A 64876-nucleotide genomic window follows, 5' to 3' on the forward strand; every position below is an offset into this window, starting at 1 on the left:
TTAAAAGAGACTTCTCTCCAAGAGGTTTTTCCAAAAGAGATAGTGGTATCTTCACAAACTGCTACACAAAAATCTTCACAATATTTTCCAAACAAATATTTTGAAAAATTTCTTGTTATGGAGGAAGAATTTTTAGAAAAACCTCCACATATACTGGCAAAAGAACTTTTCAATGGATGGCATTTCAAACCATTGGATTCTCAAAAACCCCAACAGTATTATGAAAATATACTTGTCCAAACTGGATCTGTTTTGTTCAAACATTACACAGATCGAAAAGATCCAAATTTTATTACCCATTCAACAGCCCAAATATTAAAAATTCTCCGACCAAGAGATTGGAGTGAAAACCCAAATGCTTCAAAGAAATTCCCAGCCAAATTTACCACCAAAATAACCATTACCCATATTTTACATATTGGGATTACCAAATGGCATGGTACAATGCCTTTTTAATGAACAACCAACACATGAGACATTCGTGGCTCATATATTTCAAATATGGCACCCAATTCAAATTCCCAAACTGGTTCCAAGAGTGGTGGAATTGGTATGGACCATCATCCTTTGAGATAAAATTCAAAACTTATGGCCCAAATTCTTTGACAAATTTCATCCTGAACCAGATCAAAAACACATTTACAGGACAATCCATTTTTTCTCAAAACTATGCATTTCCTGGATTGTCTCATGGAATTATTCTTATGAGCAAGACCAACACACTGGAATTCCATTATTAGTTCGCAATTACAGGACTAAATGGTGGGACAAATTTAATGATGAGAAATATGATTCAAAATATTTGGATAATTTTTTCAACAAGAATCCAAGATTATGTAAGTCTGCAGCCCCGGATCAAACCACAGCAAAATTTCTTCAAGCAAAGTCAACAGCCAGTGCAATGTTAGCTCAAGCCAAGACCAAAAAAGAATACAAAAAACTCATGGCTCAAATGCTCAGCTCATTGGACTCCGAATCTGAAGATGAATCTCCGGCATCCTCAATCAAAACGGTGGATCTTGCAGATGATACCACTTTGGTAACCATCACCAGGTCCAAAAGAAATAATACATGAACAGGAGAGATTCCCTGCAAGAAATGATGTGAACAGGAGAGATTCCATGCAACAAAATAATCCGTGAACAGGAGAGATTCCCTGCAAGAAATGATGTGAACAGGAAAGATTCCCTACAACAAAATAATGTGTGAACAGGAGAATTCCCTGCAACAAAATAATGCGTGAACAGGAGAGATTCCCTGCAAGAAATGATGAGAACAGGAAAGATTCCCTGCAACAGAATAATGCGTGAACAGGAAATATTCCCTGCAAGAAAAGACAAGTGAATAGTTATGTAATTTGTATTTTGTAACCAGAGAATATATTCTCTGAAAATTTATTTTCAAAAGTTTCAAATGTAATGATTAAACGATTTAGATGATGTAAGGAGGGAATAGCCCTCTATAAAAGGCTATCAGTTTGTGAATGCAAGGCAGAACTCGATTTTACCCATTTGAGTTGTTTCTCCCAAAAGTTTCTCAAAGTTTTTCAAAACTTTCGCATTAACAAAGTTTCATTTTAAGTTTCCAAAATTTCAAATTAAATAATATTTTCTTAAATAATACAAACCCAATATTCAATAAATACATTACACCAATCCTCCCAATCTGACTCGGATCAGTCAGATGAACAACAAATTAACAAGATGGCTTGGAAAGAACCAAAAAGATTATATTATCCAAAAATCACTGCACCTGATCTTAACATAGAAGAAAAACCTGTTTTCCAAAATAAATACAATGCTAATACAATCTATGAATGGAATATAGATGGAATGTCCGAATATAATATTCTTAGTTTATTACAACAAATGACAATGGTTTCAAATGTTTATAAAACCCAAAATCAAAATGGATTAATCAATGACCATGCTATAGCTAATCTTTTAGTTGCTGGATTTACTGGTCAATTAAAATGATGGTGGGATCATGCACTGACTAAAACCCAACAGGAAGAAATTTTAAAAGCAATAAAAAAAGATGACCAAGATAGAATTATTTTAGACGAACAAGGAAGAGAAATCCAAGATGCAGTAGCAACTTTAATTTTCTCAATCTCTAAACACTTCATTGGAGATCCTTCTCATCTTAAAGATAGAAATTCAGAATTATTCTCAAATTTAAAATGTAAAAAATTAACCGATTTTAAATGGTATAAAGATGTCTTTATGACTAGAGTCATGCAAAGATCTGATAACCAGCAACCATTTTGGAAAGAAAAATTTCTAGCAGGACTTCCCACATTATTAGGAGAAAAAGTTAGGAATCAAATAAGAGAAAATTACAAAGGTATTATTCCATATGAAAAGCTTACATATGGTGAACTAATTAGTTTCACCCAAAAGAAGGATTAAAAATTTGCCAAGATTTAAAATTACAAAAACAACTTAAGAAAGAAAGATATCAATGTAGAAAGGAATTAGGATCATTCTGCCACCAATTTGACATAGGAATGAGCCTTCTTCTTCAAAAACATGTTGCCCTAAAAAGCCAAAAAATAGGAAAAAGAATATTTCAGAATATTATAAAAAACCTAAATATAAAAAATACAGAAAAGGGAAGAAACAACAAAAAACAGAAAACAAAATTGACAAAACAATAAAATGTTATAGATGTGGAAAACCAGGACATATCTCAAAATATTGTAAAATCAAAAGAAAAATCAATAACTTAAATTTAGAAGAAGAGATAGAACAAAAATTAAATGAAATCCTATTAGAAACAACTTCTTCTGAAAATGCTACATCTACTGAAACAGATGAATTACAAATAGACGAATTACATACAACATCCCAGTCTTCTGGAGATGAGAATGAACCTTCAATTAATATGCTAACTAAAGATCAAGAATTTATGATAAAAGTTATTGATAAAATTCAAGACCTAGAGCTTAAAAGAGAATACCTTTTGAAATTAAAATCCTCATTAAAAGATAAACCAGAAAAAGAAAAAGAAATCATTTCTAGTCAATCACAAATGTATAATATACAAGATATAATATTTAATAAATATGAAACAATAAAACCAAGACAAATTACAAACTCTGAATTACAGTTGGAAATAAAACAGATTAAATCAGAACTTTCTCAGCTTAAAATAGAACAACAAGAAATGAAGGAACAAATTAGATCCTTAAAAGACGAAACCTCAGAAAAAAGTTCATCAAAAACTGAACCTGAACCTGAAGAAAATACACAAGAATATATGATGGTTCTAACTGAAGTATCTATTCAAAGATATTTAATAAAAATAAATATTGTCATAAATAATGAATTTCAATTAGAAACAATAGCCCTTTTTGATACAGGAGCAGACCAAAACTGCATTAGAGAAGGAATAATTCCAACAAAATATTATAATAAAACATCAGAATCTCTTAAGGCTGCAAATCGTAAAAAATTAAAAATTACTTACAAAATTCCCAATGCAGAAATATCCAACAAAGGTATAAAATATCAAACATGTTTTTTAATGGTAAAAGATATTACCCAAGATGTCATATTAGGAACCCCATTCATATCCTTACTCAAACCTTATAAAGTAACAAATAATTCTATCTCCACTAAAGTTTTAAACACTAAGGTAGAATTTCCTTTTGTAGAAAAACCAAAATAAGAAACCTCAACCTATTAAAATCTTTATCCATTCATAATGGACAAATTAATAATTTAATTAATTACAAACAGAAGCAAATCTCTTTGCTAAAAGAAGAAATATGTTTTAAAAAATTAAATGAACAATTAAGAAAAAGAGAAATACAAAAAAGAATAGATCAAATCAAAAAGGAAATAGAATCAACAATTTGCTCTGACATTCCTAATGCCTTTTGGAATAGAAAGAAACATGAAGTAACATTGTCATACGAAAACGATTTTGATGAAAGACAAATACCCACAAAAGCAAGACCAATACAAATGAACAAAGAAATGGAAGAATTTTGTAGAAAAGAAAAACAAGACCTTCTTAATAAAAAATTAATTAGAAAGAGCAGTTCCCCTTGGAGTTGTTCAGCATTTTATGTAATAAAAAATGCAGAACTTGAAAGAGGAACGCCAAGATTAGTAATTAATTACAAACCTCTCAATCAAGCCTTAAAATGGATTAGATACCCAATACCAAATAAGAAAGATTTGCTACAAAAACTTTGTAATGCAAATATTTTCTCAAAATTTGATATGAAATCTGGATTTTGGCAAATCCAAATAAAAGAAGAAGAAAGATATAAAACAGCATTTACTGTACCATTTGGACAATATGAATGGAATGTAATGCCTTTTGGGTTAAAAAAAGCTCCATCTGAGTTCCAAAGAATAATGAATGATATTTTTTACCAATATTCTCAATTCACAATAGTATACATTGATGATGTATTAGTATTTTCAGAAAATTTAGAAAAACACTTTAAACATATATCAATCTTTATAAAAGTCATAAGAAATAATGGTTTAGTAGTTTCTAAATCCAAAATAAGTTTATTCCAAACCAAAGTAAGGTTTTTAGGTCATTAAATTACCCAAGGAACCATTACCCCAATAGAACGATCTATAGAATTTGCTAGCAAATTTCCAGACCAAATTCTTGATAAAGTCCAATTACAAAGGTTCTTAGGAAGCCTCAATTATGTTATAGACTTTTATCCAGGTCTTAGCAAACTATGTAAACCATTATATGATAGACTCAAAAAGAATCCACAACCTTGGACAAAAAACTATACCAATATTATCACCCAAATCAAAAAACAAATCACTAAGCTTCCTTGTTTATATTTAGCTGATCCAAATGCCCCCAAGATAGTTGAAACAGATGCTTCTGAAATAGGGTATGGTGGGATCCTAAAACAAGTTAAAGGAGGAAAAGAGCAAGTAGTCCAGTTTACTTCCAGACACGGGAATCCTACTCAGCAAAATTATAGTACTATTAAAAAAGAAATTTTATCAATTGTTTTATGCATTACAAAATTCCAAAGTGATTTATTAAATCAAAAATTCCTTTTACAAATCGATTGCAAATCAGCAAAAGAAGTTTTACAAAAAGATGTTCAAAACATTGCCTCAAAACAGATTTTTGCAAGATGGCAGGCAATTTTGAGCATATTTGATTTTGATATTGAATACATCAAAGGAGAAACTAATTCTTTGCCTGATTTTCTCACCAGAGAGTTTCTTCAAAAATGCCCCCCAAACTCCGAGACAAAGGAAAAAGGAAAATAGAAGAATCATCCAAAACCCAAATCACATCAAAACCAATTAAAACATGGTATGAAATTTGCCAAGAAGAAGATGAGAAATCATCATCATCGTCAAAATCCTCCAAAAATACAATAATTCAAGATGTACAAGATCCAAATGAGATTGGTTCTCAAATCAAAAAATGGATTGAGTCCCTATCTCAATCTCCAAAAGTGGCATTGGCCTTTTCGCAAATGAAAGAGGAAACTCCTCTCAAACAAATTGCTGCTGAAGCAGCAAAGGTTTCAAAAAATAAAGAGATTGTTTTACACAAACCAAAATCTCTTAAAAATGTTTTAAAAGAGACTTCTCTCCAAGAGGTTTTTCCAAAAGAGATAGCGGTATCTTCACAAACTGCTACACAAAAATCTTCACAATATTTTCCAAACAAATATTTTGAAAAAATTCTTGTTATGGAGGAACAATTTTCAGAAAAACCTCCACATATACTGGCAAAAGAACTTTTCAATGGATGGCATTTCAAACCATTGGATTCTCAAAAACCCCAACAGTATTATGAAAATATACTGGTCCAAACTGGATCTGTTTTGTTCAAACATTACACAGATCCAAAAGATCCAAATTTTATTACCCATTCAACAGCCCAAATATTAAAAATTCTCCGACCAAGAGATTGGAGTGAAAACCCAAATGCTTCAAAGAAATTCCCAGCCAAATTTACTACCAAAATAGACCATTACCCATATTTTACATATTGGGATTACCAAATGGCATGGTACAATGCCTTTTTAATGAACAACCAACACATGAGACATTCGTGGCTCATATATTTCAAATATGGCACCCAATTCAAATTCCCAAACTGGTTCCAAGAGTGGTGGAATTGGTATGGACCATCATCCTTTGAGATACTACCAGAAAAAATTCAAAACTTATGGCCCAAATTCTTTGACAAATTTCATCCTGAACCAGATCAAAAACACATTTACAGGACAATCCATTTTTTCTCAAAACTATGCATTTCCTGGATTGTCTCATGGAATTATTCTTATGAGCAAGACCAACACACTGGAATTCCATTATTAGTTCGCAATTACAGGACTAAATGGTGGGACAAATTTAATGATGAGAAATATGATTCAAAATATTTGGATAATTTTTTCAACAAGAATCCAAGATTATGTAAGTCTGCAGCCCCGGATCAAACCACAGCAAAATTTCTTCAAGCAAAGTCAACAGCCAGTGCAATGTTAGCTCAAGCCAAGACCAAAAAAGAATACAAAAAACTCATGGCTCAAATGCTCAGCTCATTGGACTCCGAATCTGAAGATGAATCTCCGGCATCCTCAATCAAAACGGTGGATCTTGCAGATGATACCACTTTGGTAACCATCACCAGGTCCAAAAGAAATAATACATGAACAGGAGAGATTCCCTACAAGAAATGATGTGAACAGGAGAAATTCCCTGCAACAAAATAATCCGTGAACAGGAGAGATTCCCTGCAAGAAATGATGTGAACAGGAAAGATTCCCTGCAACAAAATAATGTGTGAACAGGAGAATTCCCTGCAACAAAATAATGCGTGAACAGGAGAGATTCCCTGCAAGAAATGATGTGAACAGGAAAGATTCCCTGCAACAGAATAATGCGTGAACAGGAAATATTCCCTGCAAGAAAAGACAAGTGAATAGTTATGTAATTTGTATTTTGTAACCAGAGAATATATTCTCTGAAAATTTATTTTCAAAAGTTTCAAATGTAATGATTAAACGATTTAGATGATGTAAGGAGAGAATAGCCCTCTATAAAAGGCTATCAATTTGTGAATGGAAGGCAGAACTCGATTTTACCCATTTGAGTTGTTTCTCCCAAAAGTTTCTTAAAGTTTTTCAAAACTTTCGCATTAACAAAGTTTCATTTTAAGTTTCCAAAATTTCAAATTAAATAATATTTTCTCAAATTGCATTTACAAAATTAAGTTTTCAAACTTAAACTATTTTCTTAAAAATATATCATTACCAATCCGGTCCTCTGATCCTCGGGACTTCCTGTTAGAAAAAACAATATTTGCATCGTATCCGATAGATTGAAGGGATTAATTGTCGCAATTAAAAGTTTTCGTATTCCGTGGAGATCCGTTTACTACATTTGCCACATCACTACCAACTTCCACCGAAACTACAAGAATACAGACTGACGCAAAAAAGTAGTGAAAATGGGTAAATTTTGATTTCAACATATTTTTAAATATTCTTAATATTTCCACAAATTAAATTGAAAATGTAACGTGTTTTTTCAAAATACATAAGCAACGTACGAGCTAGAACAACATCATTTTAGGCTAAGGCTGACTAGGCTTGAGGCTTACATGCATGGTGAAATGAATACTTTTTTCTAAGAGTGGTTGGGTACCATGAAGCCGTGGTAATGGACTTAAAGTTTCGATGACACATCTCAATATGGTCAAATGACGACCAACCTAGTAGAGGTTGTTAACTCCATCTTGAAGTGAACAGGACATCTTCTAATTTCATTTGTTTTCTCAACTACGTTCGACAGGATAGCAACCTTGATGCCAATAATAGGGCTGAAACAAGTAAACTAGATGGAGGCAGGACACGTATTTGTCGAGGAGGTCAGGAATGCAATGGATGCGAATACCCAGAGAGCGAGGTCGATACATGTAGAATTATATTCTCTACAGCTAGAAACTTTTCAAGTTACAGAGTCCATCGACCGTTGTAACGCTGGGGTTTGTGCAACTGTACACAGTCGTTATCAAGTAATAAGTAAGTATCGAGTTATCGTCTCCACAAGGATTGTATTTGTGCTAAGTCACTTAATTTGTAAAATTATATTAACAATTTGGTAAATAAAAACACAATATAGTTGAGAAGTGGTGATTAAAACTAAATGTAATGACCCCTAATACAAATTATCCTAAGTATGCAAACTATATGAATGAAATAGATTTTAGTAAAATTAAACACAATTTGCAACAATTATAACATAAATAAACTAGGACAATTACTTTAATTAAACTCAATTTATTATCAACATGTTTAATAACACTCGGAAAAACATTCCATGGCAACTCAATCTTTCATGAGTTTGGAAACCATATTAGGTCCTTTCGGAATCCTTTACTTAGTAAATACACATTTTACTGATCCTTATTTACTAAGGGTTTCTTAGCATTCGTGTGAGGTAACAGGGACGCTTAGGTTTGAAACAATTTAATCACACAAATCTAAAAACTATGCAGATAACAGAGATTGGTTAGAGTTGTTATGGAACCTATAATTCAATCGAGTTAGGATCTAAATTGAGCATGCACATTTCAATTATGCGTCCATTAGCCGTCGTCTGGTTAGGTTGCTCAACTAATTTAGGTGCATTTTAATCACGTATGAACGAAATATAGACTTTGATTTTAATTGAACACATGATCGATTGATGCACAAACATTATAAACATGAATCAAATAAATATTATTTAATCAAAATAATCATCCTAACTTAAATAAAATTAAGCTATCATTTTTGTAAACAAGAACAAAGAACACATATCAAACATATTTATATTAAATTAAAGAAAAGAAATATTAAACCCAATTCAAAGTGGCTGTCACCCAAGACTCTGACTGACGAGGCTCATTCGCTTCTTTGCATTGCTCCTTTGTTGATGGCTCTCCAAGGTGGCCGACCAAGGGTTCTTTAAGATGCTTAATTGCTAAAATCCTTATGCAAGGATGATGAAGGGGAAAAGATAGCTAAAAGAGTTGAGAGAATGCACATTTCAATTATGCGTCCATTAGCCGTCGTCTGGTTAGGATTGCTCAACTAATTTAGGTGCATTTTAATCACGTATGAACGAAATATAGACTTTGATTTTAATTGAACACATGATCGATTGATGCACAAACATTATAAACATGAATCAAATAAATATCATTTAATCAAAATAATCATCCTAGCTTAAATAAAATTAAGCTATCATTTTTGTAAACAAGAACAAAGAACACATAGCAAACATATTTATATTAAATTAAAGAAAAGAAATATTAAACCCAATTCAAAGTGGCTGTCACCCAAGACTCTGACTGACGAGACTCCTTCGCTTCTTTGCGTTGCTCCTTTGTTGATGGCTCTCCAAGGTGGCCGACCAAGGGTTCTTTAAGATGCTTAATTGCTAAAATCCTTATGCAAGGATGATGAAGGGGAAAAGATAGCTAAAAGAGTTGAGAGAATGCACATTTTAATTATGCGTCCATTAGCCGTTGTCTGGTTAGGATTGCTCAACTAATTTAGGTGCATTTTAATCACGTATGAACGAAATATAGACTTTGATTTTAATTGAACACATGATCGATTGATGCACAAACATTATAAACATGAATCAAATAAATATTATTTAATCAAAATAATCATCCTAGCTTAAATAAAATTAAGCTATCATTTTTGTAAACAAGAACAAAGAACACATAGCAAACATATTTATATTAAATTAAAGAAAAGAAATATTAAACCCAATTCAAAGTGGTTGTCACCCAAGACTCTGACTGACGAGGCTCCTTCGCTCCTTTGCGTTGCTTCTTTGTTGATGGCTCTTCAAGGTGGCCGACCAAGGGTTCTTTAAGATGCTTAATTGCTAAAATCCTTATGCAAGGATGATGAAGGGGAAAAGATAGCTAAAAGAGTTGAGAGAATGATGAATGATTGAGAAATGATGGGATGAGGGATGATTGAAAAAGTGATAAATGAGCTCTTATTTATAGGTGAGGCAAGGGAGCTAGTTTACTAAAAATAGGAGTGTCCATCCTTTGAAACTTCCTCCAAGTGTGGCTGGCCATGAATTGAGGAAATGTGTCTAATTTTTCCTTGATTTTTGGTCAATTTGAATGCCACAACAACTCAGGACTAAGACTCGGTCTCAGGAAATCTTTGGGAAAACCTTTGATTTCTTTAACTCTTCAAGAACTTCGTATAATTAAACCAAAAAATGGTTTATGACATCCATGTGCAGCCAAAAATTGGGTTGACTTGGTTGTCAATTTGGACGGTTTTGCAATTAGAAGAAAACTCTCAGACTTGTCCAAAAATGGTAGATAGTTTAGATGACCAAATAATATAATTTAACCACTTTAATTAATCAATTTACTTAATTAATTAAAACCCAATTTATTAATTAAATATTAAAAAAGAATTATTAAATATAATTTTATATTTTATTGTTTAATTTAATCATGCATGACCGACTTTATAGCTTAAAAATATAATATGCTCAAATTAATATAAAATAAGCCGTTTTACGCATGAAAACTATATAATAAAGTATAAAATCACATTTTAATAATTTTATGTCCTAATTTCATATTTTCACATATTTCATTAATTTATTAAACAATTACTTGGTTTTAACAACAAATTTAAATAAAAAGGTGATGAATTATATAAGAAAAATCCTATATATTTTTCAGTTTACAATCGTCAACCCAGTATCCCACTTAGGTCTTACGGAGTTGATCTCCGAAATAGGTGGTGTGACTGCGGGAAGTTCTAGACACTTCGATACCCTTGTACTCACATCGTTGCAACTTGTGCTCACATCTTGATCAGTGTTGAACAATATATCGATGATGTGTACACTCTGGAATGCAAATTGTTTTTTTGGGGAAACGAGTTCCCCATATTGCTTGATGTATCAACATGGGAAATGTCTCTGCCAACTTTTGAGTTGGTCCTAAACATTGGGTTACGTAGGAAGCCGAAAGGTCATCGGCACGTTACTAGAATTCATGGTGAAATGGACTTGAGGGAGAAAACTAACCTAAAACGTTGCGTTTTGTGCTGAATTGTTGGTTATAATAGGGGGAAATGCCTGCATCGAACCTACCATCCTGGACAATTGTCTCGATCAAATGGAATATGAATTTATTTACTCCATGTTCAAATGTATGTGAAATGTTGTTACCAATTGAAGTAATATTTCATTTTACGTAGAATTAAAGTGTACTTTTAGTTTTATTAAATTTTTTTATTATGATGGAAATTTGATATTGCTTAAACAAGTTTAAGTATAAAATATTCAGTGAATATTATATTAAAATACTGAGAACATGTCTAAACTATACATTATAGAAACTTTAAATTTTGAATTATACTTATAAAATACTGCAATAAAGATAATGTTACACGTACTAAAAATGATGGTTTGATGGAGTTGTCTGTAGGGTAAAATGTTATGGTGCCTGACTTTGGCGTTGGGGGTGTTCGTAATGATCATTGTTCTCCTCACCCGAACCTTCATTCACAGCATCCAACAGCGAACTTTGGGTGTGCTAAAAAACTTAAAAAATTGTATGTCTCAAAGGTTTGCCCAGGAAGGGTGGAGTATTGGGGTGGTAATGGGCTAAAAATATCAAACATCATTGATAATCTCGGTTGCTGATGATCATAACTGGAATTGAGAATCTCTAAGTGATATGTGTAGCCTGACGACTCTATAAGATAATTATGTACCCCCAAATCCAAATGATAAGAACTACCGGAGATCGTGTATTAGATTGTTTGAGTTCAGGCTGATGTGCAGGAGACGAATGACCTCGTCGACGTTGTTGGTGCCTTTGTTGGCGCATGTGTGGCGAGACTACCATCAATTGGCTACCAAATAAATATGGTTTCCCATTCTCGATGTACCAAAGTTGGTACTCGATCGAGGGCTGCAAATCAAAATCAAAATCCATCTGAGGTCTCCACTCCATTTAGGTGTCCCACAATGCAAGATATTGTTGATGCTCTTATACCCAATTCTTTGATTTTTTCCCCTTTTGTTAATTTCGTGGACATTGTCAAAATTTTGTAGAACATTTGAAATATCTTGTTTGCACTCAAATTTTCGCATAACTTGATCCCTTTTGTACCACTCAACTGTTGAGAAATTCAACATGGGTGTGTTATTGCACCACACGTGTGAGTGGATGTGAGCAAATAGGTTAATTACTGCAGCAATGTCTTGGGCAGAATATGGCATCCACATAAATTGCACAATTAATAATATGATTATAGTAACATGAGTCAAATAACATAAATAAAGTAATTACATGACATGATTATTAGGAAAAATTACCCTCTCCTTGACGTGTGCCTCAATAATTTTTCGATAAATCATAAGGGTATAGGACCTCCTGATGCCCAGACAAGTATATCATCTATAAAAAAAAAATCTTGTTAGAACACATTTTCATAAAAAGCAAAATTCTTGATGTAATGCTTAAATTTTATTACTTATTTACAAGTGGGAAGACATGTGTTTGGTGACTACTTGATGTAAAAAATGGCATCATGTACAATGTCTAAGACTGTAGTAATATTAGACACTCGCCTATGTCTTGTGTTTCATGCTTTTGCGCTGACAAAGCTCGTGATTTAGCATTGCTAATACCGTTAAGCCCAAACTATACAAACAGACAACTTCCAAATCAGACAATAGGGGCAAGTACATCAAGTGGACCTTATTAATATTAGCGTTCGGCATAAGTACTCCCTATTAGATGCAGTATATATGCTTGAGCAGTGCACATCTTCTCTCATTCAATGGCACTACTCAGTAAATGTTCAAAATTTCCCTTCAACAAGGAAAATTTCAAACTCATAAATCTATCTTTACCATCATCAGGTGAGCATCCAACTAAGCAATAGCATAACGTCGCCGGTTCAGAACTTGTACCTGTGATCGCACTATCGTCGATTGGGAGCCCAAGTTGTAGTGCAACATCTTTTAGGGTGATGGTGCACTTCCTACATGACAAATGAAATGTGTAGGTCTCTAAGCGTCGCCGCTCAATCAAAGCGGATATCAAGTTGGCCCTCAAATTGAACATGCAGATCAATGCCGCCGAATCCGACTGCCTCCAAGTATGGCATAATTCGTTCATCTGACCGATAACTCGAGCCATTGACACAGGCCATCAATACGCGATACTTACCCTGATCATATTAAATTACCACATTAGTTAAAATCTCTCAATTAAAATAAAAAATGACATGCGACTTTATAATAGGACCCATGAATAACAAATAACAATTATTTTACCGGGACATTAATCATATTATTGTGTGATCATTTGCTCTAACCAAAGAACTCATTTGGATATCTACAATTTCAAAAAAAAAAATTAATCACTGACTAAACAAATAAACAATATACAAATAATGAAAATACATTTTGTGCCATTTGTTATTTTTTGAAAACATTAATAATATTTTTTAACCATATAAATATATCAATAACAATGGAATTTTGGAAACACTAATTCTAATGTAGGTTGATTATTTATTTTTTAGAAACCATCTAATATTTACGTTTAATGCAAGTAATTTTATACCATTGGTTACCTTGACTCTTCAAATTAAAAAAAAAAACGTTTTAGAAAACATATATAGTTAGTAAAAATTTATAAAGCCAATTGGGTTCAATTAATTAGTATCCAATCAATTTAATGTAACCTGTATAAATTCATTCTATATAGATAGTGAATCTTAATCAAGTGCACATAAAAAAAATTAAAAGTATTATGATAATTTCTCTACTTGAAGACAAGAAAAGAACATATTTTTTCTTATAAAAAACACACCAATCATTTAATTTTCTTACAAAAGAATATTAAAAGTATTCTGATAATTCCTCTACTTGAAGACAATTCATTTAGTGTATATTTGCGGCATATGTGGGTCACACATGACTTTTTCCCTTCTAATGCATTCAAATAAATAAATAATAATTACAAAAAATTTAATGTGGAAGAAATATAAAATATTGAACTATGGTAGTCATCCGGTGTCAATTATACATGATTTCTTTAACGGAAATACTAATGTCATTTTGCCTTCAGCCACAAAATTTGAACAAACCGGCTAGATTGTAAGACCAATACAAGTGAGAAATAAAAAAAATAAACGAGGAAATAAAATATATTTTTTAAGTGCACTCACGAAAAATATTAAATCATAAGCACAAAAAAAATACCAATTCTATAATATATAAATTAAATGTACAAGAATAAACCATGCATTCTAAAATCTAACCTCAACTCAACAGTTCTGTCCAACTAATAAATAACACAACACCACGAAATAAGACAAAATTACAAAACAGACAAACAAATAATAATTACAAACAAAAAATTAAAAATGTACCTTTAAACTTTATTCATATTACAAAACCACAAAATATGACAAATAATCATATTACAAAATAAACAAATAAATAATAATTACAAAAAAATGTATCTTAAACCCTAATATAATACTGCCTCCTCTCCTTCCAACACCACAAAACCTGTTCTCTTCTCTTCTCCTTAAACTCATTCATTTTATTTTTACACAACACTAGTGCCGTGGTTGAGGGAACCAACATGGTTTTTATAAGGGGTAAAAAATGGGTATAAATTTACCCGTGAACGCATGAAAATTTGGCTTGAGAAAGGAGAAATCAACAAAAAGGTGTAGGCAAGTGTAGGCCGTAAAAAAAATACCCTATGGCTGTTTGGTCACGTTAGCTGTAGTGGTGCCGCCTGGCAGCTTTCCTCCATTCGGTGCCGCCTGACACCTCTCCTCCAACCTAGTGGTGCCTCTTGATATCTCTCCTCCAGCCATTAAACTTTTTTTTTCTTCAAAACTCGTATGTTACTTGTATTTTACTCGGTATAAGTGTGATACTGGTGTCGTCGTGTAGGGTGGCGTGACAATAAAGTATTAATTTTTTTCATCCCTATTATGGCTTAATGATAGCTTGATGATGGTGGGCAAAAAAGAGTGGTGTCGCCACCTTGTCAAGCACCACCCCTAATTACCGTTCAAAACGTCCCATTTTAGTAAATAAGGTTATGGCCATACCATTTAAGTTATTAATTTAATTTTTTGGATTATTGGAGTAAAAAATCCCATATTCAAAGAATAAAAGAACTAGAGAATGATTGAAAATTATTTTTAAATTTTTTTGGAAGTTATTTATGTTTTCTGCAACGGTCACTCTTAGAGTTGTTTTTTTTCTAGACATCCATTATTTCGAAGTAAAAAGTTTAACAATTACATTTTAATCAATATTATTGAATGTGTTTATTATTTAAGTGTCAGCATGTTTTATATATATCATGAACCATTATTATAATTGTTGCATAATATTTTACTTAATTCCCAACTTTGTATATTGTTTAAAAACTAAAAGAAAGTATGATTGTCAAAGATAGAAAACATGATTTAAAACATGTTTTACTAAGATTAGGAGTGTGGTTGTTAAGTTTTATTTCAGCTTTTGTTCCCTTAATATAAGTGTATAGACAGAACAACAAAGTTAATTTGAAGTGTGTTTGTAAGAGGAAAGTAAATGATTTGGAATCATCTTCATTTAGATTTATAAAATAAAGTAATAAAACTTAAAAATTTGAAGCGAGCAGTTGACGGGGGTCCTGATCATCACAACCAATCACCCACCCACCCACCCACCCCATTCTCTCCTTCGTACTCTACCCTATTCTCTCTTATTAAAATTACATTAAATCGGTACTCATTTTCCTAAACTAATTCTTGTTTCAGCAAATTTAGGAAAAGAAATTTATTTCTTCCCAAATTAAAACCCTCCATTTGATTTCCTTTTTACGAAATGTGTCTAAATTCCCCTAAACCACGCGCTTATGTCCCAAACAAAAAGAATTAGAAGATGGGCATGCCACAAACCCAAGAGCAGCAATCTGACAGTAACCCTGAATCAATTCAACCGTAATTCCAAAGTAATCGATTTCCTAAGCCCCCACCCAATCGACCTACCCAAATATTTGAAAACATAATCATAATTCCTGTTATATTTCCATTGTTTTCTTCTTCCTCCTCTTCTCTCTGTTGCAGGAGCTTCGGAGACGACAGATTTCGAAGAGGATGAAGCTTTCTGCGTTGCACCAGAGCTACATCAGCCGTCGAACCAACAGCTTCAGATCATCTGGGCCATTGGATTCGTCTTCCGACAGTGCCATTAAATCCCCTGCCGCCATTTTCTGGCTTGTCTTCCATGGTCTTTGTTGTTTAATCAGCTTGCTCCTCGGCTACCGCTTTTCTCGCTTGGTCTTCTTCTTTTTGTTCTCCACTTCTTCTACTAACTTCTATACGTCGCCGTTCCGATCCACTGCCGAGCTCGTCAAAACCCTCGATGTCCACTCCGTTCTCTCCAACAACCCCGTCGCCAACCTTGACTTGCCTTTGCTTAACAAGACGGTCACCAATTCGAGGGTCGTCGTGGGGCGCCACGGGATCCGGATCAGGCCGTGGCCGCATCCGGACCCGGTTGAGGTCATGAAGGCGCACCGGATCATAGAAATAGTTCAAAAGGAGCAGAGGTCACAATTCGGCGTCAAGAATCCCAGGACGGTTATCGTGGTCACTCCGACGTATGTACGCACTTTCCAAGCGCTGCATTTGACCGGTGTGATGCACTCGCTAATGCTGGTTCCCTACGATCTGGTTTGGATCGTGGTGGAAGCTGGTGGCGTCAGCAACGAAACGGCGTCGCTTATTGCGAAATCGGGTTTGAAAACTATCCACGTCGGATTCAATCAACGGATGCCGAATTCCTGGGAAGAACGACATAAATTAGAGTCCAAGATGCGTCTTCGTGCTCTAAGGTAGTTGTTTATTTAATTTTAAATCTAATTCAATTGTGAAAATCATTAAAATCCATACGTTTTGGGATTAGGTTGTTAGAACTATAGATTTGATTAAGTTTTCGTGATGCTTTGGGACAGAATTATTAGAGAGAAGAAATTGGATGGAATTGTTATGTTTGCCGATGATAGCAATATGCATAGTATGGAACTTTTTGATGAGATCCAAAATGTGAAATGGTTCGGGGCTGTTTCAGTTGGAATACTTACTCATTCGGTTAAGACTGATGAGATGGCGGATCGGAAAAAGGATGAAGAGGAGAATCCTAGAATGCCTGTTCAAGGCCCTGCTTGTAACGCCTCCGATATGTTGGCAGGATGGCATACTTTTAATACATTGCCATTTGCTGGGAAAAGTGCGGTTTATATCGATGATCGGGCAATTGTGCTGCCCAGGAAGTTGGAGTGGTCAGGGTTTGTTTTGAATACTAGGTTGCTTTGGAAAGATAGCAGTGATAAGCCGAAATGGATTAAGGATATTGATATGTTGAATGGTGATATTGAGAGTCCCCTGGGTTTGGTTAATGACCCTTCGGTGGTGGAGCCACTTGGAAACTGCGGTCGTCAGGTTTTGCTCTGGTGGCTTCGAGTTGAAGCTCGTGCTGATAGCGAATTTCCTCCCAGGTAAATCTCGTATCCTACTCTCGTTACATTTTAGTGTTCTGCTGCCTAATGGTTTCAATGGGTAGTCAATGATGATAACAATACATTCAGAATGATTAATATTAGTAAGGGCTAGCTTATAACCGTGCCATATTTGTGTTGTTCTTGTCAAATGATTTGAAAATATTGTACAGGAAAAGGTTGGATAAATATAATCAAACACCCTTTCTTATATACAGAATGGCATTGGCAAGTGCTAAATTAAACGCCCTTTCTTTCAAATCTTGTGCTGAAATTTTCTTCATTACAAAAATATGCCTTTTCATGGACCTTTAAGGTGTGATGATTGTGATTTTTTGTTTTACCATATGGGTTAATAGCTTTTGTAAATAATTATGGAGTTACTGTGGTTTTTCCTCTTATGGATTCATAGATGAAATATCTTATGATTTCTCTCAAACTTAGGCATCTTCAACTGGTGGTTAGTTTTTGCTGGAATTTTTAAATGCCTTGTATCATATTGTTAACCACTTATACATTTGCTGCATTTGTTATACTTGCTTACCAAGGGATGATTATTCCTTGGTTTTTCTTGAAAATATGCACAATGTACTCCCGCTGATTTAGTTGTTAGTTTGAGACTTTTTGAGTTAAGATGCATCGAAGTGTGAATATTAGCTACTCCAATTTTTTATTTTTCATTTCTGATGTCCTGAAATTGTTTCCTCTCCATTTTGGGTTCTCTAAACTCTTTATGTTACTGCATTCTTAATTGGTTTTTGCCTTTTTTAAAAACCCGTGTTGTTTGACGATGGAAATCAATCTCTGGCTTGGTCTCCTCAAATGCCATTGCCCATCTGGTCATTACTTTGTACATCATGCAGATGGATAATTGACCCACCTCTGGAGATCACGGTCCCATCAAAACGCACTCCATGGCCAGATGCTCCCCGGAACTCCCTGCTAATGAAAAACCAGCAATGGGCATTCAAGATCCAATAGTGAAGCATAGCACAAAGAGGACATCCAGATCAAAACATCGAAGTAAAAGAAAGCATGAACCAAAAACTGACACACAGGTTTCGACAAGGCATTCTGAACAAAACTAAAATCTTTACCCCACCACCTATGGAACTGCTGCACCATGAGATTGGACCAAATAGGGGGCAAATGTAGATGGTGTTACCAGTAAATATGGAGAAGCACCTCTCACAACAATCCAGTTTTTACGTGCAATTCAGTTCGAGTTTGTCCAGGGTTTCAAACATTTTTTAAAATTTCTTTCTATTCTTTTTACTTTTATGGTTTTTTGGGTCTTTAGTTTGTTGGGGGTGATCAATATTGTGCTTCATTGAGGAGGAATGTCAGCTAAGCCTTTCTCTCTGCCCTTGCGAGATGCTTGTATACTGAAATGCTTTTGGGTTACAAATTTATACATAAAATCTTTTAGTAGGAATTATAGACCTGTCTTACGTCAAAAACAATAAAAATTTCCATTTCATTTCTATAACTCTGGTAAACCAGGGAATAACAAAAGAAAAGTACATTTTCTAAATTACGATTCAGTCTTTAAGCGTTCAAGTTCAGTCGATAATTTTTTAACATGTGTCTGTTTCTGGAAGGACTGAATAGATTGGAAATGCAGCAAAAAGGGGTAAAAACTGGGAGCGGGTGAGGCAGTGTTTTCAAGCTGATGCTTCGGTAGTTGGCGGTTGCTACGTAAAGACAAAAGAGATGTGGTGAAGAAAGTTAGCGGGAAGGTTCAGTTTTTGTTCGTTGTTAATTCTACCTAAGAGGGTAGGCGGAGTGAGGTTCGTTGGCTGTTTTTTTGGTATGGTATTGGCCGTTAGTTTTGCTCTGAACCTACCAGAGTTTTGTCGATTCCCGTATTAAATGCGCAGCTTGAAAGCCCATAACTCGATAACCTAAAATATCTCTTAAATGTACCTTCACCAAATATGCCAATGCCAATTAGAGTGAAATCCCATGAGTCGAAATTTCCCGTCCCTTTAGGAAATGAATGTATGAGACAAGATAGATTGCGGCTTGGAAAGGTAATTTGTAGATTATATCCTGAAACCAAAAGAAAAGAAATTTCACAGTGAGTAAATGATTCTCTCGGGATGCTCACATGGAGTGAGTGGCGATATCTATATTCAGATAATTTATATACAAAAAAGAGCAAGTTGGGATATTTCAAAGGGGTTGCACTGAATTTCATAAGCTGAGAAAAAGGAACAATAAAGCATGTTACCCAAGTGCAGCCTTATGATCAACCGCTACCAAACTACTATAATGGAGCATATCCTGTATTTTGCAACTTGCAATACTCTCTTCCTAACATGCAATCAGAAAAACACAATTAACACTCTCCAGAAATTTTTTATATAAAAGAAATGGAATTTTGTGGATTCCATATTTTTTTAGCATTGAAAAAGATCTATGATGAATTTAAAAAATAAAATAATTAAAAGAAATGGCATGACGAAATTTGATTTTGAGTAGATTTCGTTTAAAATTAATCCATAATAATAAAATCTACTAATTTAAATTTAGAGACAAAGGTAATTTAAGATTTAACAGCTTAGCTATAGGGGCGATAATTTACCTTTGGTGCCGCCCTGCTTCATCCAAGTTCCAATAGACTCGGCTGGCCTTTTGATCTTTCTATTACTTTAGTGATATTAAATCTTAGGTTCAATTCTGCCTTCAGTCCCTCTACTCTATGAATGCTAAATAATTCCAAGATTTCGATTTAATACTTATTCTATTTAAAATTGAATGGACTTTAGGTAAAATTTCAAAGGTCTAATTCCAAATGCGGATTGAAGGTTTAAGCATGGATCTGCATTAGTTGTCATATAGGTCATGAAGTCAGCAACAAAATTGAAGTATAATTGGACCTAAAATCGTATTAGTGTAATTTATAATGCAGAGAGATAGATGTAGTGAGTGGCAATTGCATCAGCATGTCAGAAGTGTCTTCACCCTTCTACTCCCATATCTAAGCATGAGTTCGGTTCGGCCCCCCAATTAGACCCCCAAACATTTATTTAATTATTGCACCGTCATGCTTTTAACATTTACCATTTCCATTTGTCTATATAAACCCTGTACCTCTCTCCTTTCTCTTCACCAAACCACTCCCTCCAATAACCATACCAACCCTTGTCATTTCTCCCATGACAACCACAGTAACACCCATTTCCACCCTCTTTTTCCTCTTCTTCACCTTATCATCGGCAACCAGCTTCAGCCAAAATCACTGGAGGAGCGATGATGAAGTGATGAGCTTGTACCAAGCTTGGCTCGTTAAACACGGCAAACAATACAACGGTATAGGGGAGGAAGAGAACCGGTTCGATAACTTTAAGGATAACTTGAAATTCATCGACCAACATAACTCCAAAAACACCACATACAAACTTGGGTTGAACAAGTTCGCTGATTTAACTAACCAGGAGTACCGTTCCATGTTTTTGGGTACCAAGAGTGACCCTAAACGTCGAGTAACGAAGTCCAAAAACCCCAGCCAACGCTATGCTTCCCGCGCCGGCGACAGTTTTCCCGAATCTGTTGACTGGAGAGATCATGGAGCCGTTACTCCAGTGAAGGATCAAGGGCGTTGCGGTAAGCTGTTTTCTTTTTTCATTTCAACTTCAAATTAATTTCTTTTTAAATATCAAGCTTACCCGCTCTGTATCCTTCACTTGACCAGGAAGTTGCTGGGCATTTTCAACGATTGCAGCTGTTGAAGGCATAAATAAAATCGCCACCGGCGAACTAATCTCTTTGTCAGAGCAAGAGCTAGTAGATTGTGACCGATCCTACGACGCTGGTTGCGATGGAGGCCTAATGGACTATGCCTTCCAATTCATTATTGACAACGGTGGCATTGACTCTGAACAAGACTATCCTTACCTTGGTGCTGATAATAACCAATGCGATCCAACGAGGGTCAGTTTCGAAAGCTTAATTCTAAGACACTATATCTTGTAGTTTATTTGTTTTCGGCGGTTGGAGATTGACGCTCTGTTTTTTCTCTTTGGGATTTGTAACAGAAGAATGCTAAGGTTGTCAGCATTGATGGGTACGAGGATGTTGTTCAATATGATGAGAAGGCATTGAAGAAGGCTGTATCACATCAACCTGTGAGTGTCGCCATTGAAGCTAGTGGCAGAGCTTTCCAACTCTACGAATCGGTAAGCTTGACCTGATCTGCTTCTCCTTCAAGTCATCCCATAATTTGATTCGAATTTAAATCCTGTTTATAACTCAGTTGTCAAATGTTTAGGGAGTTTTCAGCGGTGAATGCGGGTCAGCATTAGACCACGGCGTGATTGTCATCGGATATGGCACGGATGAGAACGGTCATGAATATTGGACAGTGAGGAACTCATGGGGCAGCGGTTGGGGTGAAGATGGATACATAAGGATGGAGCGTAACGTTGATGACTGTGCTGGCAAGTGTGGCATTGCGATGGAGGCTTCCTATCCTGTTAAGAATGGGGCAAACACCATCAAACCTTACTGGACTAATGAAGACACTGAGAAAATTAGCAGTGCCTGAGAGTTAAAGATGTGTGCCAGCTGCTGTTTTGGGCCATGGGAGAAGAGGTGTGCCATGAGTTAAAAATGAAGACACTCTCTATTTCCTTGTTTGTTTGAAGTTAATTTATGATTGTTTGTACATATATTTTCATTAGTCAAAACAGCAGACTGGAAAGCTGGTATTGTTGTGATGAATTCAAAGTTTAATCTAGATTTGGCATGAATTTGGGCCTCAAATCCCCAAGTTGCCATCCTGGACTTGGACTACCAACTCTGTCTTTGACTCATTATGTTATAGTTATGGCAGTTGCACCATTCAAGTTCTTAGAAACCTCTGCTAATTCACATGTTTTTTCGTGTTAATAATTCAATATTAAAACTTGTCATTCAACCTAAAAGATTGATTTTTTTGATAAATTTGTTACTCAACTTTAATAATATACACATTTCAGGAATTGCACACGAAAGTTGTACCAAAAAATTATTTTAATAAATTAACTTCACTTTTTTATTTAATGAATAAAGACTTGAAAATTAAATTATATTTAAAAGAAAAATAAGTTTATCTCTTTATAAAATAACATTTTTTTATTAATTTTAATACTATATCAATTAACTTATTATTGCTAATAACTATTAAAATAAAATATAAAAAATTTAATAGATTTTTCCCTAAATTATTTTAATTAAATTAAAATTGCATAATAAAATTCAATTAAATAATAAGATAATGGAACTCAATATAGACAGAAAAGGTATTTAAACTATACTTTATTATTAAAAATTGTCTCGACTATTAAAAAATGCCAATCATTTTATGACACTTCACTATTTTTAGCTAAAAAAGTATTATTTTCTTTAAAAAATATAAACAAATTCAATTCTTTTTATTCTTCACAAAAAAACCTCTAATGATGAAAAATTCAAAAACTTATCCAAACCTAATTTTCGAAGATAAACCCAAATTCTAACCATTTGTTTTTTCTTTTTAGTTACTTTGTTAAGTGTTGTCTTCTTTTATAGATAAATTTTTTTAAGTGACTGAATTAATAGTTAAATTTGTTATGAGCAGTTGGAGAATCTGTATCTAAAATTAGTTAAGAAAGGCAAGGTTTATATAAAAGCTTGAAGTTGCTCATGTCCCACCTTCTAGTATGAATGGAGTCATTACATGAGTTGAACCGATACCAACCACACTCATTTCATCCATGTGCTTACGCAACACTGTCATTACCCTTTTCTATTACTAATTTCGTTTAGGAATATCATAAACTGGCAGGCAGGTTACCCGCTGCTGCACGCTTTCCAAGTCAGTGGCTGACCAAAAAAAAAACTTATAAACTTTGTATATTCAATTTAACCAACAAAATGCCTGTTGAATATTTTAGGACAAGAAATGAAGGTTATAAAAGTTGAGCCTAAAAAACCCATCAGGAAACTATTATTTTAATCCAAGGGCCACGGGGGTTCTTGTGAGACTGGGTTACCCCATATTGGTTCACATCACCTCAAAGCATTAAATAAACATTTATACGTCAACTGCTGTGTGTATTTTATGAGTCAAATTTATTTTCTTCTGTGAATTACAACTCTCAAATCATTTCCAGATTTGCTTTGTTTACCAATTAACACGGTAGCTGTCTTCAACAAAGAGCTCCTGAGTTGGTACCTAATCACACTCAAACTCAGGGAAACTGTGGAATCTGGACTCCCTAGATTATCTACAGGCACCAACAAATCCCTTGACTTGGCTCAAGTCCATAAACATCATTTGCAGAAACAACAACAGCATCAACCATCTGATTGCTTGCAGGTCCCAATCAATGCAGGTGATGAGAATTGCCAAGAGGCCGACACTCCGCCCGAGTCTGAGTGGATCATATCAATCAAAGAAAAGTTGGAGCAGGCTCGCCAAGATGACGCAGCTGGTTCATGGGAAAGGCTGAGCATCTATAGAGTTCCCCACTATCTAAGAGAAGGTGATATCAAATCTTATGTCCCTCAATTTGTTTCCTTAGGACCTTACCATCATGGCAAGAAACGCCTACGCCAAATGGATCAGCACAAGTGGCGCTCCCTTCACCGTGTCTTGAAGCGTACAAATCAGGAAATACAAGTTTTCCTTGATTCCATGAAGGAACTTGAAGAAAGGGCTCGAGCCTGTTATGAAGGAACCATCACTCTTAGCAGCAATGAGTTCGTCGAAATGTTGGTTCTCGATGGCTGCTTCGTGCTCGAGCTTTTTCAAGGCGCTGCCGTAGGATTCCAACGTCTTGGATATGCCAGAAATGATCCTGTTTTTGCAATGCGTGGCTCGATGCATGCTATTCATAGAGATATGATAATGTTGGAGAACCAGCTTCCACTCTTCGTGCTTGATAGGCTACTGGGGATTCAACTTGGTGAGCCTGACCAAAAGGGAAAGGTTGCGAAATTGGCGATCAGATTCTTTGACCCTTTAATGCCAACGGATGAGCCATTAACAAAGAGTGACATGAACAGATTGGGATCCTCTATGAGGCATACAGACACTTTCGACCCTTTTTCCGATCTTGGTGGCCTTCATTGCCTTGATGTTTTCAGAAGAAGTCTCTTAAGCTCTGGCCCCAAACCCGTACCTCGAAACTGGCTTAAGAAAAGATCGAATGCCATCCGCGTTGCCGATAAGCGAAGACAACAGCTAATCCATTGTGTGTCAGAGCTCAGAGAGGCTGGTATTAAATTCAGAAAGAGGAAGACCGATCGCTTCTGGGACATTAAGTTCAAGAACGGGATTCTTCGCATTCCTCGTCTCTTGATTCATGATGGAACCAAATCCCTCTTCCTCAATCTGATAGCATTTGAGCAATGCCGTATTGATTGCAGCAATGATATTACTTCCTATGTGATATTCATGGACAACTTGATCAACTCACATGAAGATGTGGCATACCTCCATTACTTTGGCATTATCGAGCATTGGCTCGGCAGTGATGCAGAAGTCGCCGACCTTTTCAACCGTCTCTGTCAAGAGGTTGTTTTCGATATCAATGACAGTTATCTTTCCCAATTGTCTGAAGATGTGAACAGATACTACAACCATAAGTGGAATGCTTGGCGTGCAGCCTTGAAACACAGATACTTCAACAATCCTTGGGCCATCGTCTCATTCTTTGCCGCTTGTATATTGCTGGTGCTTACTTTTGCTCAGACCTTTTATGGCGTTTATGGATATTACAGGCCAAGTTCTTGAATACAGTAAGGTCCTCTTATAATCCCTCTACTATTTTGAAGAGATTGCAATACATCAAAGATTTCTATTCATTTCTTCAATCATTAGGCGAAGCAACCTTATTCTTTAGGCAAAATATGATGGTTCACAGTATGTCTTTGTATTAGCAAATACTCAATACAAAAGGATGCAGCGACAATACCATTGTTGGTTTGATTGTCTAGTATCAGCCATTGAAGTTTATCCATCTTCAATAATTTGCATCTTTTTCTTTTTTTTTTTGAGATGGAATTTTGATATCAGAATCGGCAAATATGCCTTAGGTGATGCACCTGAAACCCCAAATAGCTGATTATGTTGTTCTTTCTAACCAGATAAATAGGGTTTGTGTCATTAGAAGTGCCTGTTTGACAAAAGATGTTATAAGATTCATCATGCCCTGCATGACAAATTTGCAGATGTTCGGATTATAGCACTAGTGTTTGATGTTATTTTTAAATAATGATTACATGAAATAAACTGAGATAAATCTAAGTTTCGAAGGCAGTTCTGAGGCTTAGGATCAGACACAGCCGAAGCTATCCATTTCCTGAAGCATCAATCTCAATCTCAGGAACCCAATTTTTTGTAAAGCATTAGTTTTGATTAATAACAAGGCAAAAGGGGATGCCTTTAAGCAGAAGAATAATAGAATATCCATAATGAAATAATTTGAAGGAGCTTGATTGAGGTAAAAACTAAACAGCATTGATCCCCAGGAACAAAAGGGTATTTCAACTTCAAAAGTATAATTTAAAAGCAAATTTGATATAATCCAACTACACTGCTTGATTGGTTTCATCTTCTGTAAAATGCATGTCATTGGATGAAGGGTACAGGCGACAACAAATGTTGCATGTCTCTTCCATAATAACTTTGGTTTCTCTAAGCTAAACTTCTCCAATACATCTGAAAGCTAACCCAGTCAAAATCTGGAGAAAATTAACAAATATGTAATGTGGATTGATGATCCTTTTGGACAACTTGTACTACCAGCAAATCCTGTGGGAATTCAGCTGTCAAAATAAAAATGAATTTAGGGGAAAGCGAGGAAGAAAAATTACACAACCAGCATATATATACAACTGTAGCATGCAATATATACCTGACGAATTTAATTTTAATCCCTAGGAAGAAGGTTCACACTTTCTGTTGAAGGCGCCTTCTTGCCATCATATCGCTAACAAATAACAAAGGACAACATTTATTTACCATGGTCAAGCACAAAGTTTATACTAACTGGAAGAAAAATGGAGATAGGATAATGAGTGAGGAAAGGGAGGAAAGTTAGTTTTCTTTCATTATGTTTGGTATGAATATAGAAAATAGTGAAAGCAAGATGTTAAGGGTAAAGTTAAATAAAATTGTCAACTTCAGTTGAAAGAGTTGTTTCCTCCCACATTTAGAAGGAGTGGATTTGGAGGAAAGGGAAAGGGAAAGGTGCAAATCCTCTTGTTTTCCTTTCCTCCTACAAAACAACGGAAAGGATTAAAAGAAAGTAGCTTTCCATTCCATTCCATTTCCTTCCTATCAACCACAGCATAAGAAAAAATATGATAAAGAATATCGTGTTTGCCTTTCACAAAGGAAATACGGATCTAGATATACCTGTTTACCAAAAGAGAAAGGAACATATTTGTATTTGATCATGTGCAATATCTGTCTCTTCATGGTTAGAATGAATAACATTAGCCAGTAGAAAAGGAGTATAGGCCAAAAGACAGGCACATCAAACACACTGAAGAACGTCATCACAAAAGCAATGCAGAAGGCCTTTGTAATAGAGTACCTTCACACACAAAAGAGCATGTAAGAGACGAGAACCATAGCATGGAAGACAACAACATCATAGACAAAGAATGAGGAAGCAGGGAATAATGTGGAAGATAAAGGACAAACTTCTCTGTTTCAGCTCAAATAAAAAATATTTATATAGTGCATATGTAGTATTAGGAGACCTCAACGTCAATGAATTAAAATAGAAAACTGAATTACAGCATTAGTTTTATAGTATGGTATAGATTTTCCCTAAAAGTGAACACTTTATGGTAAAAGTTTCTATGCAATCAACCCATCCAAAAGACAATGGAGAATGTGTGATCAAGCCTCAAGCCTATATCGGCATAAGAGGCTCCAGTTGTCATGTACCCATTAACATGATGGAAGGAAAGGAATAGACCCTGAAATGTGCCGCTGGCGAATCTCATACCCTTCCCCAGGGGAAGCAACTGAATTGTATTTTTGTTCTCATTTCATCTATTCCAGATTCCTCTTTTTCCTTTGAAAATGTAAACGACAGTAGAAATTTCTAATCATTTGTGTTTACCAGCCTTGTTCAATATACTTCAATATTAAATTCTTCCCCCACAACGCTCAGGCATAATGAATTTCATGCAAGAAAAGCTTACTTTATCAAATTCCCCTAACAAATTAACCATGCCGGGTTCGAGTCAATACTGAATAAACTATGCTAAATTTTGGAACAGTACAAGGAAAAGGAAAAAAAAGAAGAAGCAAAAACAGACCTTCGATCTAGCAAGTTTCTTAATCGCAGAATAAGTTAATCTGTTTCTCATGATAGAAAATTCAAGAGAATGAAACTAAATTTGAATTATTTGTAAACTTAATCATCGATCAAATCATAACCGACAATAATGAAGAGTGAGATGGCGAACCAGAATTTGAACTCGGGGAGTCGGCGAACGAAAGGGCGAAACTCATCGGATCCGCGGGTGGGGAGCGAGGGGCCATCCTGCATCTCGGGGTCCACTTGAGGAGAAAGGAACCCCATCAGGAGATTCAGCAAGTAGATGCCGAGGCCGTAGGTGATGATGTAGAAACCCTGCACAAAGTAGACGCGTACGGCGTAGATCAGCACCAGCACCAGACATGCTATCCAACGGTACAGAATGTGCGGGACAGTCTTGTCCAGAACGTGCTGGTACCGCCGCGACACCTCGAAGCTCCACCGCGATATAGCGGTCGCAGGATACGATTGGGATAGATCGTCACCACCTAGGCCACCGCCGGTTGGTCCGGTCTCCATCGGGGGGCCTAACTAACAATAAAGAAATAAATACAAAGCCTCTTCGTTTTCCTTTTCGCCGAAACAAGTTTGTTCCTTTCAGTTTTTTTCCCCTGAAACAAGAGTGTCCTCTAACAAACTACAAATCTTTTAGGAGCCATAGCTTAACCTCTGAATTACGGCTCGTGCTGAAGCACGTGGCTTGAGTCGAGTAAAATAAAATTGGCATAATTACAATGTTAGCCCTCAACTATACTATACTTTCTACTTAAGTACTTATTTTTTCAAAAGTGTCAAAAGTTTTGTGCCACTAATCACATTTAGAATAAAGTGAGACTAAAATATCACTAGAAGAACTAAAGGTTAAAGAAGAATTTTGTATTTAAGCTTAATAATTAATCTTCAAATGACGATGCAGGCTTTTTGTTTAGGGCCGAAATTAGAGATAAAGATCACTTTGCTAAAAGTTCTGGATTGAGTGTTGCTCCTAAATTTTTATTTTTTAAATATCTATATTTGCAAATAAAATTATATCATTAAAATAGTATTTTTTTAATATATTATTAATTACTGTATGATAATAATAAAGTAATAGGATAAACTACAAAAATAGTTATTTTTGTTTGTCTTAAATTACATTTTAGTCACTTATATTATCGTTTTGTTACAAAGTGGCCACTTTACCGTTAAACTCCATTACCTCCCTAACGACAGTCCTACATGGCAATCCAAATGGGTTTTAAGTGCCAACTTGGATGTTCAGTTGCTAAGGTAAAAATAGATTTTTAATTAAATAAATTTAATTTGGACTGCTACGTAAGACATCCAAGTTAACTTTTAAAACCCATTTGGACTACCACGTAGGACCGCCATTAGGAAGATAACAGAGCTTAACAGTAGAGTGACCACTTCGTAACAAAACTATAATGTAAGTGACTAAAATGTAATATGAGACAAACAAAAGTGACTATTTTTATAGTTTACCCTAAAGTAATATTAATTAACCATTATTTCATTGAATATTATTAGGTAACTTAAAAATAATAAAAAAATTCATTATTATTATGAATATTTTATTATTAAATTAATGTCTATAACTATAAACTTTGAAAAAGAATTTTTAAACATTCCAACAAAATACTTTCTCTTTTGATGTCCTATCTTTGGTTTTTTACTCTCTTTTTATTCTTTAATTTATTTTTATTTTTATTCTCTCTCTCCTTCTATTTCATAACATGTTATTAACACAATATTCTTTTTTCATGATTCCTTTCTAAGAATTTTCTGCTTTCTTATGAAAAAAAACTCTCCCCTAAATCCGCACAAGCCTCCCTATTTTTGAAAAACAAAAAGCAAAAGTTTTGAAGAAACAAATCTCTTAAAACCAACTTGTGGTTTTAACCCGTGCCTAGAGGTGCTCATGAGTTGAATCGAGCCCATGCAAGGTATCTAGATAAAATTTTCAAATCCGGGCTTGTCCCAGATTGGCTCAAAAAATGGATTTACTTTTTTGTCTAATCCCAACCCAATTTAAGAAAGCTAAATCCAGGCTTGACTCGGTCCACTCATATTTGATTTTTTGATTAGTTTTTTTTAAATATTTTTTTTCAAAAAATATAATACACTAAATGCACTAAAAACACTAAAATAAATGTTTTCTAACACATTAAAAAGCATTTATATTAAAAAGCACTACCATAAATATAATGAGTATTTTATTATATTAAAAACACAAATAAATATAATAAATATTTTATTGTGTTAAATGTAAATTTTAAAAATTTATATTTTAAGTTGAGTTTTTTAGTTGAGTAAGTTTTTTTTTAGGTTTTGGGTAATAGATTTAATCGTTTTTGGGTTAATGATTTAATATAAATATAAATGTATATAACTATTATTTAACATATATAATTAATATAATTATTTTTTATAATAAATATATTCGGGCCGAGCCAGGCCAAGCTCGAGTCACAAAATATTATCTAAGGCTAATCCATATAGAAAAACGAGCTTTAAATTTTGCCCAAGTCTATTTTTGGGTATTCTATTTTTGTCCAAATCCTCTCATTTTCGAGTAAACGAGTGACTTGGCCCATGAACAGGCCTACTTGTACCCCTTGAAAGCTAAGCCAAGCCACAAGCCACTCTCGAAAACAAAACTGTAAAATAAAATTGATCAACGCCAGAAAAGTAAAGAAGGGTCAAAACTACGTTAAAAGGATTTGAACTTGTGGCCTTCTACAACTCTCCTTGCCTTTAACCACTCAACTATTATAAGTTTTAAAATTATACTTCACAAGAACCTTTTATACAAGTATATCTTGCTTAGAAGTGTCTCTTTGAATCAATGATCAAATTTATCCCTAGTTTTTCATCCAAGAGTTTAGACATCAAGATACAAAGTTTACAAGAAATTCATTTTAACTAATGTTTTATATATGATATTTTTTATCAATTTTAATTCATAATTAATTATGATAGATTTGATTAATTTGTTTTATTTCTATTTTTTCAAGGATGATGAAAATTTGATCTCAACATTGATTTTGGTCCTCAATCTTAGATTTATGGAGCAAAATTAGATTGGTAAAAAGTTTCAAAGTTTATTTTTTGAGGTATGATTATTATTTGTTTTAAATCTAATCGACTTATTAAGTAATATTATTAAATATTGATGGGTTCATAAGGTATTAATTAACCTTTGTAGTATATTATTTTCAAATGATTTTCTAATGTCTTATAACATTTAAAAAAATGCTTATAGTAATATTCTTTGAATATTTTAAAAGCTTGAGTTTTGGTAGAAATATATTAACACCATGTTACTTTATATTTGAGTACATATTCTTTTTCTTATCAAATGTTCTTTGTTTAAACATATATATTGATTGTTGACTCAAATATAAGTTTTTATAATATTTATTTTTTTAAATAAAGAATCTATTCACTACACCAAAACAGGCTTTTAGTGGCGCTATTTGCGGTGCTTTCAGTAGGGCCGCAAAAAACGCCGCTATTGACACCGCCGCTAACTTTTGCGGCGTTTTTAGAAATAAACGCCGCTATAGAACAAGACCTTTAGCGGCACTTTTCACACAAATGCCGCTATAGAACAAGATCTTTAGCGGCGCTTTTCACACAAACGCCGCTATAGGTCATGACTTTTAGCGGCGCTTTTCCCACAAACGCCGCTATAGATCATCACTTTTAGCGACGCTTTTCCCACAAATGCCGCTATTGAACAGACCTTTAGCGGCTCTTTTCCCATAAACGCCGCTAAAGATCTGACCTTTAGCGGAGCTTTTCACACAAAAGCCGCTAAAAATATATCTTTAAAAAAATATTTTTTTAAATAATATTTATTTCTATGATAAATATTATGTTATGTTTTAAGGATAAATAAAAAATATTATTTAAATTAAATTTTCTACGAAAATTTTAACTTTAAAACTAAATTTAAAAATTAATGAATTTAAATTTAGAATTTAAAATAATAAATTAATAACACAATTAAAATTCAAAAGTTAGAACTCTTAAGTAAAAATAAAAATTTAGAATCAAAACTAAAATAAATAATACATATGCAAGGTAATAAAACATACAATGCATTTTCTTAATCAAGTAAATCTTGGTAATAAAAGATATAATACATTTACTTAATCAAGGAAATCTTGTACATCATTGAAGTCACACCATCAAATTTGTACCCATCAAACTTATTCTCCTCCAGCCACCATCTTGCATTTGAACAAGTATTTGTACACCATAAGCGACTACTACCCAACTCATGAGCCTTATCTATATTAGTGACTTGAGGTCATCAGGGGTTCCAAAGCGGCTACTAGGTGCAAAGAAGTTTGTCACATGGTACCTGCAAAATATTAAATGCAACTTGTTATAAGTAGAAAAGTGTGTCTACTTATATCTGCCACATAGCAGTTAGTACAAGTTTACAAACTTACAAACATACACAGAAACAAATAGATTTGAGCTAATATTACGATGGAGGTAATACCCGAAGCTAGCATAATATGAGTGCTCTTGAATAGCCATGATCTGAACAGCATTGTACCCAAGTCTTTTAATACGGGGAAGAACATCATCTCTAAAGTTGGCGTATGTGTTAATCATTGGCTCCTACATCAGAGAGTTGATAATACTAAGAGAATTGTAACAAAGAAAATAACAGCTACATATATGGTTCCTTTAAATTTTGACATGGTTCAAATTCTTAAAGAAAGATAACAAATTTCAATTTTGCTATATCCTTGCAGACTAGGAACCTAATGATTTTCAGGCAAGCCTTCACACCCACCGTCAAATTTCAAACGGAACTCTACATCAAAATATGGACTCACACAGAAAAGTCATCTATTTATATATATTTTTTTATAAAATCCCGTTTACCTTATTCAGGGAAGCAATTAATTAACTCTTATCAGCCATCACTCTGGTCTATACCAGTTAAGATAGCAAACTAATCGAACACTGATATCATCATATTTAACTAAACGACGTCATTAGTACCTCGAATTCTAGTTGCCAACAAGTAAATTGACACAAGGTTAAATTAGATTTAGTTTTATTATATTGCGATATCAACCACACAGAAAATCCAGAAGATAAAGTAAATATTTTAACAAAGAAATACAACATTTGTCTTCATCAATTGCTATAGGAAACTTCCAGCATTTCCTCCTCACAAGTAAACTCCCATTCTCAGCAGAAAAGATAAATTTGAAAAAAAAAACACTTCATCTATTTGTTATTAGAGATGAAACTAGATTCAGAGACAACATAGACCAGACCATTCATTTAGAGCAAAAAATACGCGAAGGAAAGACAAAACCGAAACACATGAAACCTAGGTTAACTGGTGTCAGATATGAGTATCTGTTAAACAGTAAATCTTGGCTAAATCTCTAATTAGTATAAACGATGGAAATGATAGATCATTTAAGCTATGATATGCTTGTTTTCAAGTAAAAACAACAACATCACTTAAAAATAACAGATATATTGGACTCTGTCTTCCATATAATAGATGTAATTAAATAACAGTATGCCAAGAGAAAAGGGGTAGGACAAAGAAACTTACAAATTTTAGAAGCCTAACAAAAAAAAATAGAACTTAGAATGCTTTCTGAGAGGTTTTCTTCCCAAATATTGCTTCTCAAACCAAAGGTGAAAAAGTACCGAAGATTCAAAGAGGCTGTGAAATTCACGACTTTCATTAAAATTTCATACTAATTTCTATTGTAGAGATGTTCAGAATACTACCTTGTGGTTTAGGCTGTGAAACTGGTTGCGAAATAGGACGCTTCTGAGCTGCCTGAATATTTGCCAAGGCTAGAGCTTGATCAGAAGCTTTGCCTTTAAGAGTTAAGGAACTCATGGCCCATCTGCAAGGTTAGAATTTTAGCAGTCAAAAACCAAAATTACATCTTGGGAAAAGAGAACTGACATTATCCATCAAGTGGCTATAAAAAAATTCTGGACATGCCTTTATAAATCATTTAACTATTTAAGCTAGCTACTTAAAAATTAATGCACCTTACAAGAAAACAAATTGTAACATACAAGTTTTCAAGGTCATTGATTCCATGTGAACCATCTTAATAATGTTTGATATGCCTTCACTATTGGCTGAATCAAAACAAATATTCAAGAAGGATTAGCTAAGAATCAACTAACCCCTTCATTTGGGTAGCCTGCAATGTTTCCCAATAATATGGTGGTATTTATTCTAATTACAGGTTCTTCATCAACCTGCACAACATTGCCAAAATGTACATAAGAACATGACTTTAAAACAGAAAAAATCATCAAACAAATTAAAAGAGAAAATTACCATTCTCATAATAGTAATCTATTGGTGATTTTCATATGGGAAATTAGACACAACTCCAACACTAATATTTTAAGCTGAACCCAGTTAACCTTTTTATCCAGTTAGATAATATACTTCACTGTCAATTAAGACAATAAAATCAGTATGGGCAAAATTTAACTAAATCAATTGCACAGAAAGAATCACATAAAAAATTTCGAAAACACATACATAATAAAATCAGACAAATCAAATAATAAGGAAAAAAATTAACGAAGAGCAAAACGAAGTTAAGAAAAAATAGTAAAAGGATGGATTAGGGATTACATCTAGGAAAGGGATGAGCTCAGCGACTGACAACAGGGGTTTGACGAGCCTGTTTCCAGCCTCTATTTTCTCAGCAACCAAGCAGATAATCATTCAAAAACAGAAAATAAAAGAAAGAAAGCGAGACAAGTAACAGTAACGATATATGAATCAGCATAGAACAAATTAAATTACAAAAAGAGAAGATGAAATTACCAAAGAGCGAACGAAAAAGAGACGGAAAGAATCAAAGATCTTTGCTGAGAGGAAGAAAGAAGATCCAAGAAAAATAAAAATGAGGCGAAAGAAATGAGTTTGGAAAGGGGAAGAGGCGAAAGAAAGAATTAGGGGTTTAGCCATGAGCATTAGCGGCACTTTTCTAAAAACGCCGCTAAAGACACGAGCATTAGCGGTGTTTTTTTAAAAATGCCGCTAAAACCCTGAGCATTAGCGGCGCTTTTTAAAAAACGCCGCTAAAACCCTGAGCATTAGCGGCGCCTTTTCAAAAACGCCGCTAAAGACCCGAGCATTAGCGGCACTTTTAAAAAACACCACTAAAGCCCCGATAACTCAGAAGTTGAGCTTAGGTTTTTTGCGACGCTTATTGGAAAATGCCGCTAATGCTCATTTTTAGTGGCGTTTTTTGGAAAGCGCCGCTAACACTCGATCTTTAGTGGCGTTTTTTTAAAAGCGCCACTAATGATTGATTTTTAGCGGCGTTTTTTTATCCAAACGCCACTAAAAACGTCACTAAAAGTCTATTTTGATGTAGTGATTGGGATGTTTAGAAGTCTACTTATAGATCTATTTTAAAGGATACAATTATAGACGTGATAAGTGGTATAATACTAATCACTAGAAGTGGAAACAATAATAAATAAAATAACAATGAGGGTTCTTAAGATAATGCTTCAAAAGGTAGAGATAACCTAAGTTATCAATGTTATGAAATATCATTGACCACGTACGTACCGTACGTCTAAATATTTATTACTATATTAATATTCTTTAAAAATATATATGTCTTGTTGACAATGTAGCAATGAACGTTATCCTTATAGACAGAAAGTACTATCTTATATGGTATTGAAACAAACAAATATTAATGTAATATTTGATAGTACAAAACTAGTTAAAAGCTCCAGAAGAGCTAATATATCAATATCTGGAGAGCTAATATATCAATATTTGGAAGAACAAAATTTGTGATGGTTAATGCATTAGTTTCAAAAGATATTCTCAATAAAGGATCTCATATTGAGATTGTGAATGGGGAAAAATTATATTCAGTATGAATCACTCTTGTTATAAATATCTACATCTTTTGATAGAGAAATATTCAGTTATTGAATTATATTATGTATGATACTTGGATATCTATCTTTATTTTGAAAAGGATAGAGAAAGATTGAGTTTTGATTGTGAAAAATCCACTTAAATTGTGGATTAATTTAAGAGAAAGATATGACCATTGGAACATGATAAATTTATCTAAAGCTCATTACAATTGGTTGCGCCTGAAGTTGCAATATTTTAAAGATATGACCATCAGCCCATGATAAATTTATCTAAAACTCGTTACGATTGGATATACCTAAAGTTGCAATATCTCAATTATGTGGGAATAATATTACTAATGGGAACTTACTAGAGAAAACTTTTCTTTTCATGATTCAAATGTGCTTCTACAGTAGCAATACCATGAAAAGGTTTTGAGATATATTATGAAGTAATGTCATGTTTACTTATGGCTGAATTAAATAACGAGCTATTAAATAAAAAACCATAAAGCTTGTTGTAATAGATATATTCCATTCCCTAAAGTGAATATAGTAATATATAAAGGCATAATCTTTGACGTGAACGTAGTAAGTGACTTTATAGTAATTGTAAAAGGGATGATCATAATAATTCTTCTTACCACCAGAAGTAAAAAATGAAGATAATGTAAAGATTGATGATAAGATTGATGTTGAGTGCATTTATGGTATGATCATGCACTTTGCTTAATTTTTCACATATATCTATGCAAAAATGATATTTGTTTGTTCACATTTTGAAATTTGATAAATTCTATTTACAATAACTGCATGTGGCTTTGGCTTTTATTCTATTGTATCGAGGCTAATGTTCTATGTTTGGACGCTTCAAAGAGGACATTTATACCTCCAAATTTATTAATTTGGTGTTTTCTTATATACAATGCTAGTATATTTGCTTGTACAATTAAATCATATGAGATGGTAAACTAAAAGTTTACATTAGAATCATTGAATCATGTGCATAGTAAAGTAGAAGTTTACTAGTCCAAATATACTAATTGGTTGACATGATCGGTTAAACCCTCTTGATCAATAATGATGCGGCAAGATACGAATTTATATTGATATTTATTAAAGAACCTAAAAATTCTTCATTTATCAAATGTTCTTTTCAAAGAAGATTTATTAGAACCTCATTAATAAAAATAGAGATTGAATCTTTTGCATTTTTGAAAGAAATATGGGCTCATTTATCCAATAAATGAATGTTTTAATATAATTTTTGTAGATGCATCTATAAGATAATCACATGTGAGTTACCAGCACACAACCTATAGTTTGTGAGGTTACTTGTTTAATGATTAGTGTAAGAACAAAACTTTCAAATTATGCAATCGTGACAATTCTTGCTAATGTTGGAGAGTTTATTACTTAGGTTTTCAATAATTACTATATGCTAGATGTAAAGCCCAAAATCTGCCCGGGCCCAACAGTCCAATTACAAAAAAAAATATAAACCCAATTTAAACCCAAATAAATCAAAACCCTAGGGCCTAAATGGCCCAAAAAAAACTAAAGCAATTTTTCAGCTAAATTTTAGCAGCAAAAAAACCCTAGCCGTATGACCTGCTACTGCCATCGCTTCGCCTCCTCGCGCGCCTGCGCCACTTGCCGCCACCACTCGCCTATCACTGGCCTTCCACGCCACTGACACCTGCAGAGAAAAATAAATGCAAGGCAACAGAAGAATCCGACAAAATAAAGAGCAAAAAGACAAAGAATAGAAATCAATAGTTGTAATACGGCTATAAAAGCCAAAATGTTCTCGTTGTATTTTTTTTATGTGCATTAGCAATCAGAAAATAGATCAGAAAGTTTTAAAAGGTTGATTTTATCTATTTTACTATCTCCTTTTTTATTTTTTTCGATATTTATTTTTATCTTTTATCCTTTTTAAAAGTCCTTTTTTTTAAAACAAAAACATAAATAAGAAGAAAAGGAAGGAAAACTTACCTGAAACACCATCGGCCGCATCATCGGAGATCTCTCTGTCGTCAGGATTGGCCTTGAAAGGTGGATTTGGGGGTCCTTTTCTGTTGGTTTTCGAGCCAAGGGAGTTTGGCCTTCGAGGGTGCTTCGAAACGAGGCTAAAGTTCCTCTTTTACGCTCCTCCGGCCACCGTCCACGGTGGAGACGCGGTGGACTGACAGCAGGCTTCAAAGGCTGGGTTAGAAACCCTAGCAGAGAAAAGAAAAAAACTTTAAAAATTTTTTTGGAGTGAGGGGCGGCAGAAATGAATTTTCTAAAAAAAACTTGGCTTAAATAGAGTCATTAAACGGCACCGTTTCGCCATAACCCGAAATCGACCAGGCCCAGTGGCCAAGACCCGCGTGTTTCGGCTTGGAGGGGCTATTTTCCCATTTAGTCCCTTCGTCTTTCGGTGTTACGCAATCGGGTTCCGTTTATTTCTTTAATTTTGGCCCGCGAATTTGCCACATGCTTCAATATAGTCCGCGTATGAATGCTGCGCTTCAGGACTTGGGCATATCGCCTGATCAGTCCTTCGCACTTTGCGCGTGCTTCATTTCAGTCCTTGAACCTTTTATTTGCGAATTTGGTCCCAAATCATTGGCTTGATTCCAATTCGATCCTCGGCCTTTTTAAACTTTTTTATTTTTATTTTATATATATAAATATGCATATTTAAAAACCAGTTTTATTTAATATTTTATTTAATGTTATTTACTTTTATATGTATATATATTAAAAAAATTCAGATTTTGTCATATACATGTACAGGCATGTTTTCTTAATACGTACATATTTTTACAATCAATATATACATACTTATATTTTCTATGCTATAATCTATATGCTTTTTTTTTCTTTCTCATATATACATGTATATACACACTTTTTATAATACACATACGCACATATTTTATGTTATATATTTATACGTACACATGTGTTTTATGTTTTTAAATTCCTACATATGTATATACATACATTCCTCTTTTGTGAATACTTTATAATCTTAAAAAATAAGTATACCTATATACCTTTTATAATGTACATATGAATATACTTACATTTTTAGTTTATAATACTTACAGATTTTTTTATTTAATATATATATTTATACACATTTTTATACTCTATAATTATGTGCATTTCTTATTTCCATAACTTAAAATTTTTACATGCATACATATCTTTTACATAATTATCTTTGTTTCATTTATTATCATTGTTATTTGGTGTTTGTTTATTTATTCATGTACACTTTTACTTTTCTAAATTGTTAGTTCTGTTTATTTATTCGTTTGCTTTGTTTATGTAATCGCCTCGTCATTTCATTTTGCCTATTATATTGTTGTTGCTCACATTACTATGCTTACCTTGTTGTATTCGTTATTGTCTTGTCATGTATATTAACACCAAACATCAAAAGGAAGATTTTTCTAAATAAGGCAATATTTCGCATTTGGAAAATCGAGGAAACGTGCCCTAACGTGCTGGGTTTCGATTTCTCGTTCGACCAAATAGCCAAGTATCCTTTTAAGATTTTCTAAATAAGGCAATATTTCGCGTTTGGAAAGTCGAGAAAACGTGCCCTAACGTGCTGGGTTTCGATTTCTCGTTCGACTAAATAGCCAAATATCCTCTTAAAACTTCAAAGTATGATTTCATTAAACTATAAGGTGATTTTGGTTTCGATGGTTTAGAGTATTGTGTCCTAACGTGCTGGATGTGATATTCCTTCGGAACAAGAGAATCTTATATATCAATTCACGTTATCAGAGTTTCTTTTAAGGATCGTATTTTTAAAACTCTTCAAAATTTTCAATTTTCAACACTAAGACACTAATTAATCAACTAGGTACCAATTTTGGGCGCATCGAGGGTGCTAATCCTTCCTCGTCCGTAACCGACTCCCGAACCTATTTTTTGAATTTCGTAGACCAAAATCGTTGTTTTAATAAAAATTAAATTGTTTATTAAAAATAACCACATTTCGAGGTGACCCGATCACACCTCATCAAAAAAAGATTGGTGGCGACTCCCATTTTCGTTTTCATTTTTCAAATCCAAGTCGACCCCGTTTTAACAAAAAAAAGGTGTCAACACTAGATACTCGGTGCAAGTAAGTATTGCAACGCTTAATGTTTATGCGTATAAAATGGTTTAGCAAAATTTATGAGGTAAATGCCTTCAATTAGTAGCTAAATCATATTTTTTGAGAACAAATATTTTTGTATATATGTATAAGGATATGACATTTTACATGAATTGAGACTTGCATGCATTATTAAGTGGGAGTGTTATGCATTATTTAGTGAAAAATAATTTTTTTAATTAAAATAAATCCTATAAAATAATACTAAAAGATAATTTTTTAATAATTCTCTAAATGTTAATTAAATAAAAATGTTTTGCTAATGAATATGTTTATAGTACTATATCTTAGTTACTAATTAAGTGATCATCTATATAAAACATTAAGTATAGTTTAATATGACTCTAAAGTTTAATTAAGTGATAATGATTGCAATAATAATAGTGAAAAACTAATAATAATAAAATAATTTTTTGGTAAACACTATTAATAAAATAATTATAATTATTATTTTTGTATATTAATAATATTTTATCATATTTGTTTGAAAAGAAACTTGAAAGTAAAAATCAAATTATTTTTGTTATCATTACCTAATAATTGCTATGAAATACAAGAATAGAAAGAGTAAAAATAAGAATAAAATAAAGAATAAAAAGAAAGTAAAGACAAAAGAATGTATCTTATTCGTCAATAGAGACGTATACAATGCTTCTCCAAAATCTATATTTATAGACATAATAAATATAAAGGAAATAAAACTCTACTTCTAATGAACATTAGAGTCCTAATGTATATCAAACTTATCTTGATCTTAATGGACATACACTTAATAATAAAATATTCATAATACTCCCCATTTGATGTGACTGACTGGATATTTAACAAACATTTATAGGTAAATGCCTTCTATAATTATTTTATATTTAATAACACTTTTATTATTTGATATTAACATTATTTTATCTTGTAAAGTTGAATGAAAAAATGAGAGTCGAAATGCAATTACTTTGTAACAAAATAGTCCATCTTCAGTGATAAAAGTGGTCTTCTCTTGGTCTTTTCCGACTAAGAAGATCTTATTGTACTCGAAGAAAGCATCTATGAAGCTTATGTATTTATGTCCCATAAAGGCATCTATCAACCTATCAATGAAAGGGAGGGAGAAGCTATCTTTCGAGCATTCCTTATTGAGATTGGTGAAGTCAACGCATATTCTCCACTTTGTTGGAAAAATCAATTTAAAAAATAGTGTTTTTAGGCATGACGAAAGTTAAATTTTTTTTAAAGTGAGCATTGTGATATTTATAACAATAAACCTTTAATTGAAATTTTACATGTGCTTTTTACGAGGTAGTCTAAGTCATTTTTCAGCTTTCTACTGAACGACCTTCTCCACTATCCTCAAACCCCAAATTGCTTTGAGTGTGGGCTCAAACAAAACAAACCAAGCGCAAAAAATAAAAAATTTCTTAAATTTTAGTGAGAAAGTTAATTCTCTCTATAGACTAAAAACTACAAGCTTTCACAGAAAATAAAAATTTCAAAAATAAATTACCATTATTTTCTGACAGAATAGTGGCCCTCAATGATTTCTATAAGTAGGTAAACCCATAATTCCTATTTATAAAGAAATAATACAAGAGTTTTGCTTGAATAATTTGTAATTAAATAATAATATTTTAATAGAAAATACGAAGTTGAACACAAAGAGACCGACGACATCCCTAAGGAAACTAGGGTTTGTCGCCCCTCACATTAAAACTGGGTCTTTTGGATCTTTCATGTATTGAGTACAACTATATGTGTTATCCAGACTTTTATGAACCCGATAACTATTTTCTATTTCGAAAAAAAATATTGAATTGATTTATTAATTCCGTTAATCAAAATAAATAATTTAATATTCTCAATTAAATTATTTTTTCAACTCAATTCTAATTTCGTTAAAATCATGACAGATTTATTGTATTAGAATTTATGAAGAATATATTTAATTGCCTCATTCATGAAATTAGGTGACTAATTAATTTAATTCTCACTTCAAATGACTAATTAATTTAATTCTCACTTTGAACTTCCATTATTGAGCTATGAATTCCACAAATGCAAGTGAAGTTATGCCATACAAAAGTCATATACTCGACGTATTAGTTTTCGGCTCTATTATTAATTGAGCATAGGCTATCAATATATCAAAGTATATGAGTCACACACAAATAGTTAGCCACTTACTCAAGATTGAGATAAGTTACACTATGAACATCATAAATGAATAAATCCATAAAAAAATTTAGGATCTATTCTACTCGGGTCCAATCCTATATATTGTTAGTCCAGTCAGTCACATCTATGTATCTATCTTCTAGGAGTCATCTGCTTTGATACCCAAGACAATGTATCTCCCCATTTGGATTGGATAGACAACATATTAGTCTTTTAATCGAGTTGCTCGATTCCGAATAGACTAAGGACATCTTTAGATTATCTACTAATATAAGTTGTCTTTCTCGCATTATGATCCGGCCACATAATTCCACTTAATATTAGTTAAATATTTAGATAATCAGTGAGTCAATATTTCTTTCATTTTACTTTACGTTAAAAAAATGTTGAAGATAATATACAAGAGATATTAATGATAATGATGGAGTTTTATTAAACCAACTTGTTAAAAAAATTATAAATATATAGATGTAACACTACAATAAGGGTACTAAATCCTAACACACTATTAGTTTTGGGCACTATCACCACATTTGAAATCCACTCGAAGTAAGTGATTTCCCTAATGAATCCTGCTACTGACAACTTATTGACCTCTTGCCTGGAAACATCAACCATGGCCTCTGAGAATTTTCTTTTCTTTTGGTTTATTGGTCTAGGCTTAGGATCTACTCCCAAAGAATGTTGAATCATGAATAGGTGAATTTTAGGCATGTTTGCCACCGACCAAGAAAAAATATCCTGACATTCTCTCAACAAAGAACTCAACCATTCTTTCTCGAACGGTGAGAAGGTGGAAGTAGTTTGTGTGACTCTTTTCGAGTCCTCATCACACAAGCGGAGTGTTTTCGTCTACTCTGCCCCATTAGCCTTTCGAAGTTTGGCCTCTGATCTTGCATCCAAACTTTCCAAATTCAACATAGCCTTTCCAATGATGTTAATTCCCCCAAGAGTCCTAGATTGAAAATCATTGTAACCTACTGAGGGGGAAGGAGTTCATGATTTTCCTTTGTTAATTGTAGCAAAGCAATAATGGCACTGCTTAACCATTCACTGGTTAGACTTCATATATCCTTCGTTGGAGGACGTGGGAAACTGAACCATTATGTAGAACGTGGAGACAACCATTTTGGCCATTCTCATAATAGGCCTCCAAAAAATGACATTATAAGCAACTGAATCATCCAAGACAAGGAATTTGACCATATCCATAACATGCTCACCATCACCCAAGGTTACAAGAGGGTGATTGGGCCTTTAACTGTGATCAGTTGGTTAGCAAAGCTATAAACATGAATGGCTTTCTTTAAAGATGATTATTTGATGCCTATTTGATGGAAGGCCTTAGCTGTAAGCATGTATATCGATGTTCCTGTGTCAATATGAATTCTCTTTACTTGGAATGAGACGATGGTGGTAGAGACTACAAGAGGGTCATCACCTTTAACATCTCATACTTCTTTTTCATCAACCTTCGAGAATTTCATTTGCTAAGAAGAAGATGCTTTGGGCTTCTTTAGTGGAGCAAAAACAAATATGGTGCTCCATTGGTGCCCCTTTTGATTGGAGTGCAAGGTTGTCCATTCAATGTTACTGCCAAGTAATACATCAGTCACCCCCACACTAACTACTTTCCCCTTAATCTATAATTGTCTTGAGCCTGAAACGATACGATTGTGGGAAAAATCTAGTTCGAAAATGGTTTTTCTATGCAACGAAAAATAAAAATTTTGAGAATTGACTAAATTTTTTATATTTATAGCAATAAACCCTAGACCGAATTCGCACTTGTGTTTTTGGATAGACGGATCCTTGCCGTTCCCAGCTTTCAACCAAATGATCTTATCCACTATTCTCGTACCACAAAATGCTTTGAGTATAGGCTCGCGCTAATCGGATCAAACACGAAACCAAAAATAGTTTTTTTTTCTTTAGTGTGAAAATGAAAATCTCTTCTCAAATAAAAATTGGCAGAATCCTTATTCCGGAATATATATTTAATTATTATAGAATAAAAGTCTCTTTAGTTTCAGGCTGAATAATAATATCTTAAAGTTGTGTAAATAGCCCTACCGATGCTATCTATTTATAGGGAGAGAATGTAGAATCCTTGTAGAATTATAGAAGTTTATTTCAACTAAAAAAAATAAACACCTAGTCTAACTAGAAGTCTATGTAGTGGCAACCCTAGCTATTTTTACTAGGGTTTGTCTTCCACCTTTTTTTTGCATAAGGGGCTTTTATGATTCTTCCATATTGGGTCCAATTATGAGTACTTCCTAGGCTTTTAACTTAATACTTTATAATTTGATTCAACCTAATATTTATTTTTCTATTCCCAAAAATAAGCTTCAATATATTTCCAATTAAATAATCTTCTCAACTCAATTCTAATTCCGTTAAAATTAGGGGTGAGCGTTCGATCAAATCGAGTTAAATCGAGTGAAAGGAATTCGAGTTAATCGAGTTGACGAGTCTTATTTTATCATTCTAACTCGACTTGAATTTTTTTCAAATCGAGTCGAGTGAAATAAAATTCGAGTCGAGTTGAATCGAGTAAAATTGTTCAAGTTATATTAAAAAATTAACATGTCAAATTAAAATCTTGTTACAGTATAACTAATTTCATGTTAAAGCACATAAATTTGAAACTATATATATTTGAAAACTTTTTCAAAGAAAATATTTTTTAGTTAAATAAACTTGAATCATTAACTAACTTATTTAGGTCCACAAAATTATTATTCTAGAAAATTTTTAATATTTGAACTTTATATATTTTTTAATTTTTTTTGAAAATGTTATAATTTTTTTAAAAATATAAATTTTAGAATTTTTATAAATATTTTGAATTTTAAAAATTATTTTTATTTTTTTTTAATTTTTGTTGAGAGAGAGACCAATTTGATCATTTTCAAACTTGATAAAGACTAAAAGGGTATTTACACTAATTTGTTATTCGAATTATTCGAAATGTAAAATCCAACTTGAAACTCAAATTACTTATTCAAGTTGACTCGAATAATTCGAATAACTCGATTCGATTAACTAGAAATTTGAATTTTTTTCGATTTTTTCGAATCGAATCGAGTTTTGCTCATCCCTACTTAAATCATGATGACTTTACCATAAAAGAATTTATGAGAAAATATATTTAATATTTCCACATTCAACAGTTTATTATGACCAAATGATTTTGTTTTCCATTTTTGAACTTCATTTAATTCGAAAAACATAAATTTATTTCCAAGTCATTTTTCATTTTCATTTTGGAGAAAACCAAAATCATTTCCAAATAATTCCATTTCTCCATTTTTGTTTTGGAGAAAACCATAATCATTTCCAAATGTTTCTCGTTTCTCCATTTGTGTTCATTTGATTCAACATGCAATTCATTTCTAGTTTCACCGAGTTAGTGGAGGGACTGATTGAACATATGCGATTAAGGCTCAAATGATTTATAATTAAGTTATAACTTTTTTCCTATTAATTATATACTCATTTAGTCACGAAGTCATTCCACTATAGTATCGAGATTGAGCTTTTCCTAACAACATATCATTACGAAAGCAACTCGAACAGTGCCCGTCCAATGACATTGCCATAAGTATGTTACCCTCATAGGATATCTTTAATCTCTTTGGGATAATATCCATTCTCCTAATATGATCCTATTTTATCTCATGGTAACCATTACATCGTCCTTCATGAAAAATTAATTACCATCAAATAGTAATCAAGTCATCCATCACAAAAATGAACGACCAGTGGCCACGTTTACTTTTCATATTCCATGTAATGCCAATGAGAGGATATCATTTACCCATGTCTCGAGCTATGAATTCCACTATTGCGAATGATGCTATATACTCCAGAAGTCGTATACCCTACGCACCAACTTTCAGTTTCTTATCTATTTGAACTTAGACTTTTAATTACATCAAAGTACGAGTCACGCATACATAGTCTATCATCCACTCAAGATTTAGGTATGCCACACTATGAACGTCACAAGTGAATAAGTCCATAAATAGATTTAGGATTTATTCTTCTTGGGTCCAGTACGATGCACTATCAGTCCAGTCAATCACATCTATGTTGTAATACCCCCTACCCGTATTCGTCGCTGGAATAGGGTACGAGGCATTACCAAATTTTACCAAATAATTTTTTTGTTATTACGAGTTAAATACTATTCATTTATTGAAACATGTCATGACGTCCCTTGGATGGGCCTTCGAAGCCCAAAACATACATCGGGACCAAACCGGGATTAAATCGAAACCATAAGAAATTTTTCACAAAATCCCAAAGTTTTTTTTTTGAACTCAATATAATCCCTTTATAAATATCTAATCTTCCCTAGAATTTTAAACCGAGACCAATCCAACACAGCCAATCCATTTCAACATATTTTCAAGATAGATTTAACATATTCATAAGATAACCTCATCACATACCAAAACCATAATTTGTTAGCCATACGAATGGCTAACCTTACATTCATTTCACATTAACATTTACTTTATTAGCTTATACATGCCATTGATTTCCAAAATAAAGTATCTTTATATACTGAAATATTGAGGTTGATAGTGTGATACATCTCTGACCAAATTCGACCTCTGAGCTTTTAACCCTACAAAACAGGGGAAAAAGAAACAGGGTAAGCACTTTGTGCTTAGTAAGTTCATGTAACAAGAATTATACTTACCTAATATTTTCAATACAATGCAATAAACATTTGTACACCCATTCAATACATTATTCCCTTAACATGCGCAAACTCAACATTCAAATTAGTCCAATAATTTCCTTGTATCAATAATATATACCATGATTGATGAGCTCATCAATTCCATGATTTCCATTCCCTTGTTATTTTTCCATATTTATCTCGTTGAATTTCTCAAAATTTTGATGGATTTTCAGGGGTACACTTTAGTGTACAAATCCGGGTCCGTCAATTCATATTCATGTGCGCACATTTCCATTTCAGAGAGTACACTCCCGCGAACCTCATCCTTACAGCGGGATTACCAGTCCAAGCTAAATCCCCTATAATATAAACTCATAGAGTATTGTCGAGATTACTAGTCCAGGCTAAATCCTCTGCAATGACAATTACACTAATGAGCTTGGATCTGAATTACTAGTCCAGGCTAAATTCAGACCCTAATTTGGATTACCCGTCCAAGCTAAATCCATTTTCCACATATTCTTCGGGAGGGCTATATCAGAATAGGATCACCCGTTAATTCCTTTTCAGAGATCCATCGAATTTTCCTTCCATTCAACTGGGATTTCTTCCCCTTTTTATCAAATATATCAATGTTTCATCAATTTTCATAAAATGAACATTCAAATCATGTTCACATCAATAACAAACATTTTAAACATTTAAGAATATAATTCAAGTTACACGAACTTACCTCGATACTTGTTCGTAAACAAAAATCTACTAATCCCGAACTTTTTCTTTTTCTCGATCTAGCTTTGTACTTGAATTTTCTGGATCTAAATAAATAAATTTAATTATTAATCTAATACATTTCATGTTCATATGTAACATTCTCTATAATTCCATTATTATTTATAGTGCATTCAAAGCTATCTCATTGAGTCATAGTCACTAAATTATTTATATCTTGAGCTACAGAACTCCAAATTAAGATATGCTAATTTTCCCCAAAACTAGACTCACATATATTCTTACCATAAAATTTTCAGAATTTTTTGTTTAGCCAATAAGTGCAATTTATTCTTTAAAGTTTCCCCTATTTCACTGTTCAATAGTTCCGACTCCTCTTCACTAAAAATTAATTATATCATTGTACAGAATTTGGATGATGTTCTCGTTTATTTCTTTTGAAAATATACTCATTAAGGATTTTAAACATATAAATTTAAGCCCCTAATTATTTTTATCCAATTTTTTATAATTTTCCAAAGTCAAAACAGGGGAACCCAAATTCATTCTGACCTTGTCTAAAAAAATCTATTATATCTCATGATTTACAATTCCATTACTTACACTGTTTCTTTTATAAGAAATTAGACTCAATAATATTTAATTTCATATTTTATTCATCCTCTAATTCGATCTCTACAATGTTTTGTGATTTTTCAAAGTTAGACTACTGCTGCTGTCCAAGACTGGTTTAGTGCATGATGTTAATTACCATTTTCCCCTAAGCTTTGAATAAATGATAATTTCATCCCTACTCAATTAACCTCTCAATTGAGCTAATTTTTCTCAATTAACACTTTATTCTATCACTTTAAACGGCTTTATAACATTTGGAAATCAGAATTTTAGCACTATACTTTAATTCCAAACTTTTTCACAATTAGGTCCTACAAATCAATTTCTATCGAAATTGCCTAATAAAATCATCTCATAAACAAATTAAAGCTTAAATTTCATGATATTTCATCATAAACTTATAACACTCAACCATAGTGACTTTAAATTTCATCCATGAAATCAAAAACTAATGAATTTAGTAATAGAACCTAGTTGTAAAAGTCTTAGAAACACAAAAATTACAAGAAAAAGGAAATGATTAACTCACTTGGTGAAACAATTATGAAGTACCACCTTGAATAAACCCCTAGGACGTTTTTGGCTGATGATAATGAAGAAAACATGAAGAGAATTCTAGATATTCCAATTTGGTCTCATTTTTATGTTAGTAAAATTTGTTATTTTCCCATTTTACCTTTATTTCACTAATTCTCCTAATTTTTCTCAGCTTATGCCGCCCAAAATGTCTCCTTTTGGTTTATTTACAATTTATGTCCCTCCTCATTTAACAATTGAGCTATTTAATCCTTCTAGTAACTTTTACACCTTTTTCAATTTTGTCCTTTTTACTTAATTGACTACCCAAACATTAAAATTTTCTAACGAAATTTTAATACCATATTACTAACATTTCATAAATATTTATAAAAATATTTTTGACTCGGTTTTATGAGATCGAGGTCTCGATACCTTATTTTTACCCAATTTCTTCAATAATTTCTTTTTCTAACTAACTACTAAATCGGTAAAATTCTTCGATCTATATTTTCATACGATTTTCATATCATATCAATATTCATGGAAAAATATTAAAATATATTTATCTTTAAATCGGATTTGTGGCTACGAAACTACTGTTTTGATAACCTTGAATTTAGGCCATTATATATGTATCTATCTTCTGGGATTCATCTCCTCCGATGTCCACGATAAAACATCTTCCTCAATTTGACTTAATAGATGACATATTAGTATTTCAATCTGTTTTCTCATTTCCGATTAGACTAAAGATATATTTAGGTTTATCTACTAATAGAAGCTGTCTTTTCGTATTACGATCCAACCATGTAATACCACTATATTATTAGTTTAAACATTAGACAAATTAGTGAGTGACATTTGCTTCCATTTTGATTTGCATGCAAAAACCACGTGAGGATAATATACAAAGTATTAATGTAATTCATGAATAATTTTATTAACCAATCTTTCGAAAAAAATTATAAGTGTACTTAGACAAAAAAATACTACATTTAGGGCACCAAATCCAACAACTGCTTCTCTCTCATTGGACTTGTTCCTTAGATAAGGTTATTGGGCCAAAAATAATTTCAGATGACCTTTTTGGAAGGCCATCTTGATTGTATCCTTAAAATGGATAAAATCTTTAATTTAATGACTTAGAGCATTATGAAACTCACAATTATAAGACCATAGCTACTGTGGTGTTGGCTTAAGAGCATTAGCGAAGGGACCTCTAACACCCATTGGGACTGTACTTGGCTCAAAATATGGGTTGGGGAAAAAAGTTAGTTGATGGTAGGTCCTGAAGAAATTGTAAGGGGCTTTGCTCCTTTGACCTTGTCTGCTCTTGTCATTTTAGATGACTCTTGGGTGATAGGAGGAACTGATAGTAAAGATCATTCATTGCCCCTTAGTATGGGGCATTATGATGTTTATTCCCCCTATCACCTACTTGGGGATGAGCCCTGTGTTGATTCGCATAGCTCCGCAAAAAGGATGAGTTGTGTGAAGGACTTGGGGTCTTGATTCTTGGTGATGAGGAGTCTGGCATTGCCCTGTTGTATTTCATCATTCTTTATAAATCTTTGAGCAATCTCATACAAGGTAGAGAGCTTGTTTGGGAGGTTTCTCACGATATTATACTTTAGAAATTGATGGGTGATACCTATAATAAAGGCTTGGATGGCTAAGTCATTCGAGACCCCTCTTACAATCCTTGTGGAAATGTTGAATCTTCATAGGAGAAATCATGGATGGATTCATCCTTATTCTAGAAAATAAACATCGAGTAAGTAGGGGATTGTTGCAAGGTTTTATTGACAAAAAATCTACTCATAACCAAGTTAGCCAATTGATCAAAGTTGTGGGTAGATCCTCTTGGCAGTGACAAGTACCATGCTTGAGTAATATGGGTAAGCGTCATAGAGAAGACTCTATATTTGATTTTATCGAATGCATCTAAGATGTTCATGTGGTTGTTATAATAGGTCAAATGATCCTCAAGTTCTCTCAAACCTCCATAGAAGACTTTTAGAAACTTCAAAGATGAGGGAAGGTTGTAGGCCAACACCTTTATAGTGAGTGGTTTGTTGTCGTAACTCTAGGAAGCTTCATCGACTTTAGCCCTCCCAAAATTCCTATAACAATTCTCTTTTTAGTTCCTGAATTTTCTCCTTCAATGGAGTATCATTGTCATGGGGGCCTTTGCCTTAGGAACTAGCCAAGCGAACATTGTTCAATTGAGGTAAATTCTGTTGCATCTGATATTGTTATTTGTGGATGATGGATTTGGCAATTTCCTCCTTCTGGAGTTGATTGTTTCTTTGGCGGGGTGCCTGCTTACCTTGACCTCTTTGATCAATTACTCATTTTGGGTAATTTTCAAGTCCAACAAGTGTTGGCGATCCTATTATTTCTGCAAAGTGTTGTTGCTCGAAAAGTCGAGCTTTAATGAGACACATTTTCTTTTGCATGTTTGTAAGCTATTGTTGGGAACCTGAGTCTGGGTGTTGTAAGTGGTGGTGGTTTCGTTGCCCTAAGAAGGTTGAACAAACCACCAAGGTAGAGGAAGAAATTGGTAATAGGGTTGATAGGTGTGAGTATCTTTAGGGAGAGTGAAGGAAGTGCCTAATAGAGGTTGAGACTCATGTTGGGTTGCCTAGTTGGGGTTGAAAGGTGATTGTTGGCTAATCTATATATGTGGCTAAGTCTGGGTTTAGGATGAAAGAAGCTTAAGGTTAGGGTTTGTTGGGTTAGCATAGGTTTTAGTTGAAAAATGAGTCATGGTTCGATCCACACTCACCACACCAATTGTTGATACTAGTGTTTAATAATGAGGAGAAAGTAGTGGTTGTTTAGAGGTAGGTTCACCTATGACAGATGAAGAGTCGAAAAAAAGGACTAAGAAAGGATAAGGTAAAAAGACTTAGGAGGATATGGAGAGGAGGAAGTTGTTTAAGTATTAGGTATAGTGCTTAATGAAGAAGATAATTTACTCTTTGTATGCGGGGGTATATATAGGGGAGGGTCCTCTATCACGTAGTGATAGTGCCATGTCAAGAATACAGATGATAACCTATTCACGTGGTGGGCTAGGTGGCAAATTTGTTATATGTCAAGTATAGTACTATGTGGTCCTATTCCAACATTTCTTTTCCTAAGATAGTTTGGGGTTGTTATGCCTTAGTGGTCCTTTAGTGATCTCCATAGACAATCAGTAGCAAGTGGCCCCCTATGCGTGTGTGAGGTATGCGGGTAGTGAGCACTACCGATGGTACAAGATGGAGGGCCATCCATGAACACCTTCTAAGCTGCCTCTTGTGCTGCCATGTGTCTAAGCTAGAGTAGGAGTATAACAACAACGTATAAATTGTGCCACATAGGATTTGTTTCCTTTTTTGTAACCTTATAGTACTGTAATATATACGAAATGTATATTGTATTAAAACATGGATAAATAGTAAAAGTTATAGTCAATGTATGATAAATAACTAAATAAGGTAATCAAATATTATTTTAGTTCAAATCAAAATAATAGAAATATTCATAGAGAAAGTTTGAAGTTGTATTTTTTATGAAACTTATAATGTAATATTTTTATTTAAAATAATAATGAAATATATATTTTAGTCTTTCAACTTTTAAATTACTGTATTTTTTTATGAAACTTTTTTATAAAACATGTATTATTTTGTCGAAGTTGAAATACTACTTGTAAAATTAAACGTTGATAATGACAAAATAGAATGATCGCAAAGTAATAATAAAGAAAAATAAAACATACAGATTTTACGTGGAAACCCTTTTTGGGAAAAAAAACTATGGGCAGATGAGAAGAAAATTCACTAGTGTTGAAAATCGAATGAGACAAGAGGAGTTTCGACTACATCTATTTAAGGGCTGAAAAACCTTATTGTAATCAATGTCAAATAGAAGAAGAGTAATTCTCTATTGATTCTACTTGTGCAATCAATGTCAAATAGAAGAAGAGTAGTTCTATACAGATTTTACTTGTGCAGCCTGGTCCGTACTGCGAGGGCTAGAGGCCCCCACACCCCTGGTGCGAGGATTTGTTGGGCTTCAATCCTCGGCCTTAAGCTCACCATAGATCCCTAGTTTTACTATTGTATTATTTCTTTAACAGGAATTTGGGTCACAACTCTAATACTATTAGAGCTATTTTTAATAGTAATATTTAACTATTTTTAATTGACTTTTTCTATTTCAATATACAAATTTATGTTTATGGTAATTTGTTATATATATATTTTTATGAAACTCACAATAATAAAACATATATGCAATCGAAAATTCACTTTTTTGGGAATTCTGATTGTTAAAATTGAATTTGTAATATAATTACAATTGTTATTATATTAGTACGTAAAATGACAACATAAAAATTTATAAGTTCATATCGCTATAAGATATGATTAAAAAATAATGTATTAATCTAATTAAATTCAATATAAAAGGGTTTATTGTAGGCAATGTTGCTGGGTAGCCTTTATTACTTGTTAATGAAGCCAAAACAGAATGCATCGATATCTTATATTTGAAATTGATTTAATTTCATTTATTTAAAAGTTATAAATATATTTTGTAAATTCATATTAAATACTTTTTTAAAATAGAGGTAAATTTTAAATTTTATGTTCGAAATATATTAGTATTAGTATCACAATACCAATAAAAAAAATACATCAATCAATACCATACTAACTAATTTACTACTGTATATAACAAAACAAGTCTCAAATGACTACTTTATATGATACATGCCAAAGTTTATTCATATAAAAATGGTGAAATTTAATTTTTTGCCCTCTATTATACTCTCATATAAGATTTAGTATTTATATTTTAATTTGTCATAATTTAAGTATCCTTTTTTACAATGACATTACTTAGTCAAAATAGTTAATGTCTTTAACTATTTCAATTAAAATGTTAGAACATACTTTTAATAAAAAAAATCTATTTTGTTATGATAAATTGGAATGAATATTTTCTTTTTTTAAAATTCAACCTCAAAATTTCAGCCAGAATAATTAAGGATGTCGACTATATGGACTACTCATGATATTATAAAAGTAGAGGAACCAAATGATGTCAAATTAATTATAAATACTAAATCTCAAATTTAAACAAATAGAAGAACTATAACCATAATTTGACATAAAACAAAATATGTCTAACACAATCATTTATCATAAGATTTAATAAAGAAGAGATAGTCTGCTACCCTAGCACGTCTCTGTCTGCCTCTTTGGCAAGGTTTTGGTTTTCTTGAGTATCTCTCGTTTCAGCGGTATCCCTTCTGATTTAGAGTTTTTGCACAGATTTTTCCGCTTCCACTATTTTAACAGGCGTCTATGGAGTCAGATTTTGCTGGACTATCCCTTGATGAAGAAGAAGAAGAGATCCTGCAAGTACAAAACGATTCAGATCCGGTGAGTGAGGAAGAAATTCTTAGTCTGGTTGGTTGTTTTCTTACAGCCAGTATCATACATTATCCAGCAATGAAAAGCACCATGGCAAATTTGTGGCATCCTGTCAGGGGTGTTCAAATCAGGGATCTGGGGGAGAAAAGGTACTTATTTAAATTTTTTCATAATATAGATATGGAAAGAGTTATTAATGGTGCTCCTTGGACATTTAATAATCATTTACTGATTTTGCACAAGCTGAAAGGAGGGGAAGACCCCCTGAGAGTTCCATTAATTTCTTCACCGTTCTGGGTTCAAGTTCACGGGGTGCCCATTGGATATTATTCGGATAATTTGGCTATGCAATTAGGAAATTTTATTGGAAATTTTCAAGATTATGATGGCTCTAGTTTGGGGAAAGAAAATATGAATTTTATGCGTATTAGGGTTCAAGTTGGTATTCGGCGTCCGCTAAAAAGGAAAAAACAAGTTAAGTTTCGCAACAAATGCTCATATGTTAGATTTCAATATGAAAGACTTACTCTTTTTTGCTTCGACTGTGGCCGTTTAGGCCACAATGATTCCTTTTGTGAAGCTAAAATGGAGGCTGGGGTTGATGTTAATGAACTGGGATGGGATTTGTCCTTGCGAGCACAGTCCAGAAGAGCCCAAGCAATGAATAGTGTCCGGTTAAGGGAGGAAGGAGGTTCTGAAGGGGGAACGAAGAAAATGGGCGCATTTAGGGGAAACAGAGATTGGGGATGTGTCAAAAAATTCGAGGGAATTGTTGATCCTATTCTAGGTTTTAATCTGGAAAGTAACATGCTCTCTTTACAATCAGAAAGGGAAAGAGCTCCATTTGCTGATAATTAAACAGCCATGGAACATGATTTGGAGAATGAGTTGATTATTGGGGAAGAGGGGAAAAAAAGAGTGAGGGAGGATACCGAAGAAAGGAGTGTTATGGAAGGGAGAATCAATAGGGTACCTGACAGCAATCTTTCATTATCGGCGGCTGCCAAGAGGCAAGCCGACCGGTCGCAATGAAAATCTTAAGTTGGAATGTTCGAGGTTTGGGGAATCCTCGACAGTTCGTCGGCTTCGGTATTCTTTGAAGCTTCAAAATCCCCAGGTGATTTTTTTGATAGAGACTAAAATAAACAAGAAAAGGATGGAAAAAATACGAGGAAGCTGTGGTTTTCAGTGTGGAATTGATGTAGAGTCGGTTGGGTCTAGAGGAGGACTCTATCTAGCTTGGCAAGGGAATGTTAATATTGTGATTCAAAGCTTTTCAAATCGTCATATTGATGTGATTGTTGACGAAGGGGATGGGGGAAAGTGGAGACTCACAGGGTTCTATGGTTCTCCTTATTCAGGTGAAAGAGAAGAATCTTGGAATTTGTTGCGACAACTTAGTACTCAAGGTGATTTTCCATGGATGGTTTGTGGGGATTTTAATGAAATCTTATACGATTTTGAGAAGAAAGGTGGATTACCTAGAGAGGAAAGAAGGATGGAAGCTTTTCGAAAGGCTTTAGATGATTGTAATCTGATAGACTTGGGTTATTCAGGCAAGCGGTTCACGTGGGAGAGGGGTAATTCGCCAGAAACAAACATTCAAGAAAGACTTGACAGAGGAGTGGCAACAGAGCAATGGCATTCTTTATTCCCTAATACTCTTATTCAACACCTCCCACATTCATTTTCTGATCATTGTCCACTTCTTATTGATATGAACTTCAGAGTTAAAAGGGCGACAGAAAAGAATTTCAAATTCGAAGCTTGGTGGGTTTTAGATGAGACATTCTTCAACGAAATCAAACGCATTTGGGAAAATTCCACAGGAGATTTTTTATACAGGCTGGAAAACTTAAAAAAAGGATTAGAGAGGTGGGGAGCTTTGGTCCAGCAAAGGAGGAAGATGAATAAAGAGGCTTTAACTTCTAGACTGAAAGTTTTACTTGAATCAGAGAGAAGTGATGAGAACCTGGCAGAGATTATTGATACAAAACTCCACCTGAACTTTGAGATTGACAAGGATGAAAGATATTGGGAGCAAAGGGCCCGAATTAACTGGCTGAAATATGGAGATAGAAATACAGCTTTCTTTCACAAACAAGCGTCTCAAAGAAGGAAGCATAATAGGATCCAAAGATTACAATTTGAAGATGGAAGGGAGACAGAGGATTGCAGGGAGATGGAGGTCATTGGTAGTTCATATTTTTTAAAGTTATTTTCAGCAGGAGGGTAAAATTGCTACGTGAAAATTTTGTCAGGCATTGATAGATGTATTTCTGAGGAAGATAACAGTAAACTGAAGGCAAGGTACACGAAGGAGGAGATATGGGAAGCCCTTTCAAAAATAGGACCGACGAAGGCTCCAGGAGATGATGGTTTTCCAGCCTTATTTTATCAAAAATGCTGGCCAATTATTGGTGATGACGTCTCTAATTTTTGCCTCCAAAGATTAAATGAAGGTATGGATTTGCGTTCAATTAACAAAACAAACATTGTGCTCATCCCAAAAATCCAGAATCCCTCAAGAATTACTCAGTTTAGACCTATTAGCTTATGTAATGTGATCTATAAACTGATTGCTAAAGTCATTGCAAATAGACTTCGGGGAGTAATTCATAAATGTATTAATTTAGCACAGAGTGCTTTTGTTCCAGGAAGGTTGATTTCTGATAATGTGCTACTTGCTTATGAAATTCTTCACACCTTAAAGCTCAAGAGGTTGGGAAAAAAGGATTCATGGCTGTTAAATTGGACATGAGTAAGGCTTACGATAGAGTTGAATGGGGTTTTGTGGAAGGGGTGATGAAAAAAATGGGCTTTGATCTAAGATGGGTTGAGTTAGTATTGAAATGTGTCTCTTCGGTCTCATATTCTGTAATTTGCAATGGCAATACTGGACGAACGTTTCTTCCATCTAGAGGTCTCAGACAAGGGGATCCTCTAAGCCCATTATTATTTCTTTTTTGTGGGGAGGGAATCTCAAGTTTAATGAGGCTTGCAGAAAGAGATAATGTTCTTAAAGGTGTTAAAGCAAGTAGAAGCGGGCCAGCTATAACTCACTTATTGTTTGCAGATGACTGCATTTTATTTGCAGAAGCTACTGAAAGGGGTGCGCATTCATTGAAACAGATTCTGAAGGATTATGAAGTGAGTTCTGGGCAATATGTGAATTTTGATAAATCGACGGTTTTCTTCAGTACAAACACAAAAGATAGAGAAAGAGAGGTTGTTTCACAGATCCTTGGGGTCAGAAGAGCAAATGATTTGGAAAGGTATTTAGGGCTTCCTAGTATGGTGGGAAAAAAAAGAGATCGTCTTTTCAAACTCTGAAGGATAGGCTAAAGCAAAAAATCGATAGTTGGAGTATCAAGTTTCTCTCTCAAGGTGGAAAAGAAGTGTTTATAAAAGCAGTTCTCCAAGCTATCCCAAATTACTCGATGGCTTGTTTTTTACTCCCTAGGACTCTTTGTACAGATCTGGATCAAATTATAGCCAAAATCTGGTGGCAAAAGAGACAAAATAAAAAAAGTATCCATTGGTGCGCTTGGAAGAATATTTGTTTACTTAAAGAAGATGGAGGTCTCGGTTTTCGTAATTTTACACAGTTCAATATTGCGTTATTAGCGAAGTAGGGGTGGCGTCTTATTAATTATCCAGATTCATTATTGGCCCGTGTTTTGAAAGCAAAATATTTCCCTAATTCTGATTTCTACGAAGCTCGGTTAGGGAATTTACCTTTATTTACCTGGAAGAGCATTTGGGCTGCGAGAGGACTCCTTGAAAGAGGACGTGGATGGAGGGTAGGGAGAGGTGACCAAATTTCATCTGGACCAATTCGTGGATACCAGGGAACGAAGCAGACAGAATACCGATTCAAGATGGAAATGATAATATTAAATTAGTCTCTAATTTAATTGATTCAAATAGTAGGAGTTGGAAAATAGAGTTGATTAGAAATACCTTCCAACCGGTCATAGCGGAGAAAATTTTGAAGATCCCATTGGCGGAGACAGTACAAGAGGACTTTCAAGTATGGAGAGGAGAACCGACAGGGGAGTTCTCCGTAAGGAGTGCTTATAAACTATTGCAGGAAACTAACCTTGATCCTAATGGATTAATGGTACATACCGAGGAAAAAAATTTCTATACTAAACTATGGAAATTACATATTCCTTCAAAAATTCAAATGACAGTATGGAGGATCTCTTGGAACTTTATCCCAACTTTTATCAACCTCAAAATCAAAAAGGTCGTTAGGAATTCCCAATGTCCCAGATGCGGATGTGATGAAGAGGATAGCTGCCATATCTTCCAAAAATGTCCTACATCGATAGAAGTTTGGAATCAGTTGAATCTTTCATGGCTACTGAGTCAGAATAATGATAATATAAGGGATTGGCTTACATGGGTCTTTGCTAGAGGAATTGATGAACAACTTCAACTCTTCTGTTGTAGCCTCTGGTTCATATGGTTCAGTAGAAACCAGCTCGTTTATGAAAGAAAGAACATGTCAGGATCAGAAATCGTAAGGAAGATCAGCGATTATATTACAGAACTTGCAGTTACAAAGGAAGGAAAAATTACCCTTTTGTCTCATGAGTTTTCTCAACAGGTATCCAGAAGAGGCAGGACCATTATTCATTTTGATGCAGCCTTCCACAGTCAGGATTTCAGATCGGCATCAGGATTAATAGCATGGAACGAGGAAGGGGACATACTTGCAACACAGGCAGTTACTCATTCAAACATTGCAAATCCATTTACAGCAGAGGCATATGCAGGATTACAGGCAATAAAACTAGGGATTAGACTGGGAGTCAATAGAATAGACATTATGGGGGATTCGAGAACCATTATCAAGAAATGTCAAAGCAAAAATTTAGACAAATCGATCATTGGAGCAATTATCAGAGATATTCAGATTCATAGCAACAGTTTTCAGGAGATTGAGTTCAGTTTCATCCCAAAGGCGAAAAACATTTATGCACACACTATAGCAAATGAGGCCCTGAGAAGAAATGAATGCTGTTACCTGGAGAAGGAAGTCCCTGTGATAGTTCGGAGAGCGGTGGGAAACCTCTGGCCAAAACCTCCAGATTGAAGGAAGTGAAGAGTTTTCCGGAAGGAAGAGTAGCATAGAAAACGTTTTTATTTTTTATTGAAAGCCTGCTATTCATTATGGCTGGGCATCGGAAATGAAAAAAAGAAATAAATGGTATCCAGCTATTCTTGATTTGACTGGATAGGATAGAATTAGGTGTATTTATTTTTTATTCTTTTGATCGGGATGGATTAACCAGGCCCGTTTTATTTTTTTAGTCTGTTAGTTTTTTTCTTGTAATGGCCTTAGCCCAACTTTTAAGTCTTTTTTATTATGAAATAATTCCAGTCAAATTATTCAAAAAAAAAAGATTTAATAAAGAAATTGATGGTTTTTTTTAAAAATATTATTAATTAATAAAAAATAATTTCAATCATTATAATTCTTTAAATAAAAAATTTTGAAAATTTTAATAAAATTCTAATAAATAATTTAATATAATTAAAGCTATAAAAAATCCTAAAACTTCTTGAAATCACGAACAAAACATTCTAGTTGACTTTATTGTAGGGAATTTAAGTAGTGATTAAAATTCAAATAAGACACAGAAGTTACATTTATTTAATATTGTTTTATGATTTTAACAACAAAGGGGTGGTGGCGCAGTTGGCTAGCGCGTAGGTCTCATAGCTTCTGAGTTATCCTGAGGTCGAGAGTTCGAGCCTCTCTCACCCCATTGTTCCTTTAAATTTTCGGAAATATGAATCCCGAGTAGACAGACAGTAATGGCCGTCCGTCAAAGCCATATAATTTTTCTCGCCACCTGGCGATATATTTGCAATTTTCTTTTACAACTTTTTGTATTATAATTATATTTAACATGTTATATATTTTATAGATCTATTTTTTATCGAATTGATGTCATCTTTTAACTGAGTTAATTCAATTATAAAGTTATTAAAAGATTTCTATTTTTACACAACAATAAATATTATATGGGTAGGATTGCTAAGCTCTTATACTAGATAACACAATACTTTTATCATTAAGCTAAGAGATTATTGACATTTGTTTTTATATTCATAGCTTTTGAATTATTATGAAATGTGTAAAAAAGACTAGGGATAATGAAAAAAATACTTTTATACTTTAACAAAAATTTTAATTTGGTACTTGTACTTTTAATTTGTTTGATATGACACCTCAATTCTTTCTCCGTCAAACCTTTTGAACCCTAGGTTAATGACATTAATACTATATTTGGTTCATTGTAATGAAAAATAATTGTAATCAGTAATTCAATTGTTTGGTTGAATGGAATAGAATAAAACTATAATAATATTCTTATGTATGGTTGAATGGAATAAATACTGTAACAGCATAAAGAAAAGAAAAGCTAACCAGGGTACCATTAACAAAATTTTTTTAGGTAGATGATTATTGTTATTGTTATTAAATTATATTTAATAATAATCCTATTAAAATTTAATAACATTCTTAATATAATTATTATTAAAATAAAAATATATAATATTATAAGATATTATAGCTTACTTTGTTATTTTTAAGCTTCAATGCATCTTTAATGTGCTAGAATATCATTAGCGAAACAAATAATTTAATTATCCTCTAAACTAAAAAGAAAAAGATTAGAAGTAATAAATAGTTTGAGAACTATATTTTACATCCAAACATAATATTCATACATTAACAAAAAGTTACATGATGTCATTAGCTTATATGCTATAATCTATATGTTAAATTTTACAACTTCAAAAAGTTACAACAGTTTGTGACATTCTATCATGTCATTATACCATCCAAATAGACTTAAGAAAACAACCATTTGCATTGAATAGTTTGGAATTTTACTCAACGCAAGAAAGTGTTCATCCTTAATTAATCCTTGCATTTCATCTAAGGCCAGATATAATTTTTGGGCATTTTCTTGAATGAGCATTTCGAACTTTTCTTGAATTAGCTCTTCGGAGGCAATGCTCTTACTTAATTCAAGGCCAACAGTGTAACACCCTATTCCCGACCCGATCACTAGGTCCGTGTACTGAATGTCACAACAACCTGAATATCTTAACAAAATTCTAGCTAACTTTGCTACGTACTTAAACAATCCAACTTCTCCAAAAACCATCACCGCTAGGACTCATTCCATACGAAAAATAAATTCTTACAGCTTAGATCCCTTAAATAAACATGACAATTATTTACAATTTTTAATTTAATGATCAGTTACAGACACAATCATATTAGACCCTGAGGTGTGGCCTCTAAGGGTGCCTCTCTATATATGTGAATCATCTATCATAACCATCTCTTAACATTGGCGAAGACTGGCTTGGTCCTTTCACTTGATTTCCCATATCATTATCTACCCTGCATCCAATCAGTAAATCTTATAAGTTTAGAAGAATTTAATAATGTTTGTTCATACAATTTTATAAAGACTACTTTATTTATGAGAAAAGAGATTCTGTGCACATAATTAAACTCCATGTATTTTGTAAGGGAATTTATGAACTTAGTTGGCGTAGCCAATGCTTCAGTCATTCTGTGCTGAATGATAGTGGGTATAATTCTTGGTCTGGTCATAACCATGTTTTATCTAGGTATAATTTCATATGGGTCTTACCTCAATTATTCATGGTCTCAACTTCCATTGTACCCTTCCTAGTATACTTCACTACTACCCCATACTGGCCATCACAGACTGAGACATCCATTGGTAATTATTCAATAGGCTGCCTTGACTACGAGTCTTTAAATTTATCATTTTTCCTAACTAAGGTCTCTTTACGAAACTTAACTTTAATTCGTGGTTGAATAACACATTTTTTTAGGCATCCTTTGACAGTTCCCACCCTTGGTGGTCTTACCAAATCTTTCCAGAGCTTCATAGTCCTAATAGACTTCCACTTGCTATTTTCTAGCAAACTTTATTAATCATTCAACCTTAAGCTGACATTTCCTCCCTTGAATAACCCCTGTCATCTACTTGTTCTTTCAACTACCTCTTTGTCAATTTTCGAATTAAGATTTGCATTCTATCATAGCCTATTCTGTATCTATTTAAGCAGCGTGGATCCCCAACTTCTCTAGCGGGCTCTTATTAGTAAACATCATGTTTACCATCTTGTCTAAGGAATCTCTTCCTTCTTTTCACGCATCACTGGGTTGAGACATTTCCTTGGCTTCACTCATCATTGCCTTTGGCGAATCCCCTTAATTTTCCAATGTGTCCCTAGATGCACCAAGTCCATTCTGCATTGTGACTTGTTGTGCAAGTCTCATCTCAACTTCTTCTTTATACCTTGGCAGGTCTCCTGGTTTACTAATCTATGGACTTCACATGCTGCCTTAGCTAAGCTATGGTCTTATACATGTAACCCTGTGTTTACATGTCCCGACGAACTACTTCGTGTTTACTGTTCGGATGGACTACCCATGTTGCCATAGCCGTGCTAAGGTCTTACACATGTAAACCTATGTTTAATGTCTTGTCGGGCCCTATTGGTTGTTATAGTCGAATTATGGTTATACAAATTAAACCTCTTTTAAAGTGTCACGCTGTAAGACCTTACTATCGTCGCAGTGACGCCCCATAGAACTTGTAGACTGTCATTGTGGTGTTGCTCTATGGACCTAATTACTGTCGTCACGGTGTTACCTCAAAAAAATAGTTGATAACTGTTGCCACAGTTCCATTCTAACAAGCCATTAGCTAACCATTTGTCGCGTGTGAATATGATATGTGAATTGTGCAAGTATACACTTCGAATCAAGTAATAAAGTGATAAGTGAGATGGTCTCCATAGGGACCGGATTAGGTATACAAATGGTCAAGTTATTATAATAAAGTTAGATTAATGTTATATCAAAATAATGATTATATGAATAATATGTAACTGAACAAATAAACAACTAAGGATGCGATGGCAAAGATACTACGACAATGGATAAAGGATATACGATGTTGATTGGAAGGTTGGAATTACTAAGAATCTACCCTTATTATTAGAAATGCCTCGGTAAAATCATAATCAATCTACTGCTCAAAAAAGTTCTAAAGTGGTCTGCTTCTTTCGAGAGCAAAACCTCAAATTACCTTTCTCGTGTCTATAGGCCTTTAATACGGTACCCTACACTATTTCCTTCTGTATGAACGCTGCTCTATGTCTAGAGTCTAATACAAGTATCTATCGAGTACTTGCTCATATACTTGCGCATATCATTCAATTTTGGTCCAACTAATCTAACCTTTTCAGAATTAAATTAGTTTATGGGCATGCTGCACAGTTGTCTATGTCTAGGGATTGCACGCATACAATTTAGAAATAAAAACAATTGAATGAAACATTAAATTAATTCAGATCTATGTTTCAACCATTAAAGAAAATAAAGGTTTCATCATGTAATCCCAACCCATGGGTTGGCAAATAAAATTCAAAACCAAAATATCATTCAATATCATTTTCATCAAATCAATTCATGAAGAAATAGTTAAGAAATAACAGAAGAATGACGAGAAGACAACTTTCACTTGTCTAGTTCACACTCTAGCGACACAGTGTCCTGTGGTGGTTGAGATAGACTGCCTTCGCCTTCCTCTTTCCATCCCTACTCAACCACTACCCTCTAGTTTCGCCTATGGATCTCCACCCTTGTTCGTCTTTTAGGGTTCCTCATTTGGCTTTATATAGCTTTTTCCCTAGGATAAAATTCAACAACCCATGTTTATCTTCTCCTCTTTTTAAATTCTTATTTTCAACAACCCTAAATTATCTTCTCTTCTTTTTAAATTCTTTTTTTTCTAGGATAAAAACCAAAATCCCAGGAGTATCTTCTCCTCTTTTTTAGTTAGATTTTTTTGGTACAAGGTAAAGTCCCTCCGTACTCCGTACACAATATTAGTATTTTCATACATTCTATTTTGCTAAATATTATCATAAATAGTACACCATTCATCTATGTGTCAAACGCAACCACTATCATTCATCAATTAGACTTGCAAAAGTATACACTCCTAATATTATTCATACATCAAATACTCATCCTTCTTAACTATACGCAACCATTTTTCTAGTCATGACTTAGAACAGATGTGAATATGGTTTAGGCATACAACATAACATAATCAATCACCTAAAAGTGGAGTACATAAACTTACATTGCAACATCTATCCTTGTTAGCTTAGCTTGTCCAAACACCAAAACCTCCTTCATCTTGGTAGCTACGTATGAAAACTATTTATCAGTTAAATCGAAGATATTCAACCTTTAAAACCTAGAACCTAGTTCACAGAAACCTATTAGGAGTCCTTACCCTCATTATTTCTCAAATTCTTGAGCAAGAAAGGTTAAAAAGCTTACTAGTTCCTCGATTTCTCTACATCTAGACTTCACCTCTCACAACATCAGCTCTATGCAAAGCTCTCCTAAGTCCTCCTCTTCTTCGAAGAAACTGAAGAAGGCAATACAAATAAAAAAAGAAACTTACAGATTGAGTTAAAAAAAATTTTCTTCTTTTCCAGAATGTCCACTTTCACACACACATATATATATATGTCCTATACATGGTCTCCTAAATCCTCTTATCCAATCATCAAAAATCATTATGTCTCCCATTATGGAACCAGCCGGTTCCATCCTAACCAGGCTAGAATTGAAATATAATTAGTTGCTTGAAAA

The 64876-nt window shown here is 33.6% G+C and overlaps 4 protein-coding genes, 1 long non-coding RNA gene, 1 other non-coding gene and 1 pseudogene across 10 annotated transcripts; 5 read left to right on the forward strand and 2 right to left on the reverse strand.

The window, feature by feature from the left end:
- The first annotated feature begins 15760 nt into the window (after nt 1–15760).
- Nucleotides 15761–19021, forward strand: LOC107913333 (probable beta-1,4-xylosyltransferase IRX14H; annotated as a pseudogene).
- A 1503-nt stretch (nt 19022–20524) lies between these two features.
- On the forward strand, nt 20525–22383 carry LOC107913331 (cysteine proteinase COT44). 2 transcript variants are annotated; one of them, XM_016841885.2, is made up of 4 exons: nt 20525–21195; nt 21284–21522; nt 21627–21767; nt 21860–22383. In XM_016841885.2, the coding sequence occupies exons 1-4, from the start codon at nt 20748–20750 to the stop codon at nt 22133–22135; spliced, it is 1104 nt and encodes a 367-aa protein (XP_016697374.1). In that variant the 5' UTR covers nt 20525–20747; the 3' UTR covers nt 22136–22383. The 2 variants fall into 2 exon arrangements, with proteins under 2 accessions (XP_016697374.1, XP_016697375.1); XM_016841886.2 differs by having other exon boundaries at nt 20687–21195; nt 21630–21767.
- A 1315-nt stretch (nt 22384–23698) lies between these two features.
- Nucleotides 23699–26281, forward strand: LOC107911125 (UPF0481 protein At3g47200-like; the record flags this gene model as incomplete). Its single annotated transcript, XM_016839011.2, has 1 exon — nt 23699–26281. A coding segment is annotated over one exon (1650 nt), but the record flags the coding sequence as incomplete, so codon positions are not given.
- LOC107913332 (protein RER1A) lies at nt 26030–28538 on the reverse strand. Its single transcript, XM_016841887.2, has 4 exons — nt 28042–28538; nt 26975–27155; nt 26472–26546; nt 26030–26382 (listed from the first exon to the last, which is right to left on the reverse strand). The coding sequence occupies exons 1-3, from the start codon at nt 28410–28412 to the stop codon at nt 26487–26489; spliced, it is 612 nt and encodes a 203-aa protein (XP_016697376.1). The 5' UTR covers nt 28413–28538; the 3' UTR covers nt 26030–26382; nt 26472–26486.
- A 3417-nt stretch (nt 28539–31955) lies between these two features.
- On the reverse strand, nt 31956–34875 carry LOC107913330 (uncharacterized). 4 transcript variants are annotated; one of them, XR_001688471.2, is made up of 7 exons: nt 34744–34875; nt 34549–34610; nt 34086–34160; nt 33672–33793; nt 33490–33603; nt 32407–32528; nt 31956–32262 (listed from the first exon to the last, which is right to left on the reverse strand). It is a non-coding gene; the product is annotated as an uncharacterized lncRNA (long non-coding RNA). The 4 variants fall into 4 exon arrangements; XR_001688473.2 differs by having other exon boundaries at nt 34549–34597; nt 34744–34818; XR_001688474.2 differs by lacking the exon at nt 33490–33603 and having other exon boundaries at nt 34744–34862.
- Nucleotides 34876–54060: 19185 nt separating this feature from the next.
- On the forward strand, nt 54061–54987 carry LOC121223164 (uncharacterized). Its single transcript, XM_041104257.1, has one exon. It carries the CDS (start codon nt 54061–54063, stop codon nt 54985–54987), a length of 927 nt encoding a protein of 308 aa, XP_040960191.1.
- A 4837-nt stretch (nt 54988–59824) lies between these two features.
- TRNAM-CAU (transfer RNA methionine (anticodon CAU)) lies at nt 59825–59909 on the forward strand. The gene is given in 2 exon segments: nt 59825–59862; nt 59874–59909. It is a non-coding gene; the product is annotated as a tRNA-Met (tRNA).
- The last annotated feature ends 4967 nt before the right edge of the window (nt 59910–64876 follow it).

This window comes from Gossypium hirsutum, chromosome D11 (assembly GCF_007990345.1).
Source record: "Gossypium hirsutum isolate 1008001.06 chromosome D11, Gossypium_hirsutum_v2.1, whole genome shotgun sequence".
In the NCBI taxonomy this organism is placed as follows: Eukaryota; Viridiplantae; Streptophyta; class Magnoliopsida; order Malvales; family Malvaceae; genus Gossypium; species Gossypium hirsutum.

What these genes read in the sequence shown, in the direction of transcription:
- LOC107913331 (XM_016841885.2), top strand. Translation starts at nt 20,748, where the DNA reads ATGACAACCACAGTAACACCCATTTCCACCCTCTTTTTCCTCTTCTTC. An exon ending in GAAGGATCAAGGGCGTTGCG is followed by an intron (nt 21,196 to 21,283) that starts GTAAGCTGTTTT and finishes TCACTTGACCAG; the next exon opens with GAAGTTGCTGGGCATTTTCA. An exon ending in ACCAATGCGATCCAACGAGG is followed by an intron (nt 21,523 to 21,626) that starts GTCAGTTTCGAA and finishes GATTTGTAACAG; the next exon opens with AAGAATGCTAAGGTTGTCAG.
- LOC107913332 (XM_016841887.2), bottom strand. Translation starts at nt 28,412, where the DNA reads ATGGAGACCGGACCAACCGGCGGTGGCCTAGGTGGTGACGATCTATCC. An exon ending in CTCCCCGAGTTCAAATTCTG is followed by an intron (nt 27,156 to 28,041) that starts GTTCGCCATCTC and finishes TTGTGTGTGAAG; the next exon opens with GTACTCTATTACAAAGGCCT. An exon ending in CTTTCTCTTTTGGTAAACAG is followed by an intron (nt 26,547 to 26,974) that starts GTATATCTAGAT and finishes GTTATTTGTTAG; the next exon opens with CGATATGATGGCAAGAAGGC.
- LOC121223164 (XM_041104257.1), top strand. Translation starts at nt 54,061, where the DNA reads ATGGAGTCAGATTTTGCTGGACTATCCCTTGATGAAGAAGAAGAAGAG.